The sequence below is a fragment of the Saccopteryx bilineata genome, chromosome 2, assembly GCF_036850765.1.
Source record: "Saccopteryx bilineata isolate mSacBil1 chromosome 2, mSacBil1_pri_phased_curated, whole genome shotgun sequence".
In the NCBI taxonomy this organism is placed as follows: domain Eukaryota; kingdom Metazoa; phylum Chordata; class Mammalia; order Chiroptera; family Emballonuridae; genus Saccopteryx; species Saccopteryx bilineata.
In genome coordinates this window covers 74,033,025-74,105,113 of record NC_089491.1, presented here as the reverse complement: position 1 = coordinate 74,105,113, position 72,089 = coordinate 74,033,025, and the positions used below count along the sequence as shown (strand labels likewise).

Sequence of the window (72,089 nt, the reverse complement as noted above, 5' to 3'; positions counted from 1 at the left end):
TAAGTACTTGCATTACTAAAAGACCAAATGGATCACAGTATTTATTTAAAAGTGAATTAACTTAAAACAAAATCAAGTAATTCCCAGTTACCAAATCATGGTGACCCCAGCAATTAGTTATTTGAATCTTCCTGCTGAACCCTTAAGATACAATCTTGTGGTAAAAACTACATTTTTTGTTTTTGTTTTTCAGTTCCAAATTCCTGAGTAGAACCTTGAAATTGACCTCTTAAAGTCATCAAAGCCTATAAGTTCATATATATTCCTCATTAAACATAAGAACCTGAAATGAAGAAAGAAAGACTATTTTTTTTACAGTGGTTATTTTATTTTTCCAAAACAACAATTCAGTGAATCCAACTTGTCTAACTTTGCAAGTGCTTTGAGAGACTCGGGATTTTAACATTTCTAATGAGTCATCTGAAAGTACTGAAATTTCAGCCATTTTCATAGATCTGCCAGTCTTTCTGAATTTGAGATTATTTGAATTGTGCCTCTCATTAACTCAAGTGGAAGGCCCTTGTCATCAATGTAATGAGGACTTTCACTTAACTGCCAGCAAATAGGTAAGCCTGGAACCATGCCAGTGAAAACCCATAAGAATTTTTATGTTCCAAAGTTTTGTGGGTAGTAAAAATGTAGAATTTAGAGTCATGATAAATTTTTGGTAAATCATTTGGTGAACGTCTATTGAATTTAAATGATCTCTCTGATAAATGGTCTCTGTGACTGTAAATGATATAACCAGCCATCATTTTGTCACCTATTAGTTTTTCACTGACTGATTTGACAAACCTAGTAGGAAAAGTAGGTCAGGTAGGGTACATTTTTAACTGTACTCTTACTTATATTGGCTTTGTTTTTTTACTGATAATAAATCTACCAAAGTTAACTCATCACCTACCTGGTCTTGTATCATAAGACACTTAAAGAAAAAAGTGACTCATTAAATAAATATTTCTTTTCTATTTTTTGAACATAGCTCCAAGTGAAATTTGAGATGTGAAAGTCTTGATTGATGTCTAAGGAATTCGCTATGCACCTTGGTTGGTTTCCAGAAACTAAGTTTGAGAAAACAGAATCTGAATTTAGCATCTTCTCATCCTTTTAAAGACTTGACTATTACTGTAAAGCATGTACTGTAAAGGCAAAAACTTGTTTTGCTTAGAAAAGATCCCTAGATTTATTAGCTGTACGATGATGACTCTCAGGACAGAAGAAAAACAACTGTATTTAGTTTATGTAATTCACTGCGGGCACTGTGTATTAACAGTACTGAAATGCAAGTTGCACTTTTAATGTCTTGTCTTGCAAGAGTTTTACAGCTGCCATAGGAAATAAGGATGTCAGAAACTCAAAATAGTCTGAGTTAAGGAACAGTTTATATAAACCACTCAAAGTCAGCAAAATGTTTCCCAGAATCACTTGTCAGATTTCCGTATATGGTTTATTGGTCAAAATTTTTGTCCCATAGCCATGGCTAGCTACAAGGGTGGCTACAAATGTAACAGTTTAACTTCTGCAGCCTCAACTGAAGAAGTTGTCAGTAGAAAAGTTGCTTGGAAATGATAATTGAATTGGTCATATAACAGTATATGAATCTAAGTTATATTCCCTGTGATGGGCCAGCCTTAATTTCTTCCTCCTCAGATATAAACTGATTCATTTACTTCATTATTTATTATAAGACAGTAACATAACTCATTAAGTATTTCCCTATGTAAGGTAGTATTCTAAGTACTTTCCAAATATAAATTAATTTTCCAACAATTCCATGAGGCAGGTTTCTGTGTGTCCATTTTATAAATGAGAAAACCAAGACCCTTCTCTGTTTGTGCACTTAGTCATCGGCAGAACAGAGACACTGAAACCCAGTGCCTTTTACACATTGTCCACCACCCCCAATTGTAAGTTAACGACTGTCCCATATCACTCTTTAAATATCTTTCTTTTTCCTTTTTATATTTATATTTTAAGCGGAGTTCATTATTTTTGTTTATTGTGGCAAGTGTGGATCCGATCATTTTCTGAAACATAATTTAAAGAGACAACTTGGCTGCACTGTCTAGCATATGACACAAGTTGTCCAAAATTTTTCAGTTGTTTTTTTTTTTTTTGCAAAGTGATGGATTATTCTACATGTTCTCTAGCAGCTCTTCAAGATCTAACACATATCATCTCTGAAGTTTTTTAAAAATAACATCTTTGAGGATCCAGCTAGATAGTTACCACAGTCCATTTTTCTTTTACAGCCTACTTTTTATAAAAGCATTTTCAACCTGAGAGTTATCACTGATATGTTTGCAAAGAATCTTCAATAAAAAATATGAATATGATGCTTTGAGAGGAGGTCAAAGAGACAAGAAGCTGGAATGCATCAGATAAAGGAGTAAGAGATTTTATGACTTCTCACATATATTCTGTTGCATGAGAAGGAAAAAAAATGAAGGATAGCTAAAACTACATATGATTTATAGGTGGATTAAGCTGATGTAAAAATAAGTGTAGTAAATTACTCTGAGAGTAATCTGAAAACATCAAGAATGCAGCATTTCCCTACTGGTACATGATCCCTCATTAGTTAAAAATGAAATAATGCAGGCTCTGACAATTCTTCCTCCCACATTGGATAGACAAGCTCTGTGCACAATGTTAACAACCTGAAAGATGCCAACTTCGGGCAATGTTTGGAATTTAGCACTCTAAATTCAGGTGGATGTGATATAATCCCAGCTCTGGCTCTGGTTTGGCTTGACCAAGCCTTAGGTTAAGCATGCTAAACAATAATCTAGAATGATAGGTAAGAAGATTTGAAAGAATGTGTGTTTAATGGGAGTGCTCTACCAAACATTTAAACAATAACTGTGATTACATAGAAGTAGTGTAAGATTGATGCACCAGTCAATAAAATCCAAATAGAAACTAGATCCTGTTGTGTGAGGTATTAAAACACTATGAAATTCCAATTCTATTTTCTTCTCACTCCTGTCACACCTCTATCATATTTCTTTACTTACCCTGAGAAACCCTTCTGCTTTGCAAAACTGGATTTAAATCTTTCAGACTTAATTATTGGACCATATCAAAGGCATGTTGACTGTAAATATAATGTATACAGACAAGTATTCTTTTGGTACATCTCAAGCTAAGGAAAGCATTTTGAATTAAGTATAATATTTTTGTGCTATACTCTGCTTGCTGTGAGAAGTTTGAGTTTGTAACACTTAAGTTAAAATCTTAGATATGATCGTTACTATTGGAATGAACCTGAGTAAGTTACGTAGGGGTTTCTCTAGAATAGACAGAGAGTGGATTTGCTACTGTACTGAGGTCATCAGACTTCCCAGAAGAATAGTATTCCATGTGATGCCGTTCTGATATTTAGTGTCTAGTATTAAGTATATAGATATTTTGGTTCACTTTTGTATTTATACTGATTTTTGTTTTTAAAAAATCTATCTTTTTGGAACAGTTAAAAAATAAATGCTTGTTACCAAGGAATCTATCAACAAACTGGAAACCACCATTTATTAACATTATCTTAAATAGTTATCTTGCAAAATAATCCAGGATTAAAATATAATTAAATGGTGGTAAGATTTATGCAGAAATAAGTTTATTATACTGTATCTATCTTAATAATGAAACAATGAATAAAATAAATCTCCCTAAGATATAGTTTTGATAGATCCCAAGGTGATTTTTGCATTAATTCAACAATGCCTCTTGTCATATTGGACTATGCTTCTTATTTAGCATTTATCATATTGTGTCATAATTGCCTTTGTTTTTCTTTAGATTATAAACTTCACGTGGGCAAGAAACATGTATTTTCAACATAAATAACTGAAAAAATATTTCAGAACAATTTTTATTTTTGGCTGTGGTCAGGTGGCATTGAAAATAAAGAGAAAAGGCCCTGGCCGGTTGGCTCAGGGGTAGAGCATCGGCCCGGCATGTGGATGTCCCAGCTTCCATTCCTGATCAGGGTACACAGGAAAAGCACCCATCTGCTTTTCCACTGCTCCCCTTCTCACTTCTCTCTCTCACTTCTATCTCTCTTCTTACCCCCTCCTGCAGCCATAGCTTGATTGGCCTCCTCCCCAGGAGCTAAAAAATGGCTCTGGTCACAATGGAGTAAGAGCCCCAAATGGGCAGAGCATTATCCCATAATGGGCTTGCCAGGTGGATCACAGTCCAGATGCACGCGGGAGTCTGTCTCCTCTCACTAAATAAATAAATAATAAATAAATAAATAAATAAATAAAAGAAAAGCAGGCAGTGTTACCAGCTATAAATGCAATTTTTTTGAAATTTATAATTATAAGTACTTTTATAATATCGTTTATTTGACGCTTGAAAATGTATTTGAAGCTTCTCAGCTTTTCAAACATATGGCCATCGAATAATAAACACTTCAAGATACAATAAGTCTGAATGAGTTATGAATCATTAAAGAAATGATTATGTCAATGAAAATTACCTTGTGGAAATTAAAATATTTGGTTTTTAAAAATGGCTGCTCTCCCACTTAACTAGTGTGCTGGAGAGATTACAGGGCATACAGTTGATGTGCTCGTGTAAAATGGTTCAGTTCACCCTCCTAAGTATGTGCTTCTCAGCAAGGTCTACTTGCAGGTGTTTCTCCTAGAGTAGAAGCTGACAGTGGTGTCACTTCAGCTGTTAGGAGCCCAGGAATATTTGTAGAATTCATCATATTGGCCCTGGCCGGTTGGCTCAGCGGTAGAGCGTCGGCCTAGCGTGCGGAGGACCCGGGTTCGATTCCCGGCCAGGGCACACAGGAGAAGCGCCCATTTGCTTCTCCACCCCTCCGCCGCGCTTTCCTCTCTGTCTCTCTCTTCCCCTCCCGCAGCCAAGGCTCCATTGGAGCAAAGATGGCCCGGGCACTGGGGATGGCTCTGTGGCCTCTGCCTCAGGCGCTAGAGTGGCTCTGGTCGCAACATGGCGACGCCCAGGATGGGCAGAGCATCGCCCCCTGGTGGGCAGAGCGTCCCGCCCCTGGTGGGCGTGCCGGGTGGATCCCGGTCGGGCGCATGCGGGAGTCTGTCTGACTGTCTCTCCCTGTTTCCAGCTTCAGAAAAATGAAAGAAAAAAAAAAAGAATTCATCATATTTATTCATGAAGTCAGGAGGAATGGGAGTTTGGTCCCACAGGACTTTTCTTAAAACACTGTGAAAATTGCAGGCAGTTAGCCAGATCTTAATATAGCCTCTTTCTTATAATTTAGCCCAGAACTCCTCCTTGTTCAGGTATGTATTTTCTTCTTTGGTAGTAAAAAACTGTAGAATCAAGCAGAGAAAGACTTAGGTAGAGGCATTGTATTTGTAAGGTAACATATGCGTAGGTTTTGAAGATTAGGATGTAGACATCTTTGGGGTATCATTACAGTGCTTATCAAAGGTCACTCTCTGGACCCGCACAATACATGTCCATCTCATATGCAAATTACATTTACCCCATTCCAAGATTTCCAAATGTCTTAACTCAACAAAGCATCCACTTTAACTCTAAAATCTCATTTAAATCTCCTCATCTCGAAAGTCCTGCAGTTCATCTAAATCAAGTATGGGTGACACTCTTGCGTATAATTTATTCTGAGGCGCAAGGCCTCTTCACAAGCAAAGCTATAAAACTCAAGAAAAAAGTTGTCTGCTCCTAAAATACAATGGTGGGACAGGCATGGGAGACCAGTTATAGATATTTCAATTAATTCAAAAAGGAAGAAAGGGGAAGAAAAAAAATGATCAACAGTCCCAAGCAACTTCAAAATGCAGCTGAGACATTAACATTAGGTTTAAAAGCCTGGGAATAATCCTTTGTGGTTTTCAGCTTTGTGCTCTGGATTTATGACTCTTCCCTCTGAGTTGAGGATCCACCCTTGTAGTCATCCTTCATTTTTTTTTTTTTTTCTTTTTTTGAGAGTGGCAGGGAAAGAAAGAGACAGCAACATCAAGCTGCTCCTGTATGTGCCCTGACCGGGGAATCGAACCAGCAACCTCTGCACTCTGGAACAGCACTTCCACCAACAGAGCTATCTGGCCAGGGCTTAATATTTATTGAGTTACAAAGAGAGAGAAGAGAGGGGGAAGGGCAGCATTTGTTATTCTACTCAGTCATGCATTTTTTTGTTGCTTCCTGTGTGTGCCCTAACCAGAGATCAAACCCACAACCTTAAAGTTTCTGGATAATGTTCTTAACCAACTGAGCTAGTTGACCAGGGACTCATCCTCCATTTATAATCTGGAATAGCATGTATTTTCAGCTAAATAGTTTTACCAGCCTATCTCCTGACTATGAGATTGCTTTTTATGGTTTCTATAGCCTTTTTTATTTTGACTTCTTTCTCTCTTCCAGTCCAAGTTGGCAATGTTTCTGCTAGTGTAATATTATCAAGAACCTTGTGAGTCTCCTGTGTATGTCATAGGAATTCAATGCATTGGACAGGAAGCTCCTCCACAGGCTCTTCTTAGATAATCATATCTTTATTTTTGTGTTCTGCTGACAGGGTTGAAATGATCTGTGAATCACATGTCTAATCTTTTTTAAGAGACTCCTCTGTGACTAACTACTCTGTGACCTTTCTGAGACATTAGAGAAAGTTGTACAGCCAGACTCTTGGCTTTCTATCCAGAACACTTTTTCTTGACAGTGATTCCCCTAATTTTAGTATCTTTTGCCATCAGGATAGCCGAGAATATTCCATTTCATCAAGTCCTGCTTCCTTTTTTATTTCTTCCCTCATCCTTATGTCTCTCCTCTTGCATTTTACTATAAGAATCAGGAAGAGACTAAGCCACATCTTTGCTTGGGTCTCTCCTCAGAAAAATATTCAAATTCAACAGTTACAAGTTATGCCTTTCATATAACTGTAGGAAACAGTTTTGCCTAAGTTTCTGCCACCATATAACAAGATTTCTCTTTCTTCTAGTTTCCAATGATGTTTTTCATTTCTTTCTAAGCCCTTACCAGCAGTGTTTTTACTATCCTTTCTACCAGTTGTCAGCTTATGATGACTTAAGTGTGTTCCAAGAAAGCATAGATTTTCTCTACTGTGCTTCTCACTTCCTTCTGACTCTTAATTAGCAGAGTTATTAAAATCCATATTTCTACTAATAGTCTATTCAAAGCTTTTTCTAACATGCTCCTCAAAATTAATTCAGGCCTGACCTGTGGCAGTACAGTGGAGAAAGCATCAGCCTGGAATGCTGAGGTCACCGGTTCAAAATCCCAGGCTTGCCCAGTCAAGGCACATACGAGAAGCAGCTGCTACAAATTGATGCTTTCTGCTCCTCCGCCCCATTTCTCTCTCCTCTCTAAAATCAAGAAATAATTTTTTTTTGTATTTTTTTCTGAAGTTGGAAATGGGGAGGCAGTCAGACAGACTCCCGCATGCGCCTGACCGGGATCCACCTGGCATGCCCACCAAGGGGCGATGCTCTGCCCATCTGGGGCGTCGCTCTGCCACAATCAGAGCCATTCTAGCGCCTGAGGCAGAGGCCACAGAGCCATCCTCAGCGCTTGGGCAAACTTTGCTCCAATGGAGCCTTGGCTGCGGGAGGGGAAGAGAGACACAGAGAGGAAGGAGAGGGGAAGGGGTGGAGAAGCAGATGGGCACTTCTCCTGTGTTCTCTGGCCGGGAATCGAACCCGGGACTCCCACACTCCAAGCTGACACTCTACCACTGAGCTAACTGGCCAGGGCCAAGAAATAAAATTAAAAAAAAAATTAAGTCAGTATTTATCCTTTACTCAATTCCAAAGCCTCTTGCACATTTTTATGTATTTGTTACAGCTACATTCTACTTCCAGTTACCAAAATCTGTATTCGTTTTCTTTTCTTTTCTTTTTTTTTTTTTTTTTAGAGACAGAGAGAGAGTCAGATAGGGACAGACAGACAGGAAGGGAGAGAAAAGAGAAGCATCAATCATCAATTTTTCGTTGTGACACCTTAGTTGCTCATTGATTGCTTTCTCATATGTGCCCTGACCGCGGACCTTCAGCAGACTGAGTAACCCCTTGCTCGAGCCAGTGACCTTGGGTCCAAGCTGGTGAGCTTTTTGCTCAAGCCAGATGAGCCCGCGCTCAAGCTGGCGACCTCGGGGTCTCGAACCTGGGTCCTCCACATCCCAGTCCAATGCTCCATCCACCGCGCCACTGCCTGGTCAGGCTATATTAGTTTTCTACTGTGGCATTAACAAATTACTACAGACTTAGTGGCTGAAAACAACATTAATTTATTATCTTATAATTCTGGAGTCAGAAATCCAAAATGGGTCCCACTCAGCTACAATCAAGGTATTGGTAGGGCTCTAGGAAGTATCTGTGTCTTTACCTTTATCAGCTTCTAGAAGCTTTTTGCATTTTTTGACTCATGGCTTTTGTACTCTCACAGCCAGAAGTATAGCATAGTCACACCTCTCTCTCTAACACTGCTGCCTCTCTCCTATAAGGATTCTTATAATTACATTGGGCCCACTTGGATAATCCAGGGTCATCTTCCTATCTCAAGATCCTTTCGTTAATCATATCTGCAAAGTTTCTTTTGTCATGTACCTCATTCACAGATTCTAAGAATCAGGACATGTGTTGGGCAAATGAGTTTGTAAATTTGTGTTATTTGAGTTTGCTCATTTTTATTATTAAAAATGGTGCTGGGCAGTGCCAGGTATATTATCAGTGAAATTGCTAATTACCTTCCTGCTTGGGAAGGCCCATTGTTATGCTAATGTGTGCTGGAGGAGAAGTTTTGGCTCCAGAAAAGTTTTAAAAAGAAAGGAAGAGAAGGAAAAGGAAAAAGAAGCCAGCTGGTAGGGAAAGGGAAAGAAGCCAGCAGAGTAAGAAGCCATGTTGGCAGATGGGAACCAGAGGTGAGGGACTTTGGGACTGGTGAGGCCTTTGATTCTAGAGGAACCGGAGAAGATTCTCCTGGTTATGGAGCCAGATAATGTATCAGTAGCTTTATGAGCTCTGAATGAAGAGGGAAGTGTTTTTTCTCTGTGTGTTTGCTTGTCGGCCGGTTGCGAGGCTAGAATAACGAAATGACCCACCATTTTTTGGCTCCACTGTTTCTTTATCATCTGTCCAAATCTAATGGGAACCTGCGCCTGCATGGCCATGATGGCAGTGACAGCTGAGACTATTGACCACACTATATGTACATCTTTAGGGAGGTGGAATATTATTTTTTCTACCAGAGAAACATACCATGCAAATGAAGTTTTGAAAAGCAGAGTTTATACTTTCCTTCTTTTTGCATCACCAGAATTTAGTACAGTCATTGCCTGGTACCTTCAGTAAGTGCTCAGTAAATGTTTAATAATTGTTTTAGTAGAAATAACATTTATTTGGCATGTGCTTTGTAATAGACACTATTCTAAGAGATACAGCCATGAACAAAACATAGTTTTCATTCTTATAGACCTTACATTCTAGTGTGGGGAAGCAGTAAGCATATACTCAAAATATTATTAGGTGGATAATATAAAGAAAAATCATCCAGGGTAAGTATAGAATATGCCAGGTGTGTTATGTAAGAAATCCTCTCAAATGAGGTGCACTTTTTAATTAGAGACCAAAAAGAATTGGGGAATCAAGACATTAATATTTGAGAGAAAAACATTTCAGGAAGAGAAAATTATAAATGCAAAGATTCTAAGGTAGAAACATGCAGGAATTTTGAGATTTTTTTAAGGATTAGCAAAGATGCAAATAAAGTTCACAAGAGAGGAGGGAGAATGGATTAAGAGGTCAGACAGGTAAAAAGGCGACATTGCATAGTGTTCTGTAGTCTGTGATAGAGTTGAATTATACTCAGAAGGAGATGGAAGTATATTATGGGGTTTAAATAGAGGCTGGCAAAAATCTGGCTTGTATTTTAAAAGGTTATTCCAATTGTAGGGCTTAATACTTCCTGCAGGAAGGTAAGGATGGAAGCAAAGAGACAAACAAGGCTTTTGCAATGGTCTTGGGGAGAAATGATGCTGACTTAAGAGTGCTAGCAGTGATGCTTTGAGAATTTGTAACTCATTCCAAATATATATTTAAAGTAGAGTTCATGTGACCTGTATGACCAGTTGGATGTGGTATGAGAGAGAGCAGTTAAAAATGACTTCAGTGACTTGGACTGAGCATTTGATGAGTTGGAGGCACCATTACTGGGCAAGATTAAGGGACATGAACAAAATTTCAGTTTTGGGTGTGTTTATACTGAGATGCTTATCAGACATTAAGTAGAAACTCTGTGGGGTCAAATGGACCTGTACAATTTTAACCAGTGTAACCCCAATAAATTCAATTTAAAAAAAAGGAGTGATCACATGTGTTAGTTGTTGCTGAGATGTCAATGAGTACTTCAAACTAATCCTTTGTTTTGGCATCATGGAGGTGATCGTTTTAGAGTTTGGAGATACAAATGCCTGATTAAAGTTATTCATGAAACTTCAGGTACCTTCATAATCCACCAAACAGCAAAGAGTCCTTACAGCATTTCTACACGTTGACAAATACTTAAAACTTTCTGCTATGCAATTTGGGGCTGATGGGTAGTATAAACATTAGTTTCTTTGAAGTTTGGTCAAGACTTCTAAGTTAGTCATCTAGAGTTCATTTCTTCGTAATGCCCTCAAAATGTACTAGCTAAATTGTCTAAATTCTTTTACTTGTAATTATCTCCTCATAAGATAGAGAAGTGTAAAAATGGAGAGATTAATGTAACTGAGAAAAATTTCATTTCTCTGGGAGAATGCAACTTGGTCCATGAGGAATAGTTTGAAATGCACTTTTGCTTTAACATTTTTACCCCATTTCCTGATAGTGCTGACAGAGATAAAATATCAAATGCTCCAAGTCAGAGATTAGTTATAAGGATTCTTTAGTTGAAAATACATTTATTCTCTTGAGACCAATGAATATTAGTAATTAATTAGTGTTTAACTGTATATTCCTCTCCTCTTAGTAAAATCAATTATCAAAACATTGTTGGCTTATGTGACTCCAAATATCTAAATCAAAGACTCTAGTTTTGGTATTTTTGAAAAAATAAGCATAACTGTGAAAACAAAGTATTGAAACTCATAGATCAAAAAAAAAAAAAAGACCTCTTCTCCTTAAATATTCTGCCAAAATTCATTACAGATTATTGTTGTTATTAGCCTTTTTTAAAAAAGACTTTATTTATTCATTTTAGAGAGGGGGGAGAGAGAGTAGAGGGGGAGGAGCAGGAAGCTCCATATGTGCCTTGACCAGGCAAGCCCAGGTTTCAAACCAGCAATCTCAGTCAGTGTTCCAGGCCAATGCTTTATCCACTGCACTACCACAGGTCAGGCCTCATTACAGGTTTTAAAATATATAATGTATAAATGAAAACTCCTCCACACCCTTCTCTCATTCTCCTATACTTCTTTATTTTCTTTCCACAGAGGGGAAATTTATAGAGGGTGTGGCCTGGACAAAGTAGGGGAAGCTGATTGGAAAAAGGAGGGTGTAAAAGAAATTTGCCAGATGGAATTCACAATCTGAAACTGTGATCCAAGGACCAAATTTATCTTCCAGTTTCTCTAGCTTGATCTAGGCAAATGCTGGGTTTTGAAGGGGTCAGAATTTACTCTTGATGTTTTATATACTCTTGCTCTCTGCTCACTTCCCTCTTGTTGGGAATGTTCTCCTTATAATGGTGCAGACATAGGATTACATTTTTCATTACCCTTTGTTTGACATCTATCAGTCTTGGTTCTAAAGAGGTTTTCTCGGCTAGCTCATGTGTTTTTGGATTTTAACTAGTAAACAAGCTGCTAAAAATGGCTTGGTTTAATTTTAGATTAAAACTAAACAAAATAGTCAACCAACCAGCCTTTATTAAGCTGAATGTAAAAGAAAGCAGAAAGAGTGAAATATATAAGGAATAGTTGGCATATGGCCACCTCCCTGATTCACCTATAGGCATATAACTGACTCTGGACATGTGATTTTTAAAAAGGATTTGGAAAGCTATATTGAAAAATCCAAGTCCCACTAATTGGAAGAAAAATGGTCTCTTTTTGTCATGGGCTTATATTTGCTTTCTCATTTATACTTTATTATTTAATTTCAACAGATACCAAAGGGGCTACTGAGTGGAATTTTTAGGAAAAAGACATATACAAGTTCAGATACCAGCTCTAATACTTACTAAATAATTTGACCCAGTTACCTACCCTCTATTTGCCTAAGTTTCCTCAAATATAAAAAGGAGACAATCCTTACATTATGAAATTGTTGTAATGAGTATTATATCATGAAGTGTATAAAAAGGGACCAATGTAAAATATAGACCCTATAGATTTTAATTATTAAATAATATATGTCCTGGAAACAACATGTTTGACAAGTGTATAATAGGTACATAATAAAGGAAATTTGGGGGAAACCATGTTTTGAATGTGGACATTTTTTAGGTATAAATAGGAAGACTTTTTGATTCATATTATAAACTATTCAGTGCAGAAACTTATCATTACAAAATACAGTTTGACATCTCAATAGACTCATTCACTGGGAATCATCAAGGTAAAAAAAAATGTGGAGGATTAATAATATCACATCAAAACTAAATGTTTACCACATGTTATATTTTCATGTTATTTATCCATGCCAGGATAAAATGCTATCTTACTAGCCTTTGTAAGTGAATAGTGATTCTGCTTTTCATGCTATATATCTATCCATCCTCCATATGTATTCTCTAAGTTTTTATATATCTCATTAGAAGTGCAAAATGCATATAAGTAAATGTCAACAAAATCTCAAAATACAGTTAAATTTAGAGCACCTTAACCTCTACTCACCATCATCAGATCTCAATTATCTTTGAAATTTGGGAGAATCAAATACCACACAACACAGCCTACGGTTTCAGTTAGAATCACTCATGAGAAATGCTAAGCTATAGTATGAACACAAAGTTGAACCAAACAGATTGCATGTAGTTGGGGCTTCCAAATAATTGCCAGAAAAGGTGTGTGACTAACAGTATCGTTGATTTTTATACTTAGAAGTATAGAATAGAAATAATGCCTAACTTTATCTCAAGCATTTCTGATCAGTCTACTGTATAAACAGTCATAAACCTCAGTAGCTTCTAGACAATAAAACTTTGAATCATTTAAGAATACAAACAACAAAATTAGCTGTTATCAGACTGGTTTATTGTAAAATTTAGCAAAGTTCTTTATGTAATCCCTGACCCCTTGCTCTGAAAACAAAAGCAAAAATATAATTATTGCTTAGTCTTTCCCCCCTACTTTATTTGTGCCACTGTAAAAGAGGGGAGAAAATAATCATTGTAATAAATAAAAATAGAGATGTAAGAGCGAAAAGTAAATCAGTCTAGATGAGAAATATTAGGAGCAAAAGAAATATCATCAAGCAGTTTCAAAATATGCTTCTTTTTTAAAGGTTGTTATATAAAAAAAAAATCACACCAAAAATATAGCAGCAGAGAAGAAAGATAAATACAAGTTAATTGCACACCAATCCCATGCAAAGAACTAGGTCATTAGCCAAAGCAGTAGTATTCAGAATCCAATTTGGGGTGCTTGTGCAGTGCCTGGGAGTCCTCTATTATGGAGCTGTCACTGAATTGGTCCAAGTCTGATGGGGTCTGATGGCCTGGGACATCATCTGCCAAAGTGTCCAGATAGCTCCCCACGGAGATGCCATCCAGCCCATCACTGCCATCATGTAGGCTATTGTAGCTGCCATGTAGGGAGGTGCTCTGACTCTCTAGTAAACTGCACAGGCTGCCACTGAGACTGCTGCCTCGGCTAGTAATGGTGGCTTTCTCTTCAATCATCCACTTGATGGACTCAATGTTCTCGTTGATAACAAGCAACTGGCGCATGAGCCTGACGTCTGTGGCTCTGAGATTAACCTATGGAGAAGAGGGTGAGAAGAAAGACATTCCAGTTAGTCTACATTCTTGAAGGGCCCCAAATTCATTTGGATTCTTTCTATTTTGGTCCATAATTTTAAATTTATAGAATAAATTCACTTTATCTCATAATGTTTTTGAAAACTGCTAATCAATAGTAGGAATCATAATCAAAGAACTCATTTCCTGCCAGACACATCAGGTTTCAAAAGGCACAATAAAACTCCGACTGCAGCCCTGATCTTGACCAAGATGCCTGGAAATGTCATATGGAATATCAGGTTCTCAGTTAAAAAAACTTATTCTCTCTCTAGCCAGATTAATACTTTATCTAAGTTTACATGGGAATATGTGTTTTTGAGTGATACTATGTCAGGCATCATTATAAAAGCTCAACATTTGCCCTGGCTGGGTAGCTAGGTTAGAGCATCATCCTGATACAGCAAGGTTGTGAGTTTGATCCCCAGTCAGGACATAAACAAGAATCAACCAATGAATGCATAAATAAGTGGAACAACAAAGCAGTTTTTCTCTCACTCTTCTCTCTCTAAAATTAATAAATTTTTTTATTTTAAAAAGGTCCACATTCATTATAGCCACTCTGTACCACAGATATTATTACCTTGATCCCCATTTTACAGATGAAGAAACAGAAAAGAGTTAAGAGTACAAGAAAGATCTGTTCTGTACTGAATAATGCTTTTATTTTTAAGAGGAGCCAAATTGCTGTAATATTCCCTGAATCCAAAAGAGTACCACTATACTAGTCTGATCTACTTTATAAGATAAAGTATACAGATATTTTCTGTAGATATGATTATCTGTTTCAGATATATCAGGGGCAGCCCCAATCAAAATTGGGATAAGAGACTCTGAGATGGTTCTAAAACTCGTCTAAGTGCCTTCTAAGTTTGTATTTCTGATAATTCTATGTTACTTTGAAGAAATCTGTCTTCAAAGCCACAAAACAGAATTTCTTTGTAGGCCCATACTTCAATGGGACTTGGCTCCTATAAAGACTCCACTGCCTGGACTGGGAGGCAGGGACATTTTTGGCCACTAGAGGTCCTAGTCACATTCATTATGGTTTGAAATGGATTCCTATTCTTTCAGTTGGAGTCTCCAAAAGGCTGGGCTTTGCTGATTGTCTTTTTTAGAGCCATAGCTAATTCATATTTGTGGGTTTCTAGAATTATCAAAGGCACACAGTCATGAGTGACTCAAGCCATAAGGAAGAAAGGAGCCTATTGTCTTCAAATATATGCATTCACTTTTATAAAAATATTTCCTGGTTGGAAGTTAATTCATAACTGAAGGCAAACTTTGGATTTAGTGAATGTGATGAACAAACATTAAAAGAGAGAGGATTTCTACCAGTTTTTTTCAAAGATGTAAGATTACAGGTTAAAATATATATCCATAAGTATAAAAAGCACAAAATACATTTTAAAATGCTTAACTTTGCTATGATTGTCAATAAAGTAGCCTTGGGTGATTTCCTTATCTTCCTGAGTAAAGCACTGAAAAGAGATTCTGTGGAAGATAACCAGTGAAAATCACTTCCTGCTTAAGTATTCATGGACAGAAGGATGTGAACTTAGTTGGTCTTAAGCTTTTCTATTTGTGGTGTCATCTCAGTGACCTTACAGTGACCTGTTGGGAAGGGAGGCTTTCTGGCAGCTTTTATATTCAGATTCACCCATTCACTCCCTGAGCGATCAAAATACTGTAGTACAACAAATATTTACAAATCAGCAACAATTTGCCTTGGTCCACTGAGGAGCCTAGAAAATCGGTATGAGCCAGGCTTACAAAATTCCTCAGAGTTTGGCATCTGTAGCCGATCAGACTTGCTGTGCCCACTGCAGGCACGGTGCAGTATCAATGTGACCATTTCCCAAGAGCTCCACAAACAAACTACAGCTGCGTTTGTCCAAATTCCCAACCTGTCCCATGAAAATGTCCTGGCCCTGCTCAGCTCTGGGTGTTCCCTGTTACTCCCCACACTTAAAATATTTGACTCTCTTACTCTCTAAATTCTCTCCATTCTTGAAGTTCTAGTTCTTACCTCAAGCACTATTTGTTGATTCCAGCCTCCCTGCATACCTTTTAGTTTGTATCTCACAGAATAGCTTAATTTTGTATAGTTGTATATTGCTACTATTATTGAGTCGTTTAGCTGTTTCTTCAACTAAATTTAAAGTTTTTTTAAGAAATAAGTTATGTCATATTTCTTCTATCTCTTTAGGTATATTCTAAGTATTGAGTGATTTTTTTTTAAATTTTAGAAACAGTCATCATTTTAGGGTCTGTGAAATCTCAGCTCTTAAGAAAATAATAATACACATTCCCAACAACTGTCATTCAGGGGTTAAAACATGGTTAGGAGAATTTTCTAGCAATTTTTTTCTGAGTCACACAGTGGCTGCATCAAATACAATTTAAAAAAAATTATTGCACAATATGAACAAGAGGGGAGTAGACTATAAAGTAACAAAAGCTCCCTTTGACCGTGACATGATTTATTTAAATAAAAAAATTCTTTTCTTCTGAAAGCAAACATTCACAGACCATTGAACCACTTTTTGGGGAAAAATGACGAAAGCAAGTCAGTTAGAAAGTGTTGATCTGGCTGATAATGATTACAGAGTTAACGTGTTTTAACACTCTCTCTGTGTCCTCCGGGTGAGAAAGTAAACAACTTCCCACTGTGGGAGCACTGGGCCAGCTGGTTCGCACAGCTGCCCAGCCATTACCTGGGGCTCCAGGCTGCTTGCTTCACACTCACGGCTTTCTCCTAGGACTAAGGTGTGGTTCTGCTACTACTGATGAACCTTGAAAGTACGGGCAATTCACCACAGAGCTAAATCACAATGTCACTGTCTCCAGTAGCTGCCCTACCTTTCCTCACTATTACTCATGTCAGTTCTTAGGAAATCTGGCCATTGATTAATAAGTGAGTAAAGAAAAGAAAAGAGAAGAGAGTAGACTTGCCCTGTTGGCAGGAGACTGTGCAGTTCTTTCCCTTGAGGTCTTATAACATCCTGTGACTTGACTCTGAGGATGAAGAGTTGGGAGGCCCTCCTTGGGGTCTGAATTTGTGTCCCCCTCTTTGGAGAGGGACACAATATCCAATCCCATACCACATATTTCTGGTCTTTGTGTTCCCTTCACAATATTTCTGTCTAGTTGAAATCGTTCTGCTTATTATTTGTTTACTTATTTTCTGTCTCTCCCATGAGAATGGAAGTACCACCGAGCACACAGGACTTGGGTATGTTTTCTACACCATTCTGTGCCCAAGACCTACAAAGTCTTTGGCACATAGTAGGTACACGATTAGTATTTTATTCAAGGGCTGAATGATTGCTTCACATTGGCCCAACTGTCAGGAACCCCCTTCCCTTAGGTTTTGCTGTGGGCCAGTGACATGTGACTTGAGAGGAAGAAGTATTTCAGTATTGAAGCATTCCCACCATGCAATGCAATCCCACCCCTGTTCATTCACAGGATGCAAGTGCTGAGAAACTGGTGTGAGATTATTCCTATCTTTACTATACAGATTATGAAAGTACCTCTGAAAGGAAGTGGACTTCAAGGTGTGAATCACACTCCAAACATTCCTGTGTTTGTTCTGGTGATAACTGGTACTAGTACAGCACAGGTGTTCTGTAAACACTGTGCAACAAGTTAAACAAAAGGAACAAACAAACAAATAAGACATTTACAGAAAGAAAAAAGGGTTGTACTAACTGATCCTAGGAGCAGGGGATGCCTTTCCTCTTTCCCTGTGCACTCTCCCCCCCTTCAGTCCATTGTTGCAATGGGCTCATCTTCACACTTAAGTTTCTCCGGCTTCAGGATCCAAGCGTAGCAGGTCTCTGTACTCCAGAGTGAATGAATGCTTAAATTTCATGTCATTTTTAAACAGGTGGTGAATTGGGTCTATGGGAGAACTTGAAATTAGGGATCGTGAAAGAGTAAATATTCTTAATAATAAACTTTTCCAGATCTATATTTTCTTCCAGACTGTCATTTTTTTTTTTCTTTTTTTTTTTTTTTTGTATTTTCCTGAAGCTGGAAACGGGGAGAGACAGTCAGACAGACTCCCGCATGGGCCCCACCGGGATCCACCCGGCATGCCCACCAGGGGCGACGCTCTGCCCACCAGGGGACGATGCTCTGCCCCTCTGGGGCATCACTCTGTTGCGACCAGAGCCACTCTAGCACCTGGGGCAGAGGCCAAGGAGCCATCCCCAGCGCCCAGGCCATCTTTGCTCCAATGGAGCCTCGCTGTGGGAGGGGAAGAGAGAGACAGAGAAGAAGGAGAGGGGGAGGGGTGGAGAAGCAGATGGGCACTTCTCCTGTGTGCCCTGGCCGGGAATCGAACCCGGGACTTCTGCACACCAGGCCGATGCTCTACCACTGAGCCAACCGGCCAGGGCAGACTGTCATTTTAATGCTAAAAGAATACAAAGGTTATGAATTGGCTCAATGAGATCCAAGAAAGAGAGAAGGTAGCCAAATTTTCAATTAATAAGGGGGGCTGACAAACAAGTCAACTTTGTTTGCAGAGGTATGTGAGGAACAAAGTACAGGGTCCCAGCCTACCACTGCCTGTCTCCCTATATGACTTTTCGCAAATTGGCTTTGCACCTAGGACCTGAACATAAAATCACAGTTGGTTTTTTTTTTCTACTTTTTTTTTTCTTCTAAAATCATAGTTTTATTTGAGCTGCAGTGAGCCAATGAACTCAGTGGACATAGTAAAGCGGTCTGTGAACACAGTCTAATTTTTATCCAATAACTGAAATTGAATTCAGCTGAAGAATACAACTATCACTTTTTTTCTGTTTTTGGTATTAAGCTGTTATTTGATAAGATTCTGTAGATCAGATCATCTCAGTATTCCCTCTGTTCTGACGTTGTCTCTCACTCTTTGCCATTCCTTTGGCTATTTGATCACTACATTGTTTCTGCTATGAGAAAATGTTGCAAGTTATAGAAGAGACAAGTTATATCGATTTTGAGGCTCAGTATCTCCAGCAAAAGATTTAGCTGGTAAAAACTCGTGGCTAGCCTGACCAGGCGGTGGCGCAGTGGATAAAGCGTTGGACTGGGATGCGGAAGACCCAGGTTCAAGACCCCGAGGTCGCCAGCTTGAGCGTGGACTCATCTGGTTTGAGCAAAAATTCACCAGCTTGGACCCAAGGTTGCTGGCTCAAGCAAGGGGTTACTCGGTCTGCTGAAGGCCCATGGTCAAGGCACATGTGAGAAAGCAATCAATGAACAACTAAGGTGTTGCAATGTGCAACGAAAAACTAATGATTGATGCTTCTCATCTCTTTCTGTTCCTGTCTGTTTCTAGCTATCCCTCTCTCTGACTCTCTCTCTGTCTCTGTAAAAAAAGAATTAAAAAAACCCCAAAAAACTTGTGGCTAAAGCCAGAAGTTTGAGCTCTATGTAAATGTTAATCACCCATGGTAATAGTAATTTTAGCCCTTACCATTTGGTTTAAATAAAAATCATATTGTGTTCTGCTCCAAGATGATCATACATATTCTCTTGAATGTGCCTATATATTAACTGCAATATGCACATAAACTGCAGAATTGTATCTTCCAAATAAGAACATTATTCACTCTATCTTTTCAGACTGCAGGCTTGGAGAGCACCATGTCCTCATATCTCTCTCAAAACTCTCCTCTATTTTTGTCCTTTTATTTATGAGAATTGATTAATCAGATAAAAGCAAGCCATCTCTTAGTTATGCATTCCTACTGTAAAAGCCACAGTATTCATGACCTAAATCCCAAATGTCCAGCAAGCTGTAACATAAATTAGAAGGGAGGACGACTACTTTGCAAGCAAGTCCATAATAACATACAAGCTGAAAGGAAAACAGATTAGACTTGCTTTTTAACATGATGCTCTGATCCTAGCTTCAAATTAGAGAAACCAACTTTTTTTTTTTCAGATTTGTACTCGATGGATGCTCTCTTTTCTAATTATATTTATTTCTAAACAAACAAACAAAAGCATCTGTATGTACTAAATTAAAGAGCAGTTTTAAAGTCACTTGTAATATTGTTTTCCAAGCAGTTTCTCCAGTTTATCTGCAGGTTCACTTTGCATATCCTGCTTGTGTCCAATTTTGCTCCCTCTCCAAATTCACCACATCCTCAACTTGATGATCACAGGAGATTTCCTGCCTACCCATTCTCAAAATTCTGGGCAGTTTTATTAATAGCTTTATTTAGAGAGCATTCTTCTAACTCTTTTCTCAGAGGATTCATAAGGATATTGTTGTCTCTGCAGACTCAATTCACTGTGCCTTTCCACCCACTGCCTTGAGTCTGGAATGCGTCAGCGGAGCAGCCATGCAGAAGCCAGAGCTGTCCTACCACAGTTTTCTGCGCTTTCTCAGCCAGTTCAAAATGTATAACAAAATTTGTTTCTAATTGGGCAACAGAGGATTCTACTTTTATATGTCAGCTTTATCTTCCTCCACTGTTGTTGTTTATATATGGAACTGAACAATAACAGAAACAGTTCACTCTTTTCCCAAAACCTTATAGAAGAGTAATTTCCCCAAAGACTAGACTACATACATAAAAAACACTATCATCAGCACAGCTAACTGATTTATGTTGTCTTGATAAATTAGAAAGCTGTATCTGGTTTATTTGAAAAGGGCTCATGTGACTCCCCTGATTCTTAAACATAAATTCCTGCCACCAGGCCTGCTCATGAAATCTAGACCATTTCTGCTGGTGAGTCCACTGGTTATCAAAGTGAGATAGGGAGCTTTTCAGTTTTATTCCATCAGGTTTAGGTCCAGTTGATACTAACATGCCTGTGAAGTCCACGTCCATCCCTTTTCTGTATCCTAATACAGTAAAATCGTTTTCCCGAGTGCTTTCCATACGTCCATGCAAAGTTGAATCACCTGGGCTGCAATTTGATTGGAATGACGTCACTCCAACGCAGCCTCCCCACATTTACCCCAGAGGAGCACACCTGCATAGACCGGATCCACTAATAAGTATTCCCACTAATTTATAACAAGAGTATTCCTTCTGCTTGTGCATATCTTAAAGTGATTTTACCTGGAAGAGTAGGATATGGTGATGTGCTCCTCTGTAGTGTGGAGGAGCGTGCTCCCAGAGAGGAAAAGGGGGGTGCAGAGTGGGGTGCCAGTAAATGCTAACAGCGGGCTCCTGAAAAACTACACATACGTACTGATATAAAAGATGTATAGCACACACTTTACAAATAATACTAAAATATCCGGTGCCTTTTATTGTAAATATCATACAACTGATTGCTTCTCAGAGAATGCCTTTATTCGTTTTTCTAAACTGAACCTATGGCTGCAGTTTAGCCACAATTTAATAGAATTGGTCCTGATCCACCAACTCTTTGCTCAATAATTTTCTGTCATTAAATCTGATATTTCACCCTAGGACAAACTATATTTGTTCAACTAAAACCTGTTTCAGCTGCATCACTAGTTAGCTACCTGCCTTGGCAGTAGTTATGTCTGAACTTTACTAGTTGGTCAGTGGTTTGAGCAACTTGGCTAAAATGGCTAATAGTTTTTGAATACATAAAGAATATTTTCTTTTTCATGTGAGCTATTGATAATGTAATAGCTAAAGACACAATCCTTTTTTAAATTTAATCTGCAGTATTAACATTTTCCCCATCTCTGTTTTATGGTAACAAAATAAAAGTCAAGTTCTGATTTATACAGTTTTCTGATTTCCTTGCTGTAAATAGTCTACCATGGTCAATTTCAAGCTAGCAATGTGATGTCACTAAACATAGGGTTGATAAGAGATTCTCAGTAGCAAAGTATTGGATAGCATTTTCATCCTATAGGAACAATAAATGTATTAAATAACCTCAAGAAAATAAATAATAACAAAATGCAGTAATTACTAAGTGATGAATTTTGAGTACTACATTAGTTTTCATATAACTTATTAATTTTTAGATTTATATAAATATAGGGATAGGCAAAATTAGGTTGACACTCCTAAGTATACAAAACACAGAATTTATTCTTATATTTTTATTTATTTTTGTATTTTCTTTTTTTTTTTTTTTTTTTTAAATATTTCACCATTTTAAGTTTTTTTTTTTTTTTTTTTTAAATTTTATTTATTCATTTTTTAGAGAGGAGAGACAGAGAGGAGAGAGATACAGAGAGAGAGAAGGGGGGAGGAGCTGGAAGCATCAACTCCCATATGTGCCTTGACCAGGCAAGCCCAGGGTTTCGAACCGGCGACCTCGGCATTTCCAGGTCGACGCTTTATCCACTGTGCCACCACAGGTCAGGCTATTTTTGTATTTTCCATACAAACAACTCTAAATCTACTTTGCTCATCCCTATACTTTAAATTGTAAAAGTGATTGTAATTAAAAATTAGTTCATAAAACTGAAATTTAGCAAACAGCTCACACAAGCCAGTAGGAGCTGGTCCTAGTGTACTATTGAAGGCGTAGAATAAAGGCTTTCCCTATTCTTTTTTTTTTTTCTGTTTATTTATCTAAAGCTTTACCAAATCTACTGCATTTTTTGATTTGTAGATTAGAGACTTCCATTTTCTTCCTTAGGGTATTTATTTTTCCATACCGGATTAAAAACCCAATGTAATTGTATCTTTTCCACCAACTAGAACTTGAGGAAAATGTAAAAATTTTTATCAAAGTTATTAATGTTTTTTATGAAAAAATGTCAAATATTGAATATAAATTAGTCTTTAAGCAGTGTTGAGATAATAAATGCACTTTGAAAAGGAATTATCTAAGTCTGAAACTCACTTAAGCATTTGTGTTTTTATATTAATTGTTGAAGGATATATTTCTAAAATGTGCTGCTGATTTCTCTAGAGAAGCATAATCAAGTGTAAGCAAAGCAATTTCTAATGCACAGTTACCGGGCAGTGCGCTTATGGGCTGTTGAGGAAACATAATCATAATCCTTTTTTCACATGGTTCCAGACATCCCTCTCCACTCAACTGCTTAATCTTCTCTTTCAGTAATTTGTTAATGTTCAGATTAGATCTGTTTGTCAGTCCATAGGCCCCATTTTCCCCTCCTCAGTCTCTCAATTCTATTTCTAATCTGTTGTTATCTGCAGCCCAGTAGAATTCAGTAACTGAAAGTTTTTTCCTATTTTTTGGGTAGGGAACAACTGAGTTGCAAGGAAAACCAATCTTTGCACTTTTTAGAAAGTAACAATAAGCCTGACCAGGCAGTGGCGCAGTGGATAGAGCATCAGACTGGGATGCGGAAGGACCCAGGCTCGAGACCCTGAGGTCACCAGCTTGAGTGCAGGCTCATCTGGTTTGAGCAAGGCTCACCAGCTTGGACCCAAGGTCACTGGCTCCAGCAAGGGGTTGCTCGGTCTGCTGAAGGCCCACGGTCAAGGCACATGTGAGAAAGCAATCAATGAACAACTAAGGTGTTGCAATGTGCAATGAAAAACTAATGATTGATGCTTCTCATCTCTCTCTGTTCCTGTCTGCCTGTCCCTGTCTATCCCTCTCTGACTCACTCTCTGTCTCTGTAAAATATAAATAAATAAATAAATAAAATTAAAAAAAAAAAAAAAAAAGACCCCGAGGTCACCAGCTTGAGCGTGGGCTCATCTGGTTTGAGAAAAAAAAAAAAAAAAGTAACACTAAGTAATGAGTAAAATTAAGTGAGGAAACATCCCTTGCAACAGAATGAAGTGCATGGGTCGTGCTCCCCAGGACAAGCTTTCCAGCCTTTAATATGCACACAGATCACTTCGGAATCTTGTTCAAATTCAGATGCTCTTCCCTAATTCTGTCATCCTGCATTTCTAACAAGTTCCCAGCTGATCTCAAGAGGTAGGCAACCTCTAAGATATTTTCCAAAGACTTCCAGTCTCCTGGTATCTACATTAGTGCAGTTCTCTGCTTTGTAAACTGGCCTTTTCTTCTAAGGAACAGAATATGGTGAAATTTAAGGATGTCATTCCTGAGAAAATGTAACAAGAAGACTGTGGTTTCTGTCTGGGGCACATTACTTGTTCTGATGAGAGCCATCTGCTAGGCTGTGAACTGTTCTATTGTGAGATCTACATGATAAGAGGCTAATATCTCTGGACAACAGTTAGCAAGAAGTTAGGCCTGCCAACTGCTACTGGTTGTGAGAGTAAGCTTGGAAGCAGATCGTCTCTGAACCCAGCCTCAAAGTGACTGCAGCCCCAACTGACTCGTGACTGCTAAGAGGCTCTGAGCCAGATACTCAGTTAATGTGCCTAAACTCTGACTCCCAGAAGCTGTGAGATAAAATGTTTGTTGTTTGCTTTGCTATGTTTTAGAGTGTTTGTTATGCAGCATGGATAAGGAATACAGCAAATGCTTTGGTAAATGGACCACACTTTGAGTGGCTAGGGCCTGGAGGTCTTTTTACTTGTGGATAATTTAGGGTTAAAGGTGATGAACCACTCTGTTGAACGGATGTTACTCTACTGATGCATTGTTTTATAGTTTGAAAAAAGTTAAAAATAGAGTAAGTAGGTTCATGGGAAGTCAAGGTCTTCATTGAGGGCTCTATCTGCATCTCCCACAGGATAATGTTTCGTCTTCCTAAGAAGAGGTTGTTTTATCCTGAAGGAGAAATGACAGAATCCGATATGGTACAGATTTTGGAACTATTAGACTGGAAATTTAAAATATGATTAATCTGCTAAGGGATCTAATGGAAAAATGGACAATATGTAAAAACAGGTGAACAAAGAAAGCAGAGAAACAAAAATTCAAAGAAAGAATCAGGAAATGCTATAAATCGAAAACATTGTGATATAAATGAAGAATGTCTATGATAAATATATCAGAAGACTGGACACAATGAGCTTGAAGATATGTCAATAGTTTGAATGTCTCTTTAATGATATGCCTAAAAATACCTTATAGGCCCAGCAAAGCATTATCTAATTATCAATGGGATTACCTTTGTGTGACCTGCTATTTACTGTTAATTTGGCCCAGATTTATGAATTTATAAATTGGCCTTTAGATTTGCGTCTGGAAGACATGAAAATGACATCTGTTTTGCTAAAAAAACTAAATCTCAAAGGTTATGTTTTTATTTCCTGCTGGATACTAAATACTTGGTTTCTAACTTAAAATGATTTCATGTCTTGTTGAGAATATACAGCAACTTTTCCTCTAATTCTCTTTTGAACCAGCTGTATCATTGTGGATGACAAAGGAGTTCTATGGGCAAGTAATCTTACAGTGTGATCTGATCACAAATTCCTAACTAGGCAGGTCATAGTGGGTAGTTATAACCCAGGCATATAACTTCTTCAGTAAAAGGTTTATCTTTTTGCCTTAAGCAAACCCTGTGCATTGTTTTTGTGTGTCTAGGTTAACTACACCTTTGAAATAAGCATACCCACCCTCCGGAGAGCACATATTCTTGTTAACTGTGCTGTCATCTAATCCCCACCTTGTGTGGAGAAAGTAATCTTCCTTATGTTCCCTCCTTAATTTCAAATGATAAAAGAAATTGCAAAACTGTCATTCCCTGGAGCGATTGAGATCTTGCTTCCCAGCAACTGTCGTCATTTTTGGCTCACATAAACTCTAATAAAAATTCTCTGCAGGTTTGGACGTTTCCTATGTCCATACCATCTTGCTCGTTCCCTCATTAAATGAGCTAGATAAATCAGTGACATGTGCTCCCTCTATGTTTGTATGAGAGTCTTGTTTCCGCCTTTTTTAAAAATTATACATTGCTCACCGGCTAGAACTAGTTACACAGAATTGCCCAAAAGGATTCTGGAGTGAATCATCAACAGCAATAGAACTGTATCTTTTGTGACTCAGTTTTTTTCTAATTTGATTCTTTTGTTGTGGTTTGTTTATTTTGTTGCTGTTATTTCAGATTCTTGGCCAACAAAAAATGTTAGTTGATCTATCATAGATTGTTTTTCTGCTGGTATGTTCAGATCCATATAGAAACAATTTTACTTCCACTGATTAGGAGAATAACCTTTTGAAATGTATGTTCTGTGCTTTCTGGTGCCCTATGACTGAGATGGTAGAATTGAAGTTTCAAGTGCTGTTAATAGTTGTAGATTTAATTGAGAAAAACCTTGTACTGCTCATGACAGGAAAATGAAATATTTCCTACTTCTAGAGTATATTAATAAGTCAATTTTTAAAATCTTGTAAGGAAAATGAGAATTTTGTAATTATAGAGGCTAATAAGTACTTACAAAGATTTAATATTCCCAGAATTTGAAGAATATTTAAAAACTGAACTCTAATACACTGAACATGTTGATATTTATAAGAAAGAACAATAAAAAACACACAATTCTAGCTCAGAGTATTTTTGTAGAAGAATAAAAGTGAATCTTTATAGAGATGAAATGGTTTTGTAATTTTAGGTGATAATGTCTTTTATTTTATTTCTTCAACATAGAGAATAGACATTTATTTTTTGAGATTTGGATTTATTTTCTAATAGACTAGTTAATATTAACTTCCTAAATTTCTAGTTTATTGTCTTCTATATATTATGTAAGATTAAGAAAATATGCAATTATGTATTTTATATATTAAATTATAATTCTTAGTTTTTTAATTCAACTATAATTGTTCACTGAATCAACTGAAAAATAATTTGTCAAGATATTAACTTAGAACTTAGACTAATATCAAGTTAATAAAAATTTATAGATATCTGTATAATTTATAAGGATAGAATATTGAAATACCAGTCACCGTTATTGATATATGCATTCATTCATTCATTTATTTATCTTTGCTTTTTTTTTTTTTTTTTTTTTTTTTGTATTTTTCTGAAGCTGGAAATGGGAAGGCAGTCAGACAGACTCCAGCATGCGCCCGACCGGGATCTACCCAGCACGCCCACCAGGAGGCGATGCTCTGCCCATCCGGGGCGTCGCTCTGTTGCGACCAGAGCCACTCTAGCGCCTGAGGCAGAGGCCACAGAGCCATCCTCAGCGCCTGGGCCAACTTTGCTCCAATGGAGCCTTGGCTGCGGGGAGGGGAAGAGAGAGACAGAGAGGAAGGAGAGGGGGAGGGGTGGAGAAGCAAATGGGTGCTTCTCCTGTGTGCCCTGGCCGGGAATCGAACCCAGAACTTCTGCATGCCAAACCGGCCAGAGCCTGCTTTTTATTTTAATAGTAATAAACTGACTATATCTTTGGGTCATTTTAATGAACAAATTACCCTGTATTTCCCCGTGTGTAAGACACACTTTATTTTGGGGCCCCAAAATTTGAAAAATATGTATTACATAAAGTTACTGAACTCATGTTTTATTCATCTACAACAATGAACGCAAAAACAAGCTCAAAAAAGAGAAAAATGCAAGGAAAAAAAATCTGCAACCACTTTATAAGATGCACCCAGAGTTTAGACCTCAAATTTTTCTAAAAAAGATGCATCTTATACATGGTGAAATATGGTACTTTGACATCTATAAAGATGTGAAAAATGTGTTTTTGTCTGTGGACATCTTATAATGTAAGCTTTGCTGAACTGCTAAAAATGCTTGTATATGACAAACAATAATTACCCTATAGTTTATCTCTGAAAGATTAGAAAATCTGGTTAAAAATTATGGTTTAGACCCTGGCCAGTGGCTCAGTGGATTGAGCATCAGCCTAGCCTATGAACCCCAGTTGCAATTTCTGGTCAGGGCACACGGGAGAAGCAACCATTTGCTTCTCTCCCACCCCTTTCCTTTCCCTCTTCTCCCCCTCTCCCCCTCCTGCAGCCAGTGGCTCTGTCCTTTTGAGCATGGCCCTGGGTGCTGAGGATAGCTTCCTTGGATTGGAGGGCCTCAGGCGATAAAAATAGCTTGGCATTCAAGCAGCGGCCTCAGGCGATAAAAATAGCTTGGCACTCAAGCATCAGCCTCAGATGGGGTTGCTAGGTGGATCCTGGTCAAGGCACATGCAGTAGTCTGCCTAACTATCTTCCCCTCCATTCCCCTAAAGAAAAATTATGGCATATCTGGATAGTTAAGACTACACTGGGAATAATCATGGCAAAGAACTATGACTCAAATATGGGTTTGTATATCAGAGGAGAGAATTTTTGTTCTTTATTAAAATTGTTCTAGAATGTGAAAGAAGATAGTAAAGGACAGACCTTGACTTGATATTATTTGCCTTAAATTATAATATCTACAAAGAATGATTCTGCAAATAATAAAATGTATAAAAATGGCAAAATTTGCTCAGTTTAGATGGACTTATTGGAAGATAAATTTTTAAAGGACCTTGTGAATAAGTTACTGCTAAATATATTAATGTAAAACTAGAATTATTTTTTTTCTTTGTCCTCTGTTGGAATGAAAAATTGGTTTAGAAGAATTAAGTTTCCTCTTAAGAAGAGATAATAAAAGGTTATTCTTTTGTGTTATCTGCCCAGATAGCAGAGATTCCTTATCTGACCTAAAAGTTTCCAGTGCTTTGTGCTGACTGGCTTGTCCTGGTTTAAAAAAAGAAAAGATGGGAGTGGGGAGATGGAGTTTACTTAAAATAAAGCTGTAATCTTACTGTAACCATTCACTGTTTCCAGGCATATGAGAGTGTTTTAATCAAATAATGATATCTACTCAATTAATACTTAAACCCTTTTAATTTTGTCTCCCCAAGATAAAACTCTAAATGCAGGTTGAGAAAATGTAAGATGTTTTCCTCCCAAACTACTCTTTGAGTTCTCTACAAATGCCTTAGATCAGTGGTCCCCAACCTTTTTTGGGCCACAGACCAGTTTAATGTCAGAAAATATGATATTTTCACGGGCTAGCCTTTAGGGTGGGACGGATAAATGTATCACATGACTGAGACAAGCATCAAGAGTGAGTCTTAGACGATGTAACAGAGGGAATCTGGTCATTTTTTAAAAAATAAAACAGCATTCAGACTTAAATATAAATAAAACGGAAATAATAATAAGTTATTTATTCTTTGCGGACTGGTACCAAATGGCCCACGGACCGGTATAGGTCTGTGGCCCGGGGGTTGGGGACCACTGCCTTAGATGAGGACTGCTAGGTAGCAGCCATAGCAGTCTTGGTAAACATGCCTGTGTTCCAATAAAACTATTTATAGAAACAGGCACGCTGGATTTAGTCATTCTGTTGCTGTGGGGTCCCAGTGTTAAAAAAAAAAAAAGACACTTCCTAGTGACTTTAACTCCATGTATCTTTCCTAATGGACTGTTCATCCTCTGCTTCTCTAGTTCTTCTTTTATTCACCCTTTCCATTCTGATGGTTCACGTCATTAAAGAATTAAATAAATCTTTGGCATATACTTGAATTATTTGTATGAGTCATGTTATTGACTTTTGTTTTGAAAAATATACTTTGATAGATTCAAATAACAGAGCCACAGACAGAAATCTGTTAGACCCAGAACAAATGCATTTGGGCCCAGAACAGAATAAATAATGCAGATGATGTAAAGAAACTTAAAAATGTTATAATAAAAGTTTCCATTAAGTATCTGTAAAGCCAGGAGCCACGGCCAGTGCCACTATCACAGCAGCCCAGCCCATGCAGGTTCGCATTGGATTCAGACAGTCGGTAAAGAAACAACAGAGCCAAGAACTGATGGGCCTTCATCTTTAATCCTAGCTTGCACCCGGCAGGCAAGTAAAAACACACACTGGGCTCCAAAAATCACTCACATTCAGTGCTCACAAAGCTACTGATTTATCCGAGTTTCCTAGAATCAAAGGTTTCTAGCTCACCAGACTAATTCTCCTCAGTTCCCCATCTCCTTCCTTCTCCAGCGTCAAACTGCACAAACTGGCATCTCACTCAGCACTCCGCTATCTTGGATGCTTCTCCCGGCCACATGGCCTCTTTCTGCTCTCTGCTCTGCTCCCTCTGCTCTCTCATGCTAGTCATCCCAGGAACCAAGAGCCAAGCTCCCGCTCCGTCCGCATTTTATAGTGTAGAAATCCAAACCCTTAATCCAATATACAAAATAGGGAAATCTCTAATACAAAGTCACTTCTTTGAGGCATGATTGGATTGTACCGCCCCACATCAAAAAGGGTGGGAAAGGCTTAATCTCAAAACCAAGCCCCAGGCTACAAGGATTCTCAACACACATTAATATCCATGGGCAGCATAATCTTTAACAAAGTGAGCATAATACATTTTATCTGCCCAACAGTATCCATCCCTAAATCTTTAACTTATTTTTACCTTTATATAATCACTTATCTCCTATTTATTGGGAGGGGGGGAGTTACCCTTATTGTATAAGAAAACATTTAATACTCTAAATTTAATATTTCAAATAAGTATAAGTTTTTATCGCTGTGAACCAAGGTGAAATCTGTGAGGAAGGAATGGCTTTGCTCATCATTTCCAATGGACTTATCTCTCTGATTATCTGTGATGTAGCACCTACCAAAGATAGTGATGATTCAGTGCTCATAATCTTACTAAACCAGGGGTCGGGAACCTATGGCTCGCGAGCCAAATGTGGCTCTTTTGATGGCTGCATCTAGCTCACAGACAAATCTTTAATAAAAAAAATAATGTTAAAAATATAAAACATTCTCATGTATTACAATCCATTTATTTCTTACTGCTCATGTTCATGGTTGCAGGTGGCTGGAGCCAATCACAGCTGTCCTCTGGGACAACACCAAATTTTTACTGGATAATGTGTAACGTACACGGGTCATTGTATGGCTCTCACAGAATTACATTTTAAAATATGTGGCGTTCATGGCTCTCTCAGCCAAAAAGTTTCCCAATCCCTGTACTAAACTGTTCACATTTTATTTTCCACAAATAGCTTAATGATAGTGTCTCTGGCGCTTGCAGATTATCAAGGACTAAATTTATGGGCTACTCTCTTCAGTCTTTTAGAAATTAAAGTGTTTGAACTATCTCTATGCATGACACCATTTTGAAAATAAATTGATTTATTTTAAATGAAATTAATTAGTCATTAAAATAATATTGCCTAAAATATTGTATTCATTTTTCCAATTTAGTATTCTCTTAGAATTTTACTCTAATTAATGCAGGTGATTTTATCTGGAGATGTGAGAGTTTGCTCTCCTTTGAATGCGATATAATTGATGTAAATTGTAATGTTTATATCTATATTCACTCATTTCCAGCAGAAATAATATGCAAAGAAATTTAAACAGAGGTAATGGCTGATTTGCTTTTTATTTATATCAATGATACCCTGGGACCCAACTACCAATTGACAGTGGAGTTTAATGAGAATAGCAAGGAAAATAAAATTTTGGTTCTAGTCTTAGTTCCATTACTAAGTTATCTTGTGACTTGTAACAAGTTACTCAACCTAATTTTCCCATGCCTCTGTTTCCCTATCTGTTATGAGAATATTGGAGATCATCTTTAAAATTTCTTCCAGCCCTAAAATGTCTTGATTCCTGGGTATGGCATATTAACAGTTTGCAAAAAAAAAAGGAGAACGTTCATTTATGTGTCCAATAGAGCATGTTGGAATAATATGAATAATATTAAAGTTTGATTCTGGGAGATAACTACATAAGTAGAAAGAGTTTACATATGAATAAGGGGATTTTCAAGATAATTTTTAAAGATACGGGAGAATCGAACACATAGGTGACAGGGAATATAAAGACAAATACAAAGAAGTGGTAAGCATGAACTCCTCTAGTGCAGTGGGTCTATTTTATCCATTAATCTTTGTTTTTAACTGGGATTATGGCAAATCAGTAGACATACACTGAGTGAATAAATGGATGAGAGAGGAAAAACAGGAACATGTGTATGTGATAACAAGTATGGGTTAACTTTCTTTGGGGAAAGAAGATATGTCAGTTGATAAAAAAGGAAGAGAGAGAAATGGATTTGGATATACAGGTGGGTAGGGGTGGCCTATTTTATGAAACACGTAATAGTTTGAGTCAGCAATAAGGAAATAAGCAAAAACCTAGAGATGTAAAAGTTCATTCCATGAGCAGCCATGGAAGTGTCAAGGCAACCAGAAGGGCTGAGGATCTAGACTGTGGTGGAAAGGCAATTTGGAGGCATATCATGTCCAACGTGTTGGGCAAGGAAAAGTCTGGGAAATGATATGACAGCCCATTCCATAGAACAGCTCACCACAGGGTCTTAAACAGAAGCTCTTGGTCAGAGAGTACTACTTCACTGCAGTGATCTGAGTTACTGACTTTGAGCTGACCTCAGAAGAGCATAAGGGAATTTTATTTAGTATCTCAGACCTGTTCTGTAGTTTGGCTTAAATTTACCAATTGCAACAACAAATGATATTACAGAAAAAATAACTTGATTCTTTAAGGAAGTTAGATAAGGACTGCAGGTTAGAGTGAAATCAGGCCATCTTTATCATGTCTATCACCTTCTGGAATAGAGACTAACTCTTCAAGGACTAATTTTGCTAAACACTGAGTAACCTACTATTTCATTCTCCAGAATCCAAAGTGATAGATTCACTCTTAAGGGAAATCCACTAAGAATTCAAAGAGAGTTCATTTGTATATGTGAAGCAAGGATGTTTTCCATTTTTCAATCAGAAGCGCTTTTCAAGTATATGACATAGAAAGGCAGAGGTCTTGACTCCAAATTCTTATTGTGATCTCCCATTTCCTGCTCATAAACCCAGTTTTATTGTTCTTAAGATTCTCATGACAAAACCTTCCTCTTGGGTTTTGACTTATTTTCCCAGTTTGGGGACATACTTAAGTTTCTCTCTAGCCTGTGTATTTTTCCTGCCTTTTTTTTTTTAATGGACACAGAGGAAGTTTGTTACTTGCCTTTTAAATGCAATGACATTAGTAGTTCCTAGTCTAATTGCTAAACACACATTGTTTTAATTGAGTCTATTTAAAAATGTTCTGAAAGCAACATTTCCATTTTAAGTTGTATTCTTATGGCAGTTTAATGAAGATAATATAGTAAAAACGTCTTAAAATGATGGGTGATTTGAGAATCTCATATTTTTCTTTAGGAAAAAAAATGGTCTGATGCTCCATGCTAAAGAAAAGAATACAGATTCCTAAGAAATACTCCTAGCTACTCATAATTCACTTTACTATCAGTACGTTTCTGAACAGCTCTCACCATCTTTAATATACTTAAGCAGTATTAAAATAATATCCTGATGCTACTTCAAAGAGATGCAGCTAGATCCAATTAGGCATAGCTTGGGATGATTATTTATACTTATAATAATTAGTCATAGATGGTCTTGAATGAAAGATTCTATGTGGAACTGCAGTATAATAATTATAATTAGAACATCGCATTATCAGCTTATACAACCCATTAGGAAAATATTTTTGTGCCAAAGATAAGAATTACATAGTTATCATTATGTAGAAGCCCTAAATATTTTCAAGTGCTTTTATACCTTTGGTCTAACAATTAACTTTATGCCTAGTCAAAATTAAAATAAGAGGCATCGTTTTCTGTTTGAGTTTCTCAAAAATGACTACCGTCCAGACACTAGATATTTCCTTTGCATTGTGAAAATTACAAAGATATCAGACATTCAGATGATCTTAACTGGTTCTTGCTCATACAGTGATTGTGCCACTATAATCATAATGTAGTTTAATATATTTTATGTTATAATTTAATATAATCATATAGAGAGAGTTTACATAAGTGTTTTTCCTAAAATCAACTAAGGAACAATATATGTTTCTTGTTTGGTTTTGTTTTTTACTTTTTGACTCCATACATTTGAGCATATTTTTGCTATATTCTTACAAAGTTTACAATAAAAACAGTGTAGAAAAATGACAGATGGCCTGACCTGTGGTGGCGCAGTGGATAAAGCGCCGACCTGGAAATGCTGAGGTCGCCGGTTCGAAACCCTGGGCTTGCCTGGTCAAGGCACATATGGAAGTTGATGCTTCCAGCTCCTCCCCCCTTCTCTCTCTCTGTCTCTCTCTCCTCTCTCTCCCTCTCTGTCTCTCTAAAAGTGAATAAAAAAAAAAAAAGAAAAATGACAGATGGGCACCTGAGACAGCAAGGTACCCTAGAAAAATATATGGATTTGGATATTTAAAGACAAGGAATAAAATGCAGTCCTTCCCATAATTAGCTTCCGAGATTTTACTGCTACTTTTCTCTCTACATCAATTTTCTCATTCATTAAATGGATTACTCAATTAGCATGGTTGGAAAAACAGTAAGAGATAATATATAAATGTAGCATAGAGTCTTGCCGAGTGGTGGTCAATAAAATTTAGTTACCTCCTGAAGCTTACAGTGGTAAGCACCTAGGTTAGAAAAGAAAAAAGACCTCAAATCCACAACCTAACTTTATACCTCAGAGAACTGGAAAAGATAAGCAAAATAAATTCAGGGTTAGTAGAAAGAAAGAAAATTTAAAAATATTTCAATAGAAATAAACAAAATAGAGAATGGAAAAAATTAATGAGACAGTTGATTTTTTGAAAATATCAACAAATTTGACAACCCTAAGCTAGACTAAGAAAAAAAGAGAAAACTTAAATAACACAAATCAGAAATGAAAGAGGAGACATTACAACTGATGTCGCAGAAATAAAAAGAATTATAAGAGACTATAGTGAACAACTATATGTTAACAAATAGCATAAACTCGATGAGGTGTATATTTTTAGAATCATAAAACCTATCAAAACTGAGTCATAATAAAAAAAACTAAACAGGCCTATGGTGGCATTTATGATAGGCTATACCCCCCCCCAAATATAGTACTTGGCATATTAAATATTTTAAACTGAAAGAAATTGAGAAAACAGCAGAAGCAGACCACTAGTGCTGAAAGACACTGAAGTTAATAATTGAGTTAGGCTACCAATTTCTATAAGACATGTAGCCAGACTCAAGATTGATGACTTGCCAAAATTGTATTACCACTTAATGATAGAAATAGGACTGACACTTTCATCTTCTGATTTCGATTTATTGATAGTTATGCAATACTAAAGTATTTACAAATATTATATTTTGGTCTGTTCTGTGTTGTATTAGCCTTTAATATTCTATCAACTTTCTGATAACAGTTTAGGATTGGTCAAAATTGAATCATCTTTAAAAAAAACACAATTCTACAATTTGAATTAAACTGCTTAAGTATTTATTAACAAGTCTAGGGGTAAAAGTAGGTTTACAGTCATTTGTATGAAAAATAATATACCTGTAATAATAAATAATAGTATAAGAATAAACTGTGTTTCACCTACTCACAGCTTAAACCTACTTTTGCCCATTCTGTATGATGTCGCATTTACTTTCATGTAAATTCAACACATTTTACAATCAAGGATTACTCCTCACATTTTGGTGTTAAAGAAATGGAGTTATGCCCAAGTGTCCATCAGTAGATGAGCAGGTAAAAAATGCAGTGGCACATTTACACAATGGAATACTATGTGGTCATGAAAAAGAAGGAAATCTTACACTTTGTGACAGCATGAATGGAGCTGGAGAGCATTATGATAAGTGAATTAAGTCAATCAGAGAAAGACAAGTATCATATGATTTCACTCATATGAGAAATTTAATGAACAAAATAGAAACAGACTCATAGAGAACAGACTGACAGCTGTTAGAGGACAGGGGTGTAGGTAGAGCGCAGAGCATTGACCTGGCAGCTGTGGCAGATGCTATGCTGTGAGAACACTCCAACAAGGATACACCCTCCCCGCACACCCCGAGGGAGCTCACTCAATATACGGAAATGACTCAGCGCCAACCAGGGAGCCTCCTAACCTTTTCTGGCCATTTGCCCATTTTACTGGCTGAATGCATGTATATAAGCTAGCTTACTTCCTTAATAAAGTAGATCTGCATCACTGAACCTGGTCTCTGGAGTCGGGTCTCTGCACCTTCGTAGTCCTCAACCCCGGTGGCCTTGTCCACATTTTGGCTCCCGAACAGGGACCCAGCCGGCATCCAAGGGACGGGTGAGTGACCCTCTGCAATGGGAAACCTTACCCCTCACTCCCGAGCCCCGCAGGCTTGAGCCCTGCACGCCTTATTGCAGAGTAGGCGAGTTAAAGTTAGTGAAAAGGATCTCTGTACTTACTGGAAGATCCTCTCTGGTTTCAATCCCTGGCTTAGGGATGCACCCTTTTGGGACCCGGACACTTGGGCCCGAGCTCTTCAATGCGTTTGTTCGGCCAAAGTACATGAAGGACAAACCTTCCCTCTCGGCCTCACTCCTGCCCTATTGGTAATACACGCCTGCCTGACCAGTGCTCCTGCTGGGGACCCTCCACCGCTTCCTAAGGTCCTACAGGTTACTCCTCTTTCAGAGGAGCCCCTACCCCCATATTTGCCTCCCCCTGCAGAGGAGGAAGGTAGTTGGGCTTCTGAGTTTGATAAACTTGTGGCCGAGCATGCGGAAACAAAACCAACTGAATTAGTAACTGTGCCATCAGCTCCGCAGCCTGAAGAAGCGGAAGTCGCCACTTCCACAGTCCCTGCCGGGGCTCAGTGCCCCACCCCAGTTCCTCAGACTCCATTTTCTACCCCTGCTTTAAATCCAACCTGTATTCCTGTGGCAGACCCATGGGCCAGCCTATACGGCCCCTTGTGTCAGCAAAGAGATGTTTCTCATGCAGCACTGGGATTAGATCCCCCTCACCTTTTTCCAGTCAACATTAACCCTACCGCTGCACGACCACAAGCTTGGTACCCTCATGACCAAAAACCGGTCATTACTCTTAGGAAAGCCATCCAGGAAGACGGCCTCCACTCCCCCTATGTTCAGCAATTACTTGAGAATATCAGTATTGATTTAAATTGCCCTCATGATTGGAAGACATTAGCCCGAGCAGTCCTCACCATGGGAGACTTAATTCAATGGAAAGCTTTGTACAATGAACAATGTGAAATAATAGGTGAAAGGAATCAAAGGGCTGGTATTGATCTCCCCCCTGAAGCCCTCAAAAGAGAAGGGTAATTTGCCTCCCCTGCCGTACAGGCTACCGGACCCCCTCAGTATTTTGATCAAGTGCACCTATGTGCCACTAGAGCATTTACTCAAACTAATGCTCATGGAAGGTCCTTGAAGCTTTCCTAATTGCTTCAGGGTCCCAATGAGCTTTTTTCAGACTTCTTAGGAAGGGTCCAAGAAGCCATGCAGCACAAAGTAACACACGCTGATGCGGCAGATGCTCTAACTAAAGAATTGGTGTGGGAATGCGATAATGGAGAATGTAGGCAGGCAATTGGACCTATCAGAACTGCGCCCCTAGACGATTGGATCCTTGCCTGCTGAGATGCTGCGGGCAGCAACTCAGCAGCGGCCCTCGCTATGGCTCTTGCAGCCCAGTTAAGTGTCTCCCGTCAGGGAAGCCAACTGACACAAGGAGCCTGCTTTGAATGTAAAGGCACAGGGCATTTTGTGTGGCAGTGCCCTAATAGGAAAGGGAAGAACGATAAAAAAAACCACCTTCTGTGTGCCCCCGTTGTAAAAAGGGATTTCACTGGAAACCAGATTGTCGCTCAACCACCACCTCGGATGGAAAGCCCCTGGAGCCTTTAAACGGGAAGCAGGACAACTCTCAGCCCTGCCTGTAAGAGAGCAACTCCACACAGGAGTCTACTGGACCTTACCCTTAACTCAGAATAAGGCCTTTCTGACCCTGTGAGTAGAAGGCCACCCCATTCTTGGGCTCATAGACTCTGGTGCCGATGTTTCTGTAATCAGAGAGGAAGATAAAAAGGAAGGCTGGGCCATGCGGCCCGGACCTCTTGTACAGGGAGTTAGTGGAGTGCGACCAGCCCAACAAGCCATCCGGCCACTCCACTGGACAGATCCTGACGGGGCGACTGGAGTTTTCAGTCCCTTATTTATGACTAAATTACCACATACACTTTGGGGACGAGACGTGCTGTCTTTACTCCGTGTCTCTATTACCAGTCAATCCCCCCAATTCTAAAGGCCACTGCTCAACTAAAATCCCCGGAACCCATGAAAATTACATGAGATACCGACCAACCAATTTGGGTCAAGCAGTGGCCATTAACAAAACCAAAATTAAAAGAGTTACACAAGCTGGTTCAGCAACAGTTAGAAGCCAAACATATTGAACCCTCCACCAGTCCTCATAATTTGCCTGTTTTGTGATAGAGAAGAAGGTATCCAGAAAATGGAGATTCCTCCATGATTTAAGGGCAATTAATAAGCATATGGCAAAAATGGGCACTTTACAGCCAGGCTTACCACATCCCTCTGCAGTACCGCAGGCGGCCCATATCAAAATTATAGACATCAAAAACTTTTTTTTTTTATCCCACTCCATCCGGAAGACAAGCCTTATTTTGCTTCTACTGTGCCCTCCACTAATCATGCCCTTCCGGCTCAAAGGTATCAGTGGACAGTCCTACTGCAAGGCATGAAAAATAGCCTTACCATTTGCCAGCAGTATGTAGGTACCGTGACGCAACCTTTGTGGGAGCAATGCCTCATATACCATTATATGGATGACATATTAATAGCTCATGTCGATCTTATGGTATTAGAGGAATGTTACCGGCAGCTCTTAGCTAATCTGAATGCCACAGTACTTTCTATAGCGCCAGAGAAGGAACAGGCTTTACCACCTTTTACTTTCTTAGGATACCGCATGCAGGGGTCTCAAACTCACGGCCCGCCGAACAATTTTGTACTGAATTTTTTTTGTTTTCAACTGCAGTGAGAAAAGTGTTGCGTAACAGTTGCCTTTTGTAGACCTAGTGTGGCCCGCTGAAGGGCTGTGATCTTGCTCTGCGGCCCACATGCTGAGTTGAGTTTGAGACCCCTGATAGGGAAGAAATAACACCTATTTCTCCTATGCTCGCAGTCCCTCAGCAATGCTTTTTACACGAATTACAAGAGCTATGCAGTCAAATAAACTGGATATGTGGATACCTATCTATCTCTACTGCTGAATTAGACCCCTTATTCTCTCTCCTCAAAGGTGACACAGAGCCCACTAGCACACTAGCATCTGCCATCTCACTACTGCAGCAAAATGTGTTATAGCGGACGTTAACAATGCTATTTGCTCTGTGTCCATGGCTAGGCTAGAACCTACTCAGCCATTCTCAGCCATTGTCCTGGCCACAAAAGGCACTCCTACTGGAGTCCCGTTTCAGAACAAACCCCTTTATTGGGTACACCTAGCGTATAGTCTAAAATCACCCCCAGCAAGACCACAATCTGCATTCTTGGCCAAAAGCTACAGCGAACTTGCGTCACCCTGTATGGTCGAGAGCCTGATATACTCATCTTACCAATCCCTCTTGACCACATACAGTTCCTCCTTCCTGATGACCTAGAAGTACAATCACTTGTGGCTAACTTTCCTGGTCAAATAGACAATCACGACTTGTGGTGGCGCAGTGGATAAAGCGTTGACCTGGAATGCTGAGGTTGCCGGTTCAAAACCCTGGACTTGCCCGGTCAAGGCACATATGGGAGTTGAAGCTTCCTGCTCCTCCCCCCTTCTCTCTCTCTCTCTCTCTCTCTCTCAATCTCTCTCTTTCTCTCTCCTCTAAAATGAATAAATAAATAAAAATTTAAAAAAAATCTAAAAAAAAAAAATAGACAATCACCTACCCAATGATAAACTCCTACAGACTCTATAGAGAGTCCCCTTACAAAAACCCCTCATTCCTATCCAGCCTCTTCTCCTATTCCACATAGCATGATGGCGTTCATCGACGCTAGCTGCTCTCATTGTGGAATAGTATTCAAATCACCAACAGAAGGCACAAAGTTCCATAAATACAGTTATACGGGGTCAGTACAAGTAGGCGAGCTACCAGCCATCTATTATGCCCTGCACCTCTGGCAACAGGCTCCTCTCAGTATCTTCTCAGATAGTGCCTATTCTGTGCAAAGATTTAAAGGCCTTGTCCATTCCACCTTTCGACCCAAGCAGACGGCACTTGATAAGGCCCTTAGCCAACTTAAAGAACTGTTAGAGGAGCGTCAACACTCTTGGTATATTCAGCATCTCTGCTCCCACTCTGGCTTACCGGGTCCTTTAACAGCAGGCAATGCACAAGCTGATCATCTAGTATTGACTCTTTCCCCTATTGAGCAAGCTAGGCAACTGCATGCCCGATTTCATATGTCTGCCCATTCTCTCAAATCTCTCTTTCCCCATCTCACTCACGCATCTTGCAAACACCTTGTTCATACCTGTAAACAATGTGGGTCCTTGCTACCATTAGGCCCCCTACAGCCACAAGTGTCAACTCTTGGGGCCTACAGCCTAATGCTGTATGGCAAATAGATGTCACTCATATTCCTCAATTTGGCAAACTTCGCTACATACATGTAGCAGTAGACACCTTCTCTAGAGCCATCTCGGCCACGGCCCTAGACGGAGAGAAAACTACACATGCAATTTGTGCCCTTCAGCAGGCCATACTTTGCCTTGGCGTGCCTTGGGAGATTAAGACTGACAATGGGCCCTGTTATACCAGCGGCCAGTTTAAAGCCTTCTGTTCTCAATGGCAAATCACATACCGCCTTGGCATTCCTTACAACCCCCAAGGACAAGATGTTGTTGAACAGCGACATAGGGACATCAAGCTCCAAATACAAAAAGAAAGAGGAAAATGCCCCGGGCCTCACCTGGAGAAGTGCTCCTCAGTGCTGTATTCACTCTCAATTATTTAGCTTTTGATTCTGATGGTGTAACTCCCCGCTTACAAACATTGGGGAGGCCTTTGTAGCCAACCGACCCCGTTGCCGTTGGTACACTGGAAGGACCCAGCCACAGCTCAGTGGCGGGGACTACACCCTCTTCTAACACAAGGGAGAGGTTATGCTTGTGTCTTTCCAGAAAACTGCCCACAGCCCACTTGGATCCCGGGACAGAATATCCGACCAATTCCAGTGTCCCAAAATGACTCCTCCAATGAGCCCCCTGACCCAGGAGATGGCAAACCTCGCCCTTGATGAATGACTGCCTGGAAGAGGTCCTTAGCACTACAGGAGAAGACCTCACAACCAACGTGCACACAACATCACCTGGGGAGATATGAAGGGTTTAGCAGAACAAGCCCAGAGATTGGCCCCTAACAGGTCCCCGGGGCCCAGGCACTCTATTCCTACTCGTGTGTGCCATTATCACAGCCAACTCTCAGGTGCGAGGAGAGACACATGTCTGGGCGGCTATTCCCCACCTTGGGATAATCATGCCTGTTGAAGTTAATAGTCCCCAGTTTCCTGCAATCTACTCCAATAACTGTTCCCTTGGTCTCCTGTGTGACAACAGTGGTCGGGAATCCCAAAAGTGGAACGGCACTCTATGAGATAACCTCAGTGACCCAATGCTACTCAAATTTACTCTAAGTAATGACACCACTCCCTCGGAGGGGTGGGTCCTCCTTTGGAACCATACCCTGGGGGACTTTGCTGAAAATGGTACTACCAACCGAGGCTCAGTGCTTGGCCTTCAAGCCTTCCTCCCCCTAGCTACCAGCAATTGGACCCGCCCTGCTAACCTTGCCTTTCCAGGATCACCCCTCTGTCCGTTCCTGTACAACGACTAACATCTGAGGGCACTCCCGAAGGAAGGAATTCTCTGGAGAGACTGTCAGCTTGCATCTGGTCCGGATGCACAAACCCCTAACCTTGGAGTTTGGCATCAGAGACTGAGACGAGATGCAACTTTATGCAGTACGCAGCCCACGGCAAGCCATCTGTTCCATGTTTGGACACTGGGATCTTTGTGGGAAGGGGGCATGCATGGACCTACATCTGTTTTTCATGATCAAAACTGGGACTGTGTTTAATGGTACTTGGAGGGTCCCTATGGGACAGTGGGAGGGAAATGTTTCTGTACACATCAATGTATCCCGTCCTTTAGGAGGATTCCCTGTTTGAGACCCCCATTCTATTTCCTAACTAGTAACTTAAGCTCCTTTAGCTGCACTAACTTGACATGCAATCTCACCAATTGCTGGGATGGGACTCTCCCATATGCTTTGACTGTGCGCACTCCCTCTGTAGTGTGGGTCCCTGTCCGTGCCTCTGATTGGGAAGGCCCAGCTGATTTAGTGGTCCATTGAAGGCTCCAAGAGAGAGCTGTAGGCCTTGTTTTCCTTGTCATCTCCTTAATAATCACCGCAGTAGCTGGAGTGGCCACTGGAGTAACCTCCCTAGTATCCAGTCAACAAACTGGAGCCACCCTCATTAGTTAGCAGAAAGAACTGCTGACGCCTTTGCTACACAGCTACTAATCAATGGACAGTTTCATGGGGCCATAATGCATCTCCAACAACAAATTGACCTCCTAGGCAAAGAGATTAACAATCTCTGGCAATTGAGCCATACCCAATGTGATATTCGCTACCCCTGTTTGTGTAACCCCCATACCTGTCCACAATGCCACTACAGAGCAACAGTGCCTTGCAGTCATAATCAAAGGACCCTTTAATGAAAATTTCCTTAATTATAGTAGAACCTTACAACAACAGGTCCTTGCCGTCAATCACACCCGGTTAACTCCAATATCGTTTGGACTACTAGAACAAACATTGCAGAAACTTGCCTCCCTGTTCAACCCAGCCAATCTGCTAGCGTATGGTGTTATAGGTATCTTAGTTCTACTAAGATTCCGTTGTTTAATGCGTATCATTCAGTGAATACAGCAGCAGCAAGCAGTCATCCAGCAGGTCCAACTGGTCTTAATAAAAAGAGAAGGGGGAACTGTAGGTAGAGCGCAGAGCATTTACCTGGCAGCTGTGGCTGATGCTATGCTGTGGATAAACTCCGGCAAGGATAAACCCTCCCCGGCACACCCCGGAGGGAGCTCGCCTGCTATACAGAGATGACTCAGCGCCAATCAGGCAGCCTCTTAACCTTTTTTGGCATTTGCCCTGCTGTAACATTCTATTGGCTGAACCCATGTATATAAGCTAGCTTAATTCCTTCATAAAGTAGATCTGCGTCACTGAACCTGGTCTCCGGCATCGAGTCTCTGTGTCTCCATCGTCCTCACCCCCCGGTGGGCCTTGTCCAGAGGGGGGTTGGGTAAAAAAATGTGAAAGTATTAAGCAAAAACAAACAAACAAACAAATAAAAACTTCACAGGCCCTGGTTGGTTAGCTTAGTTGGTCAAGAGCATTGTCTCAAAACAACAGTGCTGCAGGTTTGATCCCCAGTCAGGGCACACATGAGAAGCAACCAAAGAATGCGTGACTAAGTGGAACAACTAATGAATGCTTCTATTCCCTCTCCCCTCTCTCTCCATTCCTCTCTCTGTCTCTCTAAAAAATGAGTAGGTTGGTTGTTGGAGTGTCATCCCAGAGCATGGAGTTGCCAGTTTGATCCCCCTGTCAGGGCACTACAGGAGCAGCTCAATGTTCCTCTCTCTCTCTCTCTCTCTCTCTCTCTCTCCCTGCCTCACTCTTAATTAAAAGAAAACAAACCCTGACCAGGTGATGATGCAGTGAATGGAGCATTGGCCTGGGATACTGAGGGCCCAGGTTCTAGGTTGCTGGCCTGAGCACAGGCTCACCAGCTTGAGTATGGAATCATAGACATGACCCCACGGTTGCTGGCTTGTGCACAAAGGTTACTGGCTTGAAGCCTGAGGTCACTGACTTGAGCCCAAGGCTACTGGCTTGAGCAAGGGGCCACTGGCTCAGCTAGAGCCCCCCCCCCCATCAAGGCACATATGAGAAAGCAAGCAATGAACAACTAAGGTACAATAACAAAGAATTGATGCTTTTCATCTTTTTCCCTTCCTGTCTGTCTATCTCTATCACTCCTTCTTGCTAAAAAAGAAAAAAAATTTAAAAAATTAAAATGAAATGGAACTATGGAAGTATTACAATTATCTAAAAGTATTATACCTATTCAAAAAAGGTAGCCGGGGATAAAAATACATTCTTATTGCTATTTGTATGCTCTTGTATTTCCTTCTATCTGAAGATCACTGCTGCCAGATTAAGTGGTTTGCAAATAACTGTTCTTTTGCAGTAAAAAATCAGCATAAATTCAATGTTAATTTATCACTTCTGTCTATGAAAGATCACAAATGAGGATGATAAAAGCAGATGCCTGGCATATGGCAACAGATGGGTCACCACATTAAAAAAAATACTAGTGGGAATTCGGTGGTTCACTTTTCTCGATTCTTATCACATAAAGTGAAAAGGATGGAGGAAAAAATAAATCAGACAATCCAGATTTCATTGGGTCCTAATTTTCTTATAGCTTTTAAGTGTCCCACTAAAGTATAGGACATATAGTTAGCTAGTATGTTTTATATCATAACCATGTAGAAAAATCCATACTAGAAAGAGTTAAGGTAGAAATATAGGTAGGCATCTATAGTACCCACTAGCAAAATATGTCTGCTGGTGGCAAGAATTATTGGAGCAGATGGTACATGATGAAATCATCAGGACATGTCCCAACACCTAGCTTCATAACGATCCCAAGTTGTCCATTATCTTTACTTAGATGATGTCTTATCCTGATATAACACTAAAAATTTCATCTATGAAGCGCTTAAAATTTTTTTATATTACATGATTCTTATAAATTAAAAATAATGATGCTTATGATAAAACTTTGACTCAATACCCATAAAACATGACAAAGATACCCTAAAATGGGATGCATGCTCAGTGAACTAGCTTCTAAATTACTAATCATTTTAAAGGAATATTTGATTACCTATTTGGAATTCATTCCATAAATACAATTCATAAACTCAGATGATAAAAAAGAAAACAAAGTATGTATATTTGTACACAGACTAAGTAATAGCTGGGTTTTATTGAACAGAACTGTTTGCCATATAATTAAGTTAGCAAAGATGATGCCAAATCGTGTTTTCCCTTGGGTGTGAATTTTCTAACTAAGGCTCTATTTGAATTAATTTTATTTCTCCCTATTAAAGAAAGTACATTATTCTCATTCAAATAAAATCCCTAAAGAATTTCCTTATTTAAAACTCAAAAGTTTATTTTAAATTATAATACAGAAAATGAAGACAAAGTTACCTCAATAAAAGCTGAAATTTTCACTAGAATTTGAGGTTATTTTCTACTAATTAAAAACTTGGTGGATGCAGCTTAAAAAATGTAAGCAATATTGTATTTAGGTTCCTATAAAAGTAGTAAAATTGTCTATTTTCTTTCCCCACTAGCTGTCTCCTGATTGAGAAATGTAATTTCTGAAATATATGATTCAGAATTCAGAACAGTGAAGTAATCAGAGTGTGATTGCCATTGTCAGACTTCAATATTAGCAATAACATCTTTCTAAGCTGGTTTCTCAACGATCAGAATTCAATGCTCACGCCTGACCTGTGGTGGCACAGTGGATAAAGCGTCGACCTGGAAATGCTGAGGTCATCGGTTCGAAACCCTGGGCTTGCCTGGTCAAGGCACATATGGGAGTTGATGTTTCCAGCTCCTCCCCCCTGTCTCTCTCTCTCTCTCTCTCTCTCTCTCTCCCTCCCTCTCTCTCTCTTCTCTAAAATGAATAAAATAAAAAATTTTTTAAAAATTTTAAAAAAAATTAAAAAAAAAAAAGAATTCAATGCTCAGGATACGGTGAGGAGCACCTGAAGGTGGTACATTGAATTCTAGGAAGTAGTTCTCATGAGTAAAGCCCTTGGGTTGATGGCAGATATAGGAAAAGTCCTGGTAGCAATGTATTTTAGCTATAGTGGAGGTACTAGCTGTCTTAATTTCTTATTATTTTTGTAAACCCACACTGAAATTTTTAACTAATCCAAGTTAACTTCCATAGTGACAGGAAAAATTCCCACAACAGTAATAGCATAAACAATCATAGCTAGCCTTTAATAAAGCACTATTTCCAGGCACTATGATAAGCACTTAATATATATATATATATATATATTTTTTTTTTCACCTAATCTTTATAAAAACTAATAGATATTATCTTTAAATCACAACTCAGAAAAGATATGTAATTTGCCAAAGTCACACAGCTACGAAGTGATGGAGCCAGGATTCAGACCTAGACCATCTGGCTCTGAACCCCATGGCTTACAAGCAAGGGCTCAGAAAACCCAGCATTCATGAACCCCTGTAAAAAACCTACTAGAATATTCAGTCTGACAAGAAAAAAAAAATCAAGAACTAGAAAATCATGTTGCCAAGGGAATGATATTTATTACTCTAGCCTGGGAATTGTTAAGGAAATAACCTGAAATGTTGCCTCATCACAATAAAAATATAAGAAATAAGTTAAACATCCAGTATTAGCGAAATGCACATAAAATGGAATATCTCTCAGGCAGTAACAATTAGGTTTAGGAAAATCACATAGGAAAGGGTTTATGACACAATATCAAGCAAAAACGTAGGCTCTACAAACAACGCAAAGGAAAAATTATGAAAGAAAAATAATTGAATATAGTAAGACAAAAATTATATAGTAATGGCCTTGGGTAATAAAGTCATTATTTTTGTTTATCCCTATACTCACTTTCTAAAACATCTATCAGGAGTGTATATTACATTTTAATCATAAAAAAACCTTATTTCCAAAATAAATCACTTAATCATAAACATGGAAATTTATATAAATAGCTAATCATTCAATTGGCATGAAAGCGTTATTTTTTTTTGTTTAGGAAACATCAACATACTAATAAAGGCAACTTAGATTAATTTATTGAGGGCATATTATACAATTATAAAAATCTATGGAATTATGGAATTATATCTGATAGGAAGAAAACATTTTTGAATTACTTATATCTTGTACAAGTATAAGCTTCTCTCTTGTTCCAAAAATACTTGTCGTTTTTTACTTTATTGCATACTTTCATTCCTCAGTAATCAACAATGTGTTTTCTTGTTTATGAGTATTTCAAAAGTACAACACACTTTAAGGATCCCATAATAGAAAACACATGGAAACTGTTTAGTTCTCAAAAAGAAAATTTTAAGAAAAGAGTAAGTATGCAAAAATATAACACAGCTTTCATTACATAACTTCCCTAAAATAACAACTACAATGGTCCTTATTGCCTACCCAACAATATTCAAACTTCTTAGCTCAGAATTATTTTATTACTTGTGATTTTTTTTACCTTTTCTGTCTTAGTTTTATTAATTCCAACATAACCTTAATCAATCTCCTCATACACGCCTAGGTAATCAGTGCTTATTCTACCACCAAATTTACTCAGGCTATTTACAGTAACCCTCCTATCTAATCACTTCTTTGAAGTTCACTTTATAGGTTGCTTTACTAATGTATTTTTTTTAATACTGTGCTCTCATACTCTGCTAAATTTATATAGATGAAACATCTTGGACATGGAGAGAAATATGAAAAGTGAAAAATAAAAATATTGCTACATAGTGTTGCAGTGATATAACTTGGAGAACAAAAAGTTGGAGTTACCTTGATGAGGTGTGAGGGACAGAGGTGGGAAAAGAAGTAATATCCAGGCAAAAGAAACAACCTGTACAAATGTGGAGATATAAGAGTATACATGGCACATCTGAGGAACCAAAGTGGAACTGGAGTTGTACATGAAGATGTAAATGACCCGGTCTTAGGCATAGTTTTAAATGGTTATGTAATAATTTTTTCCTTATAAAATTATATTTTATTATAAATCACGAGCCTTTGGAACTGCAGCACAATTTTTAATACCATGGGAGTTAAATATTCCTCTTGTTTTAGTAGTAACCTCATTTATGGGTAACAGTGCCTAGGGTGGATATTTATATAGTTCAATGGTGTGCAACTGAGAGTTTCCATTTGTCTTCAAGGCCCAACAAGGGGTGAGGATTTGAAAATACCTATTATTTAATATAGATATGCATCAACAATGTTTAATTGGAAGAACCAAGATTTTTAGCTGGGTCAAAATTAATTTTATGTGTAAAGTCAAGAGATGGCAAATAGTTCCTTGTTAAGACTCATTTCCAAGTGTGTGAATCACTTAGTATTTATATATACTTATTTTGTTTATTCTCAGAAGAGTTAGAGAATATGAGTACCACCCAAATCTCTCAAAAAGACATTGGATTATTTTCATGTACAGGATAACTTTTTCAAGTAATGTGATACTACTGTCACAAAATTAACTCAATGATGTTAAAAAAAAAAAAAGTAAGAAGTGTTATTTCTACTGAAAGAATTTTGGGTGAAATCCAAAAGAATCAATTTGTTTTAAGACTGACAGCAAATAAAAACAACCCAACAACACTTAATGCTATGAAACTGCTGAACATCCCCAGTAATGACATCCGGACTTTTGGAATTGAAGAATAAATGGAAAGTGGAAAATCCTAGCCTTGTCTTTATCTACTGTACAACACTCCCTCCCTCCGTTTCCAGCTCAGCAATGGGAGCATTTGATAGGGCTCCTAGGACACTTAATGATTCGTGCTTTTGAATAAAGCAGTGTTAACAGACTCTAACAATACTTGTTTCAACCCACTTGCTACCAATGCTGATGGTAAGATGGTTGTGCTGTGATTATTTAAAAGGCTCTAGCACAGCAAGTAGCATCCATTTATGAGTTCATCTTTATTATTTATTTATTTATTGACTGCTAAAGAGAATCTTAAGAACTCATTTCATTCATTAATTAAATCAAAATGTTCAAGCAGTTCCATTTTGAGCTGGCACTGTACTTCAAAACATGTTGATTTTCCATGCTTGATGCCAAGGAAAGCTATGGTTCACTAAAAAGATTACTTTCTATCATGACAGAAAGAAGCACTGTTTGAAGAAGTTTTTTTACTGTCTTTTTAGCTGCCTTGTAAAGTCATATTGTACACATCATTATACTAATGTAGTAATTATAGTAAAGTTATAGTCTATATCAATACAGTACATGACAACCAGTAAGATCGTCTCAAAATTTCTGACCTTATCATGTATGAATCCACATAAGATTTCAACTTTAACAGAGAGGAAATAGTCAGTTGATTCATTAAATATGTTTTCCAACTTCTATGAAATTAGACTTTTAATCCTACTTATAAATGTAAGTTGTAACATGGTTGGAAAAGAGAGCAATTAAAAATTACTGCCATTGAATAATCAAATAGTTCAAAAATGCCTATCAATCACATAAAGAATGCTTATCAGTTTAAATGTACTCCAAAGTATAGATCAAGATCATGGACAACAGCCTCATCAGGCAGTGGTGCAGTGGATAGAGCATTGGACTGGGATGCCGAGGACCCAGGTTCGAGACCCCAAGGTTGCCAGCTTGAGCATGGGCTCATCTGGCTTGAGCAAAAAGCTCACCAGCTTGGACCCAAGGTCACTGGCTCGAGCAAGGTGTTACTTGGTCTGCTGAAGGCCTGCAGTCAAGGCACATATGAGAGGGCAATCAATGAACAACTAAGGTGTCACAATGAAAAACTGATGATTGATGCTTCTCATCTCTCTCCACCCCTGTCTGTCTGTCCCTATCTGTCCCTCTCTCTGACTCTCTGTCTCTGTAAAAAATAAAAAAATAAAAAATCATGGACAACAAATATGTATAATAATAGAAATTAACTTGATTAAGTGATAACCCAAAGATATCATACCAGTACAAACATCTAAGAAAATAGTTTTATTTTACATTAAGCATACTGGTGTAGAGGATAGAGATTTCTTTTCCCTAGGGTACAAGATTACTTTGACATAGGACATGTTTGTGGACATGGTGATAATTTAATTTCCCAGTCTACTGAAAGATGGCAATTGGAGGGAGGGAAACTGACAAGATTGGGGGAAATTACAACATCCATTTTTATTTCATTTATTTAATTTTGGTCCCTAGTAAAATAACATGTAATCTGGGTTCATCATCATGAGTCCAAAGTCTACCAAAATCATCTTTGTCATATTCTAGTTTATTTCATCCCCAATGACAAAAACACAGATGTAATGAAGACCATAAATTTCTCGGGTAGTCTGACTTACTTCTCACATACTTATTCTGGCATTCCCAAACTAATTTTAAAGAACTCCCAAATAAGGGGTAATTGGAACAAATATCATATTAGAAAGCAAACACAAAAACAAAATTTTAAAAATGAAGTAATACACTCAAAGTTAAGTAGAATATGAAAGTTAAAGTTGTTACATTTCATCAGAAGTATCAGGGCCATCATGCCTGGCAAACTCTGGACATGGCCAGATTAAATGAAAAGTGAAAAAACAATTAAAGAAAAATAAATTGTTTTTCAAGAGTTAATTCAACACATGGATTTTACTATTAAATGTAATTCTTGCTTGACCAGGTGGTAGCACAATGGATAGAGCGTCGACTGGTATGTGGAGGACGGAGATTCGAAACTCCAAGGTCGCCAGCTTGAAAGGAGGCTCATCTGGTTTGAACAAGGCTCACCAGCTTAGCCTCACGTCGCTGGCTTGAGCAAGGGGTCACTCTGCTGTAGCCCCCCAGTCAAGACACATATGAGAAAACAATCAATGAACAACTAAGGTGCCACAACAAAGAACTGATGCTTCTCATTTCTCTCCCTTCCTGTATGTCCATATCTGTTCCTCTCTCTGTCTCTCCTTGTCTCTGTCATACACACAAAAAAAGTAATCCTCAAAGAGTTTAGAATATGGTGATAGTATAGCTTGATTCATTACTTACTTGGTCAGGCTGTTATTAATAGTCACATTTATTGGGCAAATACTACATATATTCTAGCCAATATATGCTATAAACATTGCATTGAAACATATGTAGTAAATGTTATATTCATTGTCTAACATTATACTGCCATTATTAACTCTAGAACTGAGGAAAGTAGATAGCATATGTGAAAATAGCATATACCATGGTGTATAGTACAAAATAATGACTCATAGGTGAAAGCTTTCTTAGACAAAAAGGCTAAAACATTAATTCCTTTTCCTATGTCCTTTTCTTTTTTTTAATCTCACTTAACAAAACTGGCTCTTCAAATCCTTGCTCCCATACAGATTAAATAGTGGAAGGCAATAGTGTTAATATATCCAGCATTCAAAATACATTTTCTGAATAGCACCTACAGTCCAAAATCTCCCAGTTACTATTTTATCTTTTTATCTGGATTATAAGCTCTAGCTGAAAAGATTATTTTGTGAGAACAAAATTTCTGACATTACGTCAATGAGAAGGGGAAAAATTGAGGACATTTGCTGATTGCCCCTAGTGTGCTTCAGGTAGACCCTCTTTTCTTAGCAATTTGAATTCTGGTCTGACTGATGTGAGGTGGCCACTTGTAGTGCTCTGTTGAAATCTGTTCTTAGGAAAGGTCTGAACTCAGCAAGACAAATGGTACAGATCATTAATTATGACTGCAATTATGCAAGAGGAAGAAAGAACAACATTCATGTCCCATAATGCTTTTGCTTATGAGAAATGCTCACTGAAGTATAGTATTTAGAGGTAAAGTAATATGTCTGCCACTTTTTAAGCTGAAGAATGTTTAAGCAAAAGTGTGCTTGTGTGTGTGGAGAGAGAGAGAAAGAGAGAGAGAAAGAGAGACAGAGACAGAGGAGTGGGTAGGGAGAGAGAATGCGAAGGGTCAACGTAAATTGTTAACAGTGGGAGAATCTAGATATGGGGTATAAAGTCATTTTTGGTACTATTTTTGTAGCTTTTATGTAAAGTCTAACATGATTTTTAAATAAAAGTTTTTTTTAAATGCCTCCTGTGATAAAAACTAATGCCTTTGAGAAAATGAGATTTTAAAAGTTCACATAGGGAAAAGACAATCCAAAAAGAAGCTCATGCAGTTGCTCATTTAGTAGCAATACTAAACATTTGGTAGCCATTTTTCATCATTTGAAACTAGTTCCAAATTAAAAACAGAAAAATGGGTTGATTCCTTGACATTCCTTTCAAATCTAGAATCTTATAATGAACACTCAGGAAACACAGCTTTTTTCATTCTGTCCATCCAGTTTACTCATCTGGGCGTTGACAATGGGATGTTCGCTGAAGTTTCCTTAACTGCCCAAATATCTAAGATATATTGTGCCCAAGTCACATTATACCCGTCAGTCCCCAAGTCTATACAGAGGGCTGTGCCAAGAACAGTCAGAATTAATGCCCTAATGATGAATAATACCCAGGTAATAAATTAAGCTCAGAAAATATATGATTATTTATATTCTATCAATACCAAAACCACATAGACAACACTGTACTATAAATATATAATATATTGATATGCATACTATACAATATTATAATTAATGTCCTTTTTTTCTTTCTTTTCATTCTGAAACTTCAAAACCTCATTCCAGAGTAGGAATAGAGAGGATGGCAAAAACTAAAGTGTTCACTTTCTTGGCGTACTTATCAGAGGAGAAATAGAACTCTTTCATTTCTATGTTCTACCAGTACTACTAAGAACAGAGATGCTTGAGACTGACAACTTCCTAGGATAGAGTAGGTCCCGCAACCAGGAAGAAAGCTTGTTGCTTACCACTTCACACACACAAAAAAGGCAGAAAAGCGTTTTTCCTTTCTTTTTTATTTTGTTTAAAGTGGTACAGTAACAGATATTCAAAAGATGTTTTAGTCTTTCTTCAACCTAGAAACCTAAGTTCCAGGTAACTGGGTGTGGCTGGTGAGAGGCAGAGGAGGGGTTGGGGTTCTATGTTCCAGTCCAGAAAGGAAATGTTGACAATGCATTCCAAACACAAAAATTAGAAGCAGGACTAAGTTGTACTTTAATTTAGACATTAAATGCCGAGTCCCTAAATAATTGGTTGGATATTATGGAAATATAAGCATTGATTAGTCAGTCATACATAACCTCTGCTTTCAAGGTGATTATAGTGAAGGAAAAAGAAAGATAGTAATATTATTGATCAAGTTGAAACACATAGTCTAAAACTTGGCCCAATAGAAAGTGACAATTAAAATCATATATATAGAATTTTGTCAGACTTTCACCCTGAGGAACTATATATACTGCTCACTAAAATTAGTGATATTTTATCACTTCATATTTATTTTTAAATACCCCCTAATTTTTGTGAGCAGTATATGTAGCCCTGAAGACTTATGTATTTTATATAATGTGCAGAAAGATTTTTTAAAATGAACAATACTTAGTCTACCATTAAATCATTTTTATACTGTGACTAAAATTATTGTATCAATGATTAAATTCAATTGTACTTAATAATTCCTTATTTATTATTTCTTTGCAATACATTTTATCACCAATTTTTAAAGTGGCAGAACTAGGAAATGGTTTCAGGTTCTTGCCTATGAAATCCTAGTTGACTATTTCTTATCCTTTTCTGCATTCTTAGCAGTGACTAATTTTGTCTCTAAAATGTACATGAACAGTCTGAGTGCCAACATTTCCTACTCACTTATTTTTGGTGAGAAGCATAAGGTTCATATTAAGAGATTGTAGAATACTTTGTAAATATTTCTGAAAAGAGCTGTCAACTTCATTACCTTGCTGTGGTGAACTTGTCCATGTTTAACAGTAGCTATTATGATTAAAAATCTGAAAGGAAGTTGGTTTTTAATTCACCTTATTATACGGAAAGGATGGTCCCTAGTTGAAGTGGCCAATTCTTACTTGAACACTCAGCATTCCAAGTGTTACTTCTGGGTCAGGCTGCTCAATTCAAATTAGCAACTCAAACATAGTATGTGCTGGATAAGAAGTTATTTTACATGTAGCCATGCCCCTTTCTTCTATGAAATGGAATAAAAGAAAGAAAGAGAAAAATGAGTAGTAGGAACAATTCTAATCTCATCTTTTCCTAAACATCAGAGTTAAGCTATTAATCAAATGGGAAGGACCAAAAACAGTAATGCTTAATGAGCTCTTACTATTGAGCAAGCAGAATTCCAGCTACTTAACATTTATTGAACTCGTTATGTGCTTAAAGACCTGAGCATTGTCCCAAAGCACAGAGGTTGCTGGTTCGACCTCCAGTCAGGACACACACAGAAACAGATTGATGTCCCTGTCTCTCTCTCACTCTCACTCTCTCTCAAAAAAAAAAAATTAATAATAAAAAAGACACTTAGCTGATAAAAGGCAGGGCTATGATTCCTTGAATTCAACTCTACCTTATTCTAAAGCACACATTCTCTTTTTTTTTTAATTTTTTTTAATTCTACCTATAATTTTTTCTTATCAAAATACAATTTATATACAGCATAGAGAAACTAGATAAAATGAAAGAGCTCAACAGAAACAAACAAAATTACCTATAACCCCCTCCATCCAATGATGCCAGTGTGAATATAGAATATTTTGTTTCCAGCCTTTTGTCCTAAAAGCATATTATATCCAAAACTATTTCTCTTTCATAAATAATTTTACAAAATAATTTGAATAGTTAAACAAATATCTGTCATATGCACATAAGTAAACTACCTATCATTGGTCATTTAGATTATTTCCATTTTTCAATCATACATAGTACCAAAAGTACACAGATGATACTTTTATTACAAATTCATTATTATTTCCTTAGGGTAAGTAAATTTTTATATTTATCCTAATTATGTCTGGCACCAATATTGCTCTGACAAAGAGTATTTTTTTCCTTTTTTAAATATAAAAAAGCTTCTATGATGTGCTTTTCTATTTCTAGAGATTATCAACTTTGTATTTTTGCCTCATCAATTGCACTATTTTTATACAAACAGTGATTATCTGTGACTGCTATACTTTGCCAGGAATATCTCCAAAGTAGCAGTACTGTAAAAGTTGTGCTTTGAAGATATATATATATATATATATATATATATATATATATATATATATATAATCAATACCAGAATGTTTGCTGAATCTAGAAAATTAGCAACAACATGAGCTTCTAATAGTCTCAAGCTGAAAATTACATACGCATGTACACTCAGAAATATATGTCTATAATTTAGCTAAAAGTATGTAAGCAACTATAGATATGCTTTCATACATTCAGAAAATTTCTAGGAGAATACATAAATTATTATTCTTAGTAGTTGTCTTGAAAGAGTAGAAATTGGGTAAAGGAATATGGGAAACTTTTATCCACTTTAGATCTTTTTGTAGTGTTTGCATGTTTGTGTAACTGTGTGTATCATTTTAATAATAATAATTTTAAGATTTTATGAAATTAAGAGAAAACATGGAAACAAATAATAAAAGCACCAATACAGTAGTAGCTATTTATAATTAAATTGTCAGCAAATGAATTACAGGTCTGAATCGAACAGCCTTAAAAGTTTGACTTGATCACCATGAGGGTTTTTTCTTCTCAATTTTGGTCTCAAGCTTGTTTGGTTGGCATCAAAATAACAAATTAATGTAGACCAGTTTAATGTCTTTTGCAAAAAACCCCCACAAAAAATCAGGAAAACTGTTGGAATAATAGTGTGAGCTAGCAATCACTGAGTTGTAATAGGCATATCTCACCATTTGGAATATAGTGTTAAAACCTCTTTGTGAGTATGCTTAGGTAGAAATGAATCAAGGAATTTTATTCTGCTCACAAAATATATAGGAAATTGGAGAGTTCAATTCTAATTTAAAATAGAGAGAAAAAAGGAAAATTTCATCATTTTAATTACAAACAGATAATCTTGATCATGTTTTAGTTTACATAAAAATAAATGGTAGTATCTATCAAATCTTTTTTAAAACTTAAAAATTGTTCAAGAAAAGCAATAAGATGCTAATAGTGGAGAAGAATATGCATGTGAATGTGATGTGTTCCCTATAACTTAGAAATAAGGGAATGATTACCCTTTAAAAATCTGAAATCAATCATAAGACACCAGAGGTCAGGACTAAAAACTCAGCCTTATAGACAGTACAATATGCCAGCTTCTGATTGATGGGATAATATTTTGAAGAATAAGAGGTGTCAGTTAGAATATAGGTTTAACTGCAATGGAGAAGCTGGCAGACCCACCCAAGAAAGTTTGTCTTGGTAGCTGTCCTGAGGCTGCCAATGAAAGGCTGGGTTCAGCAGTGCCAGGACACAGTCCAATTCCTAACTCACTCTTGCCCTGATTTCTTACTTTGCCAATCTTCTGGCTTTCCATGACATGGGCCTTCAGGGAGAGGGCTTATTAGTCAATAATATAGTTCTAGTTTATATATCACTTTCTTGGAAGAGCCACTTTGAAGGAGATTAATTATTTCTTCAACTGAAGAATAAAAAGTTCTGATTATGTCTGATCTCTTGGAACAGAATCTGTTTATTTTATAATGAGCATTCCAAAGTCTGAACGAATCTAAGATGTTTTTGAGCCCTGAGGACTGAAGGCACACTAATTCTTGGAAGGCCATTCTGCTTTCTCCATGTGGCGTGAATCACCTTGTGCCATGTTAGCCTTGGGTCCAACTTTTAAAGGTTTTATTATTATTACCACATGGAAAAGCTCACTAAGAAGGTTATGTTAAAATGGTATATGGTTGAAGTGATTTACATTCTAATTTGAATACTTAGTTATTATTTCTTCTTTTTTATTTTTGAAGATTTTATTTATTGATTTTAGAGAGAGAGAAGTTGGGCAGTAGGGAGGAGCGGGAAGCATCAACTCATAGTAGTTGCTTCTTGTATGTGCCTTGACGGGACAAGCTTGGGGTTTCAAACCAGTGACCTCAGCATTCCAGGTTAACAGTTGTATCCACTGCGCCACCACAGGTGAGGCAAGATTTAGTTATTATTTCTTCAAAGGAGAAATGAAATATTCTAAGTCAGAAACCTAGAGATGGAATTTACTTTCTAAAAACTATTAAATATTTGTATAATCACATAATAAAAACTGAAGTAATTATCTTTATTTTAATTAATAATTTGTTGGTTTATGTAAGAGAGGTAACAAAAATAAATAAAAATTAACTAGATAAACATTTCTTAAGCTCTATCAAGTATCTGTTTCTATTACCTAACACCCCACAGTGCCTACTTCAAAAGTGAGTGAGAACGTAATGACACACTACATGAAATCTGTTTACCACACTAACTGGCATATTGTAATCATCCAGTAAATGTCAGATAACAAGAAAATATATTATGTAAAGTAAGGAAAATGAAATCTAAACATACCAGAATTATGTAAATGTATATATGTGCATATATGCAGGCAAAGACAGACAAAGGCCCGAGGGAGTCACGCACTGTTAGTAGTGGTCTCCTTTGGGGTGCAGAATAATATGGGCGAATATCATATTGGGGGTAGGTAAAAGGAGACTTTATTTTTCTTTTTACAATATGGAAGTTTATATTTCTGGAAGTTTTATTGTTGGAGACTGCAAGCTGACAGGGTCCTTGCGGTTTAGATTTTGGGGGAACAGAGGTGTGGGGGACTGGCAGTAAGCTTGACAGTCTGCCCATTCCCCCACCTCACTTGCTTGATTAAGTTACTATATAGGCTAAGTTCTTCTCCACACCTCCATGTTAGCTGTGATGCTGGATTCTGAATTGTTTTTACTAGTCCTATCCCCCATGTCCCTCGGACAGACTGGAGGCAGTTTTATTCTTATCCTTTGTTTTGTGAGGTTAAGATGTTATGCAGAGTGGAGGGTTTTCTGCACCACTGAGGAGAATTACTGGGTGCCTTGGAAATGTGGCTTTGTATCAGAGATCTCTTTGATTTGCTAATGACTTTACTCTGCCCTATAAATAAAGGAGTTTGGGAGTGGAGACTCACTCTTACAAGCTATGGGCATTGCAGAGACCTCCCAATCTCATCCTTTTTCTCTCTTAGTTTATTTCTTCATTCTGCACCGTTCTCACTCAGGACCTGGACAATTACTAGCTGTGGTTTGTCCACGGCATTTTATAATGAAAAAAGCATATATTTACATTTTAAAAAGGAAATAATAACATTAATTGTAAAAATGTTCATTGACAATAAATGAGCACATTTTCTGGTACTTAGATATAGGATAATTGGGAGTAACTTGGATCCACCATATAGCCTGTCTTACAGTGGTTCTTGTTGGAATAAATTGATGAGAAACCACTTACAGTAACTTAGTCAAGTTACTGAACTCCTGTAAGCCAGTGTCCTTATCTATAAATGAGCATAATAATAGCTACATAAAACATCTAGCACTATATATAGTCTCTTTTTAGAGAGATAGATTATTAGGTTTTATTTTGAAGACTCAGACTCTGAGGCTTTTGAAGAATATGTTTAAAAATATAACCTTGCCCTGGCTAGTTGGCTCAGTGGTAGCGTGACAGTCTGGCGTGTGAATGTCCCAGGTTCAATTCCCAGTCAGGGCACACAGGAGAAGCCCCATCTGCTTTTCTACCTCTCCTCCTCTCACTTCTCTCTCTCTCTCTCTTCTTCTCCTCCCCTGCAGCCATGGCTTGATTTGAGCGAGTTGGCCCCAGGCACTGAGGATGGCTCCATGGCCTTCACATTTCAGACACTAAAAAATGGCTCTGGTTGCAACGGAGCAAGGGCTCCAAATGGGCAGAGCATCGCCCCCTAATGGGATTGCCAGGTGGATCCCGGTCGGGGCACATGTAGGAGTCTGTCTCTGCCTCTACTCCTCTCACTAAATTAAAAATCTTTTTAACTGGGGCTTTTATAAACACAGTTTACATTGAGCACAATTTTGGACTGAAGTGTTTCAAGCACACATCTGGGAAGTCATGCCAGGTGTCAGGATTCCCAGTTTCTAATTCTTTCTAGCGAGTTCTCTAAGACCCAAACTTTATCATGAACAGAATCTCAAGGAACTGCCTGACCTGTGGTGGCGCAGTGGATAAAGCGTCGACCTGGAATGCTGAGGTTGCTGGTTCAAAACCCTGGGATTACCTGGTCAAAGCACATATGGGAGTTGATGCTTCCTGCTCCTCCCCTCTTCTCTCTCTCCCCCCCCCCTCTCTCCTCCTTCTCTCCTCTCTAAAACAAATAAATAAAGTCTTTAAAAAAAAAGATTTAAAAAAAAATCTCAAGGAACTAAAATGCTACCAGCAGTAAGCTTTAAAACTCTAAGTCATGAGCACAATTTAGCTCTACTACTAATCTCTGAGCCTTGAACTGCTCATGGCTGGGACTTCATCACTAGCAACTCTTTTAAAGTGGGAAGAAGTATTTATGAAGATGTTGGTGATAGTGCAGAAAAACAAAACTGTACAATTGCTAAGAACTGGGTAACTTTTGAATATATTCACCCAAATCTTGAGTGTTCCTAAGATAGTCTTATCTTTAGTTCTTATTTCTCCTGGAAGAGCCTATGTAAATACATGTATAGTTTAAACTGTTTAATATTTTAAAATTCTGGAAGAAGAGCAGATACATATACTTCATCTTGGGTGTCACTGGAGCATTGAGGTACTCTCATGCATGAATTGCAATACCATAGTCATGGTTAAAAACTCAGATTCTGACCTCAGTCTAGCTTGTCTCCTTACAATCTTGGTAGTCTTGAGCAGTAACAACAAACATCAACACTTTATAAGATAGTTGTGAAAATTATGTTTAGTTAACTATAAGGTTTCAATGAGATAATACATATAAAATTTTTAACACAGTACCTTGCACGTTGGGTCTCATTATAAAGTAAACAAATACCCATCTCAGTTCCTCAGACTGCCTAGGCTTCAGGAAATTAGGTTCTTGAATCTTTGCTACTATACTCTTCTTGCACTGAAGCTGGGGAAAGGCTACACATAATTGTTTTCTTTTGTATAGAAAATGTGGTCTCTATGGAAGCTCGAAGGATATGGTAGGTGCTAGCAGAGTTTGGTAGAAGAGGTGCCTATACTTTCATCAGTCACTAACCCACGTTGCCCATCTGGGGCTGCTTGTATAAGGTCAACAGAACAGCCATGTAATTGACATCATTCTTATTAACTGTCCCCATCCTCACTGTTTTTGAATGCCTATATAATAGCTGGTTTTCTTTTATTATTTCACTGAATTCTTATGATGCCTTTATTTTTATCTGAACAACAAATCTGGGTCCCAGAATGGTTACATAACTCGCTTAATGCCACATACCAGTGAGTCAAAGAGCCAAGACTAAAATGAGGGACACTGAGAGCTGGTCAGGCTCTCCTCCTCAGGAAGAGATGGGTTAAATGTCTCCCCAGGAATAGGATGGTGAGTCTAGGATGCTGAGCCATGTTGGTCTGTATCCTGACTTGCTCTAGACACAACTGGAATCCTAGCCTGTCTGATTCCAAAGCCTACAAAGGTTCCACCAAAACAGAGGCCCACCACTTGAATAGTGAATAAACAGCCATTAAAGAAGAATTATAACAACAACAACAACAAAATGACCTTCCCAGAAACAAAAAAGTAATAAATTCTCAGGGACCCCACATTCTCCAGACATAAATCCCAGTTTCAGAAGTAGTGTTTTAAAAACTAAAGTCTCAGTATGTGACAGTCTTTCCATTGTGACTGATCCTTATAAAATGGAAGGTAAAATAAGTATTTTTATGCTAGCACCAAAATGAACATAACCAGTTTCAAAATTGGCATAAAATATAGTCTCCCAAGGTCAGGAGAGTATGGTTGTATAACTTGAATAAAAATGGAAGGTAATCTTTTTTTTGTCAGAATATGTTCCTCATGCACGTACCAGTCCTTCAACATACATTCCTAGGGACAGGACAGGCTCATCAGTTTTTGGAAACGTCGATGTTTTCCAGTTATATATAAATCCTCTAAGTTCTGTCTGTATAACATTACTATCTTTGTCTGCACTGCTCTCAATTTGGCGCAAGGAAACATGTCCCAACGAGATTTGTTTATGAGATTAAGAAAGTATAATAATACTTCATGCATAAAATGACAAGAAATGACTGTTAGGAATCAGATTTCCTCATCTCCTTTAGGTTATCCTTAATATTCATTAAACCTTTAATCTGCATAGTTATTGGCACTTTAATTCCTTGTACAAGGCACATTTGCTGTGAGAAATCTCCTCAGCTTTATCTGTTCGTCTCAACATTTCTGTCTGATCTATGGCATCACGCACCTGCTGACGTATTTGTTTGTAATCTTTCTCTGGCCAAACTCTATTCCCATTTTATCTTTTCAGCTATCTTGTGACTTCATCAGGGAAGGTGCCCTCCGTTTTACAGCTTCTCAGTGATATACCTAGGTTTTCTTTTAGTTCTTGCCCAACTTAAAAATAACTACACTTTAGAACAAATGATAGAAATCTCATAGCCTGCTCTGAAGTATGTCTGAAGCAACTGTAAAGGTCATTTAATGGAATTAAATGTTTGAGGGAATATAAAATATTTTTTTCTTTTTATTACAAAATAAGTAGGCCATTTAACACAGGGACAAATACATAGAAAAAATCAGTAAGAGAAGATATCGATAATATTTTATGTTCCAGTATAACGTGATGTGTCTGCATGTGTGCGTATTTGTGTCTAGTACTGAGTATTGCCTAGGAAACTTTATTAAAGCAAGAGTTGATGAACTGAGTGAGATATTTGAATGTTTTATTAGTTGAAAAGATAAGCAACTAGCTTGAGATTGTTTATACCTCACTATTACATAGCTGCTATGCAAAAAACTACCAAAAATATGGAAATCAGGACACAATATTTTCAAGTTAATTTTCATAATGGCACTGGATTAACCATCCCAACATAATGAAACTTTGACTAAAATCCAGAATATGGCATCAAGATGTAGTATGTACTTCATTACAAACCATACTTTGATTTCATAAACAGTAATTATGTAAGAAGGTAAATGTGGGAAGGTGCATTAGTCACCTTCTAATTTCAGGTTCCAATTTTTAGTAATTACTTTTATAATCTTATATATTTCAAATATCTTCCAGAGTAAATAGATGAAAATAACTTTTACTCTCAAACTAGAGGTATGATATGGACATATTGAAACAGCACTAAAACCCTTTGATCCTATTGTAAAAGTACAATTTAAAATTTATCACTCTGAAGTAAAATGCAGATTTTGACAGATTATTTATATTATTGGAAAATTAGCTTGGATATTATGAGATATTCTAAAACTAGAGTAATACTATTTGATAAGTAATACTTAAAATCTCACTCATAAAAAATATTTGCAAAAGGAGTCTTTGTATGGACAGTGGGATGAAAATTTCAAACACAATAGGGCTTTTGATGACTTTTTATTTTTTTTAAGTTAAGAGTGAGGACGATAGAGAGAGAGAGACTCCTGCATGAGCCCGACCGGAATCCACACAGAGATCCCGGTCTGGGGCCAATAATCTGCCCATCTGGGGCCATGCTCGCAGTGGAGGTATTTTTAATGCCTGAGGTGGGGGCTCCTGAGAGGCTCTACAGAGCCAGCATCTGTGATCAGAGCCAATATGCTCAAACCAACTGAGCCATGGTTGCAGGAAAGGAAGAGAGAGAGAGAGAGAGAGAGAGAGAGAGAGAGATGGGCAGGGAAAGGGGGAGAAGCAGATGGTCACCTCTCCTGTGAGCCCTGACCAGAATCAAACCTGGGACTTCCACATGCCGGGTAGATGCTCTACCACTGAGCCAACTGGCAAGGGCTTGATGACTGACTTTTTAATGTAGGCATTTTGTTCAATATTCCCAAGGGTTTTTTTTTTTCTTTTTCTTTTTCTTTTAAGTGAGAGGAGGGGATCACCACCAGGATCCACCCAGCAGCCCCCATCTGGGGCCGATACTCTAATCAAACTATTTTTAGCACCTAAGGTTGATGCTCTGACCATGAGTTATCCTTATCACCTGGGTCAACACTGGGACCAATGGCTGTGAGAGGAGAAAAGGGAGAGAAGGAGGAGAGAAGCAGATGGTCACTTCTCCGGTGTTCCCTGCCCGGGAATCAAACCCGGGATGTCCATATACTGGGCTGAAGCTCTATACACTGAGCCAACCAGTCAGGGCCTATATTCCCAAGGTTTTAAGGCAGGCCTGGTACATAGTTGGCACTTGAAAATTTTTAAATGAGCCCCTATCTGAAACCACCCCTGACATGCATCCTGAGGGATTCTTTTTGTTGGCCCCTTAGTACTTTAGAGGATAATGAGATATCACAGATTTACATATACTATATTTTGAAGAGAAATTACTGGGATGCAGACTGAAATGGGCGAAACAGCCCAGGACATGAATTCAGATGATATAAGTTTGAGTTGTGATTATGTTCACTGATTAACTGTGTGACTTTGCCTGTTTTTCAAAATCTCTAAGCCATAATGATCACATTTGTAAAATGTGAAAGAAAATAATTCCTCTTTCCCAGCATGACCTTAGCCTCAAATGATATGACAGATATTCAATCACTCTGTGAACTGAAAACTAGTAAACAAACATTATTGGGCAGGCTTTGCACAAGAGGTCTGAAATTTACTTCCAATTTCATTATAAATTTCCTATGTGTATTCCTCTTTTGCACATTGCTTTATCAAATTTCCTATCTCTAGATTCAAAATAAAAATACTTTGCCCATTGGGAAAATTTTCTCCCTCCTCCAAACTTCCTCATGGTTACTTTGAATTGATCTATTGTACCAAATATATTCCTGAAAATATTCTTTTCCAATATATTCCTTCCTACACTTTTTAATTTCTGTTGTTAATAAGAGTTTCAACATTAAGCCTGACCTGTGGTGGCACAGTGGATAAATATTTAACCTGGAATACTGAGGTCACCGGGTTCAAAACCCTGGGAGCTCCATCAAGGCACATATGAGAAGCAAAGCTCTTCCTTCACCCCCTGCCTTTGTCTCTGTCTAAAATAAATCAATAAACAAAATATTTAAAAGAATGAATTTCAACATTAAGAAATTTGGCCACAGTATGACCAGTAGTGGTATATTGGATAGAGTACCAATCTGGGATGCAGAGGTCCCAGGTTCAAAACTCCACGGTTGCATGAGGTTGCTTGAGCACAGGCTCCAGAGCTTGAACGCAGTTACTAGCTTGAGTATGGGATAATCGACATAATACCATGGTCACTGGCTTGAGCCCAAAGGTCACTGGCTTGAAGCCCAAGGTTGCTGGCTTGAGCAAGTAGTCACTGGCTTGGCTGAAGCCCCCTCAGTCAAGGCATGAATAAGAAGCAATCAATAAACAACTAAAGTCCTGCAACTACGAGTTGATACTTCTCATCTCTCTCCCTTGCCCCCAACCTTTTCACTAAAATAAAAGAAAGAAATTTGACCATAGAAACAGTTTCTCCCTCTTCTTATATCTTTCAACTTTCTTCCATTACAACTGCTTTTCTTTCTTTTTTTTTCTTTTGTTTTCTTTATTTCTTTTTTTTTCTTTTCTTTTTTTTTTTTTTTTTTGTATTTTTCTGAAGTGAGAAGCTGGGGGAGGCAGACAGACAGACTCCTGCATGCACCAGACTGGGACCTATCTGGCATGCCTGCCAAGGGGCGATGCTCAGCCCATCTGGGGCATTGCTCCACTGCAACTGGAGCCATTCTAGTGCCTGAGTCAGAGGCCATGGAACCATCCTCAGCACCTGGGCCAACTTTGCTCCAATGGAACCTTGGTTGCAGGAGGGGAAGAGAGAGACAGAAAGGAGAGGAAGAAGGCTGGAGAAGCAGATGGGCACTTCTCCTGTGTGCCCTGGCTGGGAATTGAACCTCGGACTTCCACACACCAGGTCAACGCTCTACCACTGAGCTAACCAGCCAGGGCCACAAGTGCTTTACAAAGACCTCTAAAAGCGTAGATTATAATATTACCAGATAAGAGTTAAGAAAATTATTTTTAAAAGCATAAAAAGAGATGGGAGAGACAATGATAAAGTCATGAGTATGTAAAGAACTTTAAGTGTTAAGACTACTTCCTTCCATGCCTATGCTGTATTGTGTCAATGCTATACACATCTGTTCTAATAGAAAAAAAGAAAGTCTAATCCCTGGAAGTCTCTAAAATGGCATGTGCATGGCTAAGGGGTTTCTTAAGATGGAGTTCTGAGGGCAAGACCAAAGACTGATAATTCTAGACTCTCCAGAATAAAAAGCTGGGAACAATGAAATAAGGGATCATGTATAATACCAAGGAGGTTAACTCAATGCTCATGGTATAGGGTAGAAAGGGACATAAAAATCATTAAGGGTCACAGCTCAACTTCTCTACATGGAGACACTAGGGGGAGACAGGAAGAGCTGCATCTGTTAGATGTTTATAACAAAATTGCCAAGTCTATATAAAAACAAATCTGTTGCTTTGCAATTATGCTAAGGCTGCGGTTTTTAAGCACCTACAGAGTTATGTAAAATAAGGGAAAACTCTCACTGGCAAGAGAGTACCAGTTTTCAGTCCCTTCTCTCCAAACTCTCATAGCCAGTGTTACCATTTGCTCAATGGAGACATTTATTAGAGTACAAATTTGAATGAAAAACATCTGTTCTGGGATGAATTTTCCAAAGTGCATAGATACTGATGCTTTACATACAAAAGATAATTACTAGGCAGTTTAGCAATCTGCCTCTGCTATCACTGTTTCTAGTTGCTTTTAAAAATCTATTTATTAATATACCATAATCATGTTATGTAGTAAGATCTGGTTTGGGGAATTAAGATTTTTATTAACTCTGACATTTTCATTAAGAAAAACAGATATATCTAGAAGGTGCTGAAGAGGAACAGAATACATAGCCCCTATATACGCTACTTTGGAATGTAGATTATTTTTAGTTGAAGACAATCAAGACCCAACAGGCTCAAGAAAAATTTTTATCTCTCCCTTAACTACCCAAAAGAATTTAGATAGGAGGCCTGGTTCAGAGAGAGAGAGAGCTATTATCAGCAGCCTCAAGAAAAAATTTTACCTCTCCCTTAACTACTCAGAAGAATTTAGATGGGAGACCTGGTTCAGAGAGAGCTATTACCAAAGATCACTTTTATCTGAATGACCCATCTGTAATGCAAGGCAAACATCTAATTACTAAACATCTGCTCTTCTTAATGTCCTGTGAATTACCCTTCTCCTCTTTGAAGCCTTGGGCCCTTATCCCATTACTTTTCTCAGGATGGCAAATAAGCCTCCAATGCCAAACTTGCTTCTTGTGTCTCACACTTTAATGGGGCTGCTGTAGGTATGAAATTAACTTTGTTTTTCTCCTCTTAATAGCATTTGTCAATTTCCTTGTCAGACCATCCAAAGAACCTAGAAGAGTAGAAGAAAGTTTTCCTCCTCATTAGTCTCTTTAGTTGATGATAATTTTTTTCCCTACAGAGATTTAGAACACACTAGGCTAGATATCCTACAGTAATAAATGGCAAGTGAATGCAGGACAGTTGAGAGCCTAAATAGATAGACTTCTTGACATTATCAGTTTGTATTTTCAGCAGCTAGTTAATTATCAGGTATAATAAATGCTTAATAAATACTTGTTGAATAACTAATATGTATGACCCATGTAGCTAGACAGTGAAACATAAGGTTTGGAATCGTTTGCATTACACAGGATGCATGAATAATATGCAAATATCCATGCACCCAGATACAAACATACATATATGTATATGTTTTTTTAACACCTGGGCATTCCAAGTAGGAAGAAAATGAGTACTAGAGTAAAAACAAAACAAAACAAAACAAAACTATAGACTGGCTTTAAGATCTTGTGAGAGGCTTTTAGAGTGATGTCCTAGTCTTTGTGTGGACTGTGGGGTGAAAATTCTGGGTACAGGATATGATCTTGAAGACTAGTTTTTTGCAGTAATATATTTGCCAAGATTCCAACTGTAGAAAAAGAGGAGGGAAACACCTCTGGGTACTTCTTTTTAATGCAAAGCTCCAGTAAACAGCATAATTTATGTAGAAAATCTTTCTCACCATGTTTGAGATGGCCTCATGTTTCAACTTTCCTCCTCTTCAAGCTGGTAGAAAATGCTGTTGATCTTTAGTTATTTTCTTCAAAAGATTTAGGAAGGAATCATTTCCTCCAACTAGTTCCTTGTTCAAATAAATTGAGGTCCGCCGAGGAGAAAAAGTGTCTTCCTCTAAGAACATCCGGAATAACGAGTGTTCTCTGACCCTGTGCTAGTCCCATCCTCCTGCTCTTAGGCTAACATTTGCGAACAGCATAGAAAACAGTTGCAAATTGAGGATTAAGGGGGAAGGGTAGGAATTGGACACTAGCAAATCCCTGGGTATGGAGATCACCTGCTCTCTTGGGTCAAAACAGTGTAATAAGCTATTCATAAGAACATCAAGGACGTAGAAGGCCATTGTTTTCGGAACCAGCTGTGGAGAATGAGCTCAACAGTGGCCTTGGAACAGCTTCTGCACGAAGGGGCGGAGGCCGTAGAGGTGGAAGAGAAGTGAGCCAGGCAGGCAGGCTGTAGGGACCCCGCCGCGCCACCTCTCGGCCAACCGGGAAGTAATTTTGCAATAAGTGCAATGGCCTGAGCTCCCTTTTGAACCGAAAGTGTGAATGGCTCATAGCAGGCCCCAGATGCACTTAGTAACTGCAAACTCTCCGGGGACCTGGTGCCCTGGAGGCTGCACGCTGGCCGCTAAACGGTCAGAGCCTAGGAGCACCGAGTCCACGCTACCAGAAAGTACACAGAACAGAGCAGGCTCTGCTATCTTAGCGAACCGTGAACCGAACAAAGTCCGGGGTAAACAAGTCTCGCAGGGGCTGCCTCCAGACTTGCACCCCCGGCGCGCTCCTCTACCCCTCATTTCCCACGCGCCCAGCACTCCACCCTGCAGCCCTGGTCACCCTCTCTCTCAGGCCTTATCTTTCCAGATGGCTGCATCTTTCAGCCCGGGCTCCCACTCCCACAGCCAGCGCACCACACTCACCATCTCTTTCCTGAGGAGGTGAAGCTTGGTTTCCAGCCTCTCCAGGGTGCTAGAGTGGCTACGTCTTCGTGGTGAGCTGGAGGTTGGGGAGGAGGAAGAGGAGGATGACAAGGAGGGAGGGAAGCTGCAGCTGCTGCTGCTACTACTGCAGCCACCTCCGCAGCCACCGCTCCCCCCGCAGGGGTCCCGGTCCCTTTCCAGGGGAGCCGGCTCCTCCCCACGGAGCGAGCGCACTAGGCTCTCCGGTACTTTGCGCCCCATCTTCAGCTCAATGTCTCTGAGGTCTGGCAGCAGCCCGTCTTCCATGACTTTTCAAGAACGATGATAATGGTAGTAAAACGCTGCGGATGAGAGGCAGCAGCGGCCTCCAAGTCGGCCTTGAGCTCAGCGGACCCCTCCTGCCGCCAGGGTTTCTATCCTCGGCGGATCCAGTGCACAGTCCGCTCCATAACCGCCTGCGCGGTACCGACCCTGCAATCTCCACAGGACACGGCGGGTCGCAGCAGCTGCAGTTCTCTGGTCGCTGTAACTCTTCTGACTCTTACCAAGATTATAGAGACCAATTCATCCTCTTCCTTTTTGCCACTCCACTGCAAAATTGAGCTAATTGATATGGGGGGGGGGGGGGGGGGATGCAAGTACGATAGACCCAAAGAAAATAGAAGGAAATAAGTCTGTTTTAGTTTTATGGGGAAAAAATCACATTATAAAACTATCCGTCACATCTCTGCGCCATTCACTGACTGCCCATCTGGTACCACGCGACACAAAATAATGATGTGGCCACACTCCAGCGTCGTTTCATTTTCCAGCCATAAATCTCCGCGCTTTCGAAACCTCGTCAGAAATAATCTCTGGTCAGTGATAGATGAGGACGTTCCTGTGCCTGGACGCATAAAAAGGAGATATTTAAGAAGGAGTTAAAAGGCTTCCTTGATGCAGCAGTAATACCCTTCTTGCCATTTAGGCTGTTTGATCCAAGTCATTGTGTTCTTGCAAGCCTCGGAAACTTTAAACTCCGCTGGCAGGTGGACCAAACCTTATACCGTATATCATAGGCAAGAAGAGCAACTAATTTCCCCACCCCTGCTGCCAGTAGTAGTTTCGACGTCCTGTGCTAGTTGGGCGTTCCTAATACAAGTATTAGTGTTTCGGTTTTCCTGGCGGAATTGCATGGCACCTACAACCTTTAAAACAGTTAACAAATATTAGAGGCAGAAAAATGGCTTTAAATGTAGTGTCATTCCCTACCCACCTCCCCCATCTTCCTAGGGCGCAACTCTATCTAGCTTTAGAAGCCTTTCTTAATAATTTCATCCTAATAAAAACTAACTAGTGAGAATGTACAACCAAAATTAATGGTGTTACCAAATGTAGCAGTATGTCATTAGAAGCAGAAGTGAAGAATTAAATAACCAGAATAATTTATATGACTACTGAAGATAGAGATGAATTTTAAAAGGGGAAAGTTGTTGAAATACTTTAATTATGAAGGGAAAATATTGAGCATAACTAGTAAAAAAGTTGTCTGATAATTTATAACTTCAACCAGCTTAAAAGCATGTGATCTATTGACCTGAGATACTTCTACCAAGTATACATTATTATAAGCTATATGATTATAGGTTTGATTCAATATTGAATTTGTGTGCTAATAATCTTCAAGTAAAGAATACTATTTTCAATACAGTAAACTTAAATTTTGGGGTTCCATTGGAATATTTTGAAATATGGCCCCTCTATTTCTGGGAAAGAAAGTATTTGTGTACTTGGTCCTTGTGACCCTTCATTCCCAGACACATCACTTGGGTTTTGTAAAACACTTTGTAAAAACAGTTGTAAGTTCATAGGTAAGACACATCTCAGGGTTTGTTTTTAGCATAATCTCATTTAGGAAGTCTAGCAGGAGGAAACAGGCCTTCTGAATGAAATATTTCATGTCAGGGAGAAAGTTGAAGTTCTCTTGTCAACATGTCAAATATTTGTATGGTATTCCTCACTCTTAAGATAAAATATTTGTAAGGTAAGTGGCCCATTTTAAAGTTGGAACAATCATTTGTAGGATGAAAGGAAAACAAGACTTAATCTCAACTCACTGATAAAACTACGAGCTTTGTAATAAATTTGGAAAACCACAAGCTTACTGGGTAGGAATTGCACCATGATATGTAATTATGGAAAGCTTGCATCTTAGTTGAAAAGTTTTTTTTTTTTAAATTATAAAACCCTTACAAATATCAGCATAGAACTAGCTGAGAAGAGTATCTTACAAATGCAATACCTACCATAAACTTGGTTTAAGAAACTTTATTGTCAAATTATCATCAATATAATCTACAAAAAAGGAACACTTTTGCTGTGTGATACTGATAACTCAAAAACATAACACATGTTTTGCCTTTTAAATGTCTGCAGAGAAAACTCCTCTGAAATAAAAAATATAACTTATATTGGGAGTAATACTTTGTGCCAGTGCAATATAAAACAAATGTTAAGACTTAAAATTCCTCAACTTAATACTTTATGATATTTTAGTTTAAAGCAGAGATATTTTGAATGCTGAAATACTTATTTTTAAAACATGTTTGAATCACAGAACTCTTATTAGGCCTCTAATATGTAGATAGTGTTAACCCTGTCATTACTGCTTTATTTGGTTTGATCTCAGGACATTCCATATCCAAAATGTTAAAAAAATATATAGAAATATAGGGTCTTTTTACCTTTGGGGCTTGAGAATAATTTTTGTTTCCTTTTAAGATTCTACTATGATTTAAAAGAAGTATGAAAGGTTTAATCCATTGCTGTTAGTCTGGTATGTTAAATACACATCTTGATTTGGGGAATTAGTTGACAAGCTGTCAAGTTGTCCCAGATGGGGTTTTGGGGTAGCAGCGAGTCAAGTCACCCATGAGAATAAGAGGGCACATGGGTAGAACTGAGAAAGAAAGAAGGAAAAACTCTGCAGAACAATAACTATTTCATACTGAGTTCTCAGTCTTAGAAACACTGCCTTCCTGCTTCAACCTTTCTCAACCATCTCCAGCCACCTCCTACCAGGCATCCCCAAACTACAGCCCCGCGGGCCGCATGTGGCCCCCTGAGGCCATTTATCCGCCCCGCCCCCCCCCCCCCCCCCGCACTTCCGGAAGGGGCACCTCTTTCATTGGTGGTCAGTGAGAGGAGCACTGTATGTGGCGGCCTTTCAACCGTCTGAAGGACAGTGAACTGGCCCCTTGTGTAAAAAGTTTGGGGACCCCTGTAAGGTGTTTCTCCCAGGCGGTTTTACTGAAAAATAAAATTATGAAAGTAGTTATATTTTTTGTGTTTGTGATAGGGTTTTTTTAGACCTAGACTACCTTATATATGCTTCCTTTTCTTATTGCCTTATGTACGAACTGGATTTGCCTTTTTTTTTTTCAATTTAGACTACAGAATCTAAAAATGGGGATTAAACTATGGAGAACTTTAAGAAACTGAGTTTCTTTCCCAGTTGAATTGTATTTAGAGAAGGAAAGGAAGTCTCTTATTTATCATTTAAAAAGCTAGTAGTTAATTTAATCGTAACTGTTGGACTCAGATGACAGGTTTTAAAAGAATGTCTCAGTCACAAAAACAGGGTACTGTGATGTATGCTTCACATGTTCCACACTCGGAACACTTCCTGGTGTGAGAGTATACTCAGCAAGACTTTGTATGGTGTAATGCATTCCTTAAGCTTCTGCTGGCATTGTGGTTAACAGAAAAAAAAGACCTTTCATGTTCTCTCAGGCACTGATCGCAAGTTTACTGCATTCCCAGTGCTTGCTGGCCCCGAGTTCAAGAACCACAGCAGATTCTCTAACCTGAGACTCCATTACCCACAGTGCACAATAGTGTCAAGTGGTTTACAGCCTCGCATTATTCTTAAGAATTTTAAGAAGTAACTATTTAATGGGTATCAGCTTCTTTGGATCTTTGTTTTAAGTGAGCAGAGGTGCCATTTCTATAAATATTTTTGTTTAGACAATAATGTGCTTAACAAGGAAAATGTCATAGCAAAGCTAAAAAATGTTGATCCTATCCATAAATACTTAAATTATATATATCTGCTAAAGCTACAAAGATTTTACCCTACTCTATTTATAGAGTGATTTCATTCACCTGTAATTTTGTAGCTGGGTCTGTTTGATAGCATAAAATCATCTAGTTTACTACCAACTCGAGCAACTTATACATGTATATGCCACATATATCACTATATCTATCTATCTATCTATCTATCTATCTATCTATCTATCATCTATCATCTATCTATCTATCATCTATCTGAAATGTCTTTCTCTAAGGAATACAGATCCTTTAAATAGCACTCTGATTGAAATCTAATTAATATTTATAATCAGAGCTAAAGACTTTCCTGGGAGATTTAGTAGACAATACTAAAAGTA

General features: G+C 38.3%; 1 protein-coding gene across 1 annotated transcript; it reads right to left on the bottom strand.

The window, feature by feature from the left end:
- Window positions 1–13,184: 13,184 nt before the first annotated feature.
- On the bottom strand, window positions 13,185–68,691 carry LURAP1L (leucine rich adaptor protein 1 like). The gene is made up of 2 exons (XM_066257250.1): window positions 67,660–68,691; window positions 13,185–13,926 (listed from the first exon to the last, which is right to left on the bottom strand). The coding sequence occupies exons 1-2, from the start codon at window positions 67,963–67,965 to the stop codon at window positions 13,552–13,554; spliced, it is 681 nt and encodes a 226-aa protein (XP_066113347.1). The 5' UTR covers window positions 67,966–68,691; the 3' UTR covers window positions 13,185–13,551.
- Window positions 68,692–72,089: the final 3,398 nt, after the last annotated feature.

Bases quoted from the DNA above. Each gene is read 5' to 3' on its own strand.
- LURAP1L (XM_066257250.1), bottom strand. From the start codon at position 67,965: ATGGAAGACGGGCTGCTGCCAGACCTCAGAGACATTGAGCTGAAGATG. The intron at 13,927-67,659 runs GTGAGTGTGGTG...TCTTCTCCATAG, and splicing joins ACCTCCTCAGGAAAGAGATG to GTTAATCTCAGAGCCACAGA.